This window comes from Notolepis coatsorum (assembly GCF_963971535.1).
Source record: "Notolepis coatsorum genome assembly, chromosome: 11".
Lineage (NCBI taxonomy): Eukaryota > Metazoa > Chordata > Actinopteri > Aulopiformes > Paralepididae > Notolepis > Notolepis coatsorum.
The window spans coordinates 16,635,851-16,707,939 of NC_140175.1; the positions used below are offsets into that span (position 1 = coordinate 16,635,851).

At 43.6% G+C, this 72,089-nt stretch overlaps 1 protein-coding gene across 1 annotated transcript; it reads right to left on the reverse strand.

Moving 5' to 3' along the window:
- Window positions 1–9,731: 9,731 nt before the first annotated feature.
- On the reverse strand, window positions 9,732–45,991 carry LOC311237490 (allograft inflammatory factor 1-like). The gene is made up of 6 exons (XM_084325409.1): window positions 45,877–45,991; window positions 45,306–45,367; window positions 41,003–41,069; window positions 29,265–29,306; window positions 27,222–27,387; window positions 9,732–13,653 (listed from the first exon to the last, which is right to left on the reverse strand). The coding sequence occupies exons 1-6, from the start codon at window positions 45,893–45,895 to the stop codon at window positions 13,566–13,568; spliced, it is 444 nt and encodes a 147-aa protein (XP_084181535.1). The 5' UTR covers window positions 45,896–45,991; the 3' UTR covers window positions 9,732–13,565.
- Between the last annotated feature and the right edge of the window lie 26,098 nt (window positions 45,992–72,089).

Consider the following 72,089-nt stretch of genomic DNA (forward strand, 5'->3'; position numbering starts at 1 on the left):
AGGCCGGCCCTGTCAGGGTTTGTGGGTCAATATTTTTTTTATTAGCCAACTGCACACAGGACTCGAGCATAGACAAATGGCAAATGGTGCATTTATACAGCAGCTTTTATCCAAAACGCTTTACAATTTGTTCCTCAGATTTGACCCATTCACACACCGACGGTGGAGGCAACCATGCAAGGTGCCAACCTGCTCATCGGGAGCAGTTAGGGGTTAAGTGTCTCGCTCAAGGTAGAGCTGTTCCCGAAGCTTGTTTTTAGGATTCAAACTTCGGCGGGTAATTAGGTAGGGCTAGTGCGTCTAAGTTTTAACCACTTGGTGGGTTTGAATTGTGACTGTGAATGACCAGTAGATGGCGACATCTCTACAAGGAAAAACAGCCAGTAGGAGGAGGACTGATGCTGAGAATAAAGGTCACAGGCAAACAGATGAGCCCACGGCTGTTCTGCAGAAGGTTGTGCTTTTCCTTTAGGCCCGAGACCATCATCCAACGCTGAACGGCTGAATCCTTTGTAATATTCTACCCTGGCCTGCGTTACACTGACGGAACAAGAGGAGGGAGAAAGAGGAACGGTGCTCAGAGCACAATACATCATCATGTAATGACTCACTTCTCTCATTATGCTTGTGTTGTGGCTCATAATCAGATTAGCAGCCTAATGAACAATGTCACATGGTGGCTGTTGTTGTTTCTTTGTTGTCAAGAAGATGGTAAATTATGTGAATAATGATTAAAGGTCCCATATTGTAAAAAATTGGTCTCTGACAGGCCTACTAACAATCAAACTGTGAAATAAGACAACGAGACAGATTTTGCACCCAGATTATATTCAGAAACTGTGCCTTTAAAATGGCCTTTTGGTGAAAAACAAGCAAAATAGCGGCTTGCTCGTAAACGTTCTCTTTTCTACCTGAAGTTGAACCTATAATAGGTTTCTGACTACATTCTTTGTGGTAAGTTTGATATGATATTGCTGGATAGTGAGTCACATTTGATCTGCAACGTCTAGTTTGACAGTTTGATCTGAATTTCGGTTAACGGTACAGGCTTGTACAGCATCCCCCCCCCCCCCCCCCAACCACCTCCAATGTACAGTCCCACCCCCACCTACCCAATCCAATGTACAGTTTCTACGCCTAATGTATATACTCTTTTCTTTCTGGACTCTTTTTGTATCACAAACAGTACTGTAATTGCAAATCTGGTATGTCATAAATGTATAGATGTATCAGTACTGTCTATCTGTATGTCATGTATGTCATATATGTTACGATGAATTGGAAATGGGGGACCCTGGTGGAAACAAGACGAAAGTCTTTCTCTGGTCTGCATCCCCTTAACAATTGTATGTATTGAGCCGTACTGCACTGTACCCATTCTGCAATCTGTTAATAAAGTTTTCATTCATTCATTCATTCATTGCTAGATGTACGATAAAAGCAGCTTGCTTGTTACAGACACAGCACGTTGAGTACAGGACAGAAACAGAGGGGTATAGAGGCTGCTAGAGTGAGAACAGGGCTGAAACAGAGTTGTATAGAGGCTGCTAAAATGAGAACAGGACTGAAACAGAGGTATAGAGGCTGCTAGAATGAGAACAGGACTGAAACAGAGGGGTATAGAGGCTGCTAGAATGAGAACAGGACTGAAACAGAGGTATAGAGGCTGCTAGAATGAGAACAGGACTGAAACAGAGGTATAGAGGCTGCTAGAATGAGAACAGGACTGAAACAGAGAGGTATAGAGGCTGCTAGAATGAGAACAGGACTGAAACAGAGGTATAGAGGCTGCTAGAATGAGAACAGGACTGAAACAGAGAGGTATAGAGGCTGCTAGAATGAGAACAGGACTGAAACAGAGAGGTATAGAGGCTGCTAGAATGAGAACAGGACTGAAACAGAGGTATAGAGGCTGCTAGAATGAGAACAGGACTGAAACAGAGAGGTATAGAGGCTGCTAGAATGAGAACAGGACTGAAACAGAGAGGTATAGAGGCTGCTAGAATGAGAACAGGACTGAAACAGAGAGGTATAGAGGCTGCTAGAATGAGAACAGGACTGAAACAGAGTTGTATAGAGGCTGCTAGAATGAGAACAGGACTGAAACAGAGAGGTATAGAGGCTGCTAGAATGAGAACAGGACTGAAACAGAGTTGTATAGAGGCTGCTAGAATGAGAACAGGACTGAAACAGAGGGGTATAGAGGCTGCTAGAATGCATAATCTGAGTGTTATTTTGTGGGACATGTACTGTATAGGGGACCTCAATGTCCTATTTGAATATGGAACCTTTAATGACACACACATGCACACGAACTGCTGCGGTCAGGCAAGCGATACCGGAGTCTCATGGCAAGCACAGAAAGACTCAGAAGAAGCTTCTATCCCCAGGCCATCAGGATGCTCAACGAACAATAACACTATGTACTGTAACAACCATCAAATGCACTCACAGCACACACATCCACACACTCACTTTAAACAAACAACTCACTGCAGCACCCACTTAGGTCGCTTTCACACAGGGGCTGTTTGGTCCGGACTTTCGGACCAGAATTCGATAGTCCGGTTTTTCGGGTCTGTGTGAATGCGCGTCGAACTCGGTCCGCCGGACCAAGCAGGCGAACTCTAGTCCGCCTGAAAACGTAGGTCTCAGTTCGGCTTCAGCGGACCAAACGCGAACCAAATATAGGAAGTGATTATTATTACCACTGCTTGCAGCACTCACTGCAAAACAAGCACACTGCATCTAATCTCTCTATCTATCTATCTATATATGTCTGTGCATCTTGGGAAGAAGGAAGAAAAAACGCGGCTTATTATTATTACCGAGGCGCGCGGCTTATTATATTATTAAAACAGCTACTTGTGGGCACTCATAAAAACACCGTGGTCTACAAGTTGTTTAGCGAGAGGATGGTGGTAATGTGCTTCAATAGAACAATGGATCAATGCCATGTCAAAACTCGGCTCCGCTGATCTGGAGGGCTCCGCAGTACACACACAGACACACACACGCGCGCACACACGGGATCGCAACCACACACACATTTCCACTGTCCAATAGACAAGCGCCCTTTTCGACCGCGTGACATTGTTCAGAAGGTCTCGGTCCGCTGACAGATTTCTCTATGTGAACGCAGGCGAACCAAATGAAGAATGCAACAATGTTGCAACTTCACCCCCAGAACGACCTAAAGCGACCTTACACACTTTAGAACACCTAAACACACTTTATATTTATTGGTAAAGAATTTGCACTACAACCCATACCTCATTACACCTTACTGTAAATTGTACCTAAATTGTACCTCATCCCATTTCTGCTTTGCACTATATAGTATATTGTATATTAGTATATTGTATGGTAACTCAGTTACTTCTACTCTGCATTGAACATTGTACATATGTACATACTGAACACTTGTGCCTACGTACGTGACTTCTATTTTATACTTGCTATACTTATTTTATTTTATACTTATCTATTTTTGTCTAGCACAGTCTCTGGAGCGTAACAGAAAGAAGCATTTTGTATAAAAGTATTTTGTACTTCTGTATGACAACTAATAAAGAAACTTGAAACTTGAAACACACACACACACACACACACATGCACACACACACATGCACACACACATGCACACACAAACAAACAACTCTTGGGTTGTAATTTCTTTATTGGCTTGTCATCTCCTGTGGAGTTTAGATTACATACACAGCATGCACAGAAGAAGGGAGGGGATGTTGGGAGGGGCTTGGATGTTCCACTCCTAGACTCCAGTCAACACATTTGAGATTGAAGTGTCTGGCAGCATTGAACAGTGGGAGGACCTTTCCTTAGTAGAGTGTGTGTGATAATCAAAACGTATATGCATTTACAGTATATATCGCTTTTATCCAAAGCGCTTTACTTGAGCCTCACATTCACCCGTTTACTCTCACGCTGACGGCGAAGGCACCATGCCAGGCGTGAACCACGCAACTCATCAGGAGCAGTTAGGGGTTAAGTGCCTCGCTCAAGGAGGAGTCGTCGCTCTAACTCCTGAGCCCACTGTCACCCCATGTATCCGTACACATTTCTCTGGTAGAAGATGTTGGGATTGTTTATTGTTCATTGTGATTCTTTATTGCCTATATTTATTATACCGCATAATATAACCGGCATACAGACTTTGTTTACACTTTTCTCATGTTTTTGTATTCAGATCTAATTGTATTGCCTATTTATGTCTTTCTACTATTACCCTGCCCATACCTGTACCTCCTCTCCCCCCTCCCCCATGCTACTATGACTCCCGAATTTCTCCAAGTGGATCAATAAAGGAATATCTTATCTTATCTGATCTCTTATCTTCCTTCGGATGAAATGTTAAACCGAGGTCCTGACTGAATTTGGTTGTTAAATAACCCAGGATGCCTATTGCAAAGAGTAGGGGGTTCCCCGACCTTCCTGGCCAAATACCCAATCAGGTCTCTGACATCAAGTCCACCTAATCATCCTTCCCGGCCATAATTGGCTGATATCATTCCCTGTCTCCTGAGCCATTCAGCCATTGTGTAGTGTGATGTGTGCCTGGTGCCAGTGTATGGCAGCCATTGAGCCTGCATAGCCCAAGGTTGGGTGCTACCAGTGGTGGTGAAGGAGGCAATTTCCACCCTACATCGTGGGGAGCGCTTTCTAGTGTCTAAAAAAGCGCTATATAAATACAATGATCATTCATTCATCTTCTAGCACACATGGTAAAAGGAACATTTTAATTCACTAAGTGTCTCCTACATTCTAAGGGATTCACAGACATTTGGATCAATGGAAACACTGTGGAACAAAACAGAGAGTGGGTCCCAGCAGGAAGTCGTCATAAACGGGGTGTTTCCTGGTTCTGAAAACAGATCCACGGCACGTGTCAGCCGAAACCATAAAACTGCTGGAGTCTTGACGCCGGCCTCTGGCAGGTCGCTGCGTGGAAGAGTGGTTATCAGTTTAATTACAGAGGTGCTTATTATAATGCCCGCGAGACTTGGCTTGTTAGCGCGCTTGTTAAAAGACAGCTTTCCCTTGTACCGCTCGCCATCCCCATCCATCCATCCATCCTCCGCTAATTCATCTCATTCCCTGCGAAGAACTCGCGCGCTCTCCCTTCACTTGAGTGATCACCGTGCTGCAAGGCGCTGCCTAATGAAACGCATCTGGTTAGACGATGAACACATCTGGACCCAGAACCAAAAGTAGTGGCACACACTACTAAATACTTTCAATTGTGTTGAGAAGAAAACCTTTCTTTATTATTCATCGTTGGGCCTACAGCTTTTTCCGCCTTTGTAAATGTGCCTGAATGTCTTTTTTGAACGCCACCCAAAATAGTGGAAAACAGTGCCTTTGTTTTTCTAGTTTCAACGTGATTTTGAATCGAACGGCCTCTCTCTCCTGCGAGTCTCAGACCGCTGTTTTATTGTTTTGTCTTTTACCACAGGCTTCACATTACGAACCTATGAGGAATATCTAAACAGCAGTTTGTTTTGAGTAAATTACACAAATCATCTCATTGTTGTAGTATGTAATAATAATGTTACATGGCAGCAGTATACCATACCAAAAGCGATTATCCATTATGGTGAAACGAACAATGGTGGAATGGACTTCCCACCACAGTCATGGCAGCTGAAACCATCACAGTCAGGACAGCTGAAACCACCACAGTCAGGACAGCTGAAACCATCACAGTCAGGATAGCTGAAACCATCACAGTCAGGACAGCTGAAACCATCACAGTCAGGACAGCTGAAACCATCACAGTCAGGACAGATGAAACCATCACAGTCAGGACAGATGAAACCATCACAGTCAGGACAGATGAAACCATCACAGTCAGGACAATCTCCCGCCTCGACTACTGCAATGCACTGCTTGCAGCTTGCCAAGCCTCTTCAACTCATTCAGAAAGCAGCCGCCGATCTCAAACCTACCGAAGTCAGCCCATGTCACCCGACTTCTTAGAGACCTGCACTGGCTCCCCATTGCCGCACAAATCCGCTTCAAGGCCCTCGACCTGGCATATCGTGCGGCAAAGGGAACGGCTCCTGCCTACCTCCGGTCAATGGTCTCTAACTACACACCCTCAAGACCTCAAGTCGCTTTGGATAAAAGCGTCAGCTAAATGTAAATGTAAGACTGGGCTGAAGGTAGCTGAAATCTACCGTGTGCACCGTGTGGTAGGTTTCGGTGACCTTCAGTCGGCTCGTACAGACGGGAGCTTGACCCCATTGACCTTTGGCAGTAGTTTTGTGAACAACTAGCCAGAGCTGCGGGCGTCCAGTATGAAGAACAGCATGGATTGTTGCTGAAAAAGGAATTTACCGATCAACAACATCGCAGATATGTATAAGAAATAGAGCTAGGGTTGAACTATCCCTTTAATTATCAAAGGGATGGTGACATCACCCAAGGCTGCGGCCTAATAGCCGCAAACTCTATTGTTCTTTGAGGACTGATGACGCTGTATTTAATTATACACATGTGGAATATAGTAGATGTTACAGAATCATGATATGTTTCAGATAGACTATGATGAATTAAGGATACATTTTGAATGATAAATTATATTTGAATTGGTAAAAGAGGTATTGAAAGGCTATGTTGTTTCTATTTTGTATTTATACAGATTCATTGATTTTCTGTTTGCTGATTTATTAAGTATCCATTATTGAAATATTCTCAAAAATTGTCTGTTTGCAGCACACACACACACACCTGATGAATAAAACCCACCTGCGAGTGGTTAAAGTGGAACGCTCTCCATGTCCTCAACCAGACCAGTCATCTGACGCGAGTCCTCTCTGCTCACCATCACTTTCATTAACCCTATGCTGACAACACGTACCCTAGAGTAGCCTATTGCTCCATTATATTTTTGACATGATTAAATTGTATTTCAGTGCTTGGGAGTGCATTGCCCTCAGGGTTATGTGGAAGTGGCTGGTGGTCTTATTTGAGCTCCAATTACTTCCTCTTAGAATTGGCAAGTCTGAACTTTATTTTTTTTGTATCCACTTTTTCTCCTTATTTTCTATTTTTCTCCCATTCCAATTTCGCCTCGCCAATTCTCCCCTCCCCTGTCTCGAACGTTGCTAGACTATGCCTCCCACTGGTCGGCTGCAGTGAGGACAGAAGCCTTGCATCATGTGTCCCCTCCGGTACACGAGGAGGCAGCCTGTCGCATCTTTTCACCTGCACAGCGCGATCTCTCAGTGGCGAGGAGTAACGCGTGGGAGGCTCACGCTGCCCCCGATACTTCCTGATTCTGCTGTACAGGCGCACCAACCGACCTGTAGGAGTCGCTGTCCACAACGTCCAATCCCCACCCACCGGCTTTCCCACCCCTAACATTGCCAATTGTGTTAGTATGAACGACCGGCCAAGCCGGTAGCAACGCCGAGATCTGGGCTCGATACCAGCATCTCCTGCGTTAGTGGCGAGCGCCTTGCCCACTGCCACTCAGCCGCCCGCAAGTCTGAACTTTCAAAGTGAATTACCTCCATTGACTTATGTATGTTACGTGTGCAAAACATCTTAGGGGCATCTTCAAAGGAACTAAGCCACTCTGCCCCTACTGGTGGCTCACAGGAAATGCGCTTTGCATCTATGAAACCGTGTGTCCTCGATCTGTGAATCATGTCCTTCTGTCATCATCGCTAGTGGCCTAATATGTGCTCTAGATAGAGTGATATTTAATACATACCCTATTTAGCCTGAGGGGCTGTCCTCTGTACTGTGCTGGTTTAGACTGTGGGGGTCTCCTCAAGCCAGACGTGAATATTTTAATGTGTGAAATTATTCATGTATTGCTGAATGAATTGGCATTGGTCTGTAAATTAAGTTTTCTCAATGCAAATTACTTCAATGTCTAGGATAAGTGTTATGTAAATCTTAAAAAAAAATATATATATACATTTACTTCAATGTCTAGGATAAAGGTGGTATGTAAATGCACCATTTACTGCAAAAGAATATATGACATTTACTTCAATGTCTAGGGGTCAAGGGGCGTAGGTTTGGTTTCAACGTTGGGGGGGGCACTTTAAGCCGGGGGGGTCTCCCGCTGTAGACACTTAAAGGAACACGCCAACATTTTGGGAAATTAGCTTACAGTCTTCTCCAGAGAGAGACAAGAAGATAGATACCAGTTTCCTCTCTGTGCGTTCAGTAGAAAGCTATCTGTCTGCACGTTAGCCTAGCTTAGCACAATGAATGGAAGCAGACAGTGCCGGTTAGCCTAGGGCCTAGGCATTGTCCAACTAACACCTCTCCCGAAGGCTAAACGGCACTGTCCACTTCCATTCATTGTGCTAAGCTAGGCTAACATCTCTCTCTCTCTGGAGAAGACGATAAGCTACTTTCCCAAAATGTTGGCGTGTTCCTTTAATTTCCTGCATTCTGGTGTACTTTTATGAGAGGCACCGTCAGCAAGGTTGAGATGGTACGGCCCTGTAGGGAGGTGTCTGAAGTTGTTGGTTAATATATAGTTACAGGTAAGAAGGATACAGTATATACAATGTTTTGACCCCCTTACTTTGTACCTCTTTTGGGGAGATTTCATATTAGCTACGTTTTTTCAGGGGGACAAATTTAGCTCTTCTCAATATTGGAGGGGACATGTCCCCTGCAACCCCCCCCATACATCTACACCCATGTCTAGGGTTATACAAGAAAAGTGATTAAAATGTGTTTTTTCATAGCCATCACTGTGTATTGCAAAACAAATAATCTTTTTAACCCAAGGTTTTCACGAGCACAAACAGACCCCTACTATCCATCACAAGAAACCTCTCGAACAGTGTGAACAGAGCCATACTATCCATCACAAGAACCCTCTCGAACAGTGTGAACAGAGCCATACTATCCATCACAAGAACCCTCTCGAACAGTGTGAACTGAGCCATACTATCCATCACAAGAAGACTCTCGAACAGTGTGAACAGAGCCCTACTATCCATCACAATAATTCCCAATCAGGTAATCAGTCAATCAATCAGGCCTCCTAAATTAATTAATATTTTGGATTTCCTGGTGTTTTTACCTTTGTTCTTCATTTATTGTAATGTTTCTTCTTGAGGAACACTCCAACATTTTGGGGAATTAGCTTATTTGCCATCTACCCTGGAGTTAGACAAGAAGATACATACCTTTTTCTTCTGTGCATGCAGTAGGAGTAGGAAGACGTTGGGAACTAGGCTAATGGAGGAACCTACTTCCAGTGACTGACGCTAAGCTAACGGTGCGCGTCTTCCTACTCCTACTGCATGCACAGAGAAGAAAAAAGGTATGCATCTTCTTGTCTAACTCCAGGGTAGATGGCAAATAAGCTAATTTCCCAAAATGTTGGAGTTTTCCTTTAAAGAAGACATGTCCGGCCCATTAACGTGTGTGTCGGATCTTACAAATAAATGTGATTTGATCCTAATAATCCCTTCCCCTTAATTGGCCGATATCAATCCCCGTCTCCTGAGCCGTTCAGCCATTGTGTAGTGTGATGTGTGCTGCCTGGTGCCAGTGTATATGGCAGCCATCGAGCCTGTGTAGCCCAAGGTTGGGTGCTACCAGTGGTGGTGAAGGAGGCAATTTCCCCCACCCTACATTGTGTGGGGAGCGCTTTGAGTGTCTAGAAAAGCGCTATATAAATGTAATGATCATTCATTCATTCATCACAAGAAACCTCTCGAGAGCAGAAGGAGTCAGTGTAACAGAAAGAACGTTTTAATTCCTTTGGTGTCTGCAGAAGAAAGAACAGTGAGCATCGTAAAGATGGTTACAGAATACATTAAATGAACTACAATCTTTATTACACTGGGGAAAAAAATTACTCAAAATGGTGTACACCGGATTAAAACACCACAGCTAACCATTTCATCCATAGTGCGCGAGTTAGAGAGGAACGGTGAGAACGAAAAAAGAAAAAGATAAACAAACATCCGAGGCACAAATGAACAGAATTCACGGGACGATGAACCCAGTCGAGACGAGAGAAACAGAGATGGATGGATGTTAGAATAGAAGGAATAACAACTTAAAGATGAGAGAAAGAAAAACAAGAGATACAAAAAAATAAAAGGAATCAATGTTTGAGACGTAAGAAAATAAAAACATGACAGAATTAGACGACGCTTAACCAAACTAAACGACTCAAAGAGTTTGGAATGAAATTACTACAGAGGGGGAGAGAAATAGTGCGATAAGCAGCGATAAAGATGGCAAGATGAGGGCACACCGTCGCCAACCGATTCTCTTAACGGTCCGCCGTGTATTAGCCCCGCCCCCTTTACTCAGAAAGGTGTCTGGTACACAAGACTAAAACTAAACACATAAGTAACCCTAATAACATTTGATCAATATGATTAAAAAAAACACCATCAAAACTAGCTGTATTGAAGAGCTTTGTATATTACATATACAACGAACCCCCGCAGATTCTGAGGCTTTAGTCAAAACTGACTAATTATTGCAAGGGTGCATTGTGTTTTTTGGGATCAACAGAAAGCTCGGCTGGGTGATAAAACGATAACGATAATTATCACGATATATTTTTCCTCGATATATAATTTAAAAAACCAATAATTTTTTTTTCTTTTTGTATCGTGACCTGCACCATGGCAGCTTTAAAACCAGAGAATGACAATACTGACCAAATTGAGATTTATTTTTCTCTTGTCCATTTATTGAGTTTGCTTTCTAATTTAAAATACAGTTTGAACCCGTCTGTACACAGTAGGCTATGTGTGCTAGCAGAGCTAGTCTCCAGTCACGGTGCACGTGTGCAGTGGTTTGTCCACCAAAAAAGCGCCAAAAGATAGAAAAGAAACTAGCAGAGCCAGAACTGTTCAACTCCCCTGGAGCCACAGCCAGCAGAGAAGCCGGTTTACTTTCGCTTTCAAACCAGCTGCAGCCTGAGAACTATAGTGTGAGGGGCTCTAACACTAAAGATGGTGGCAACGACAAAGAATTGCTGCAAAAGAAACAAATACCTTTTTTTTTTTAATACTAATAAAATGATCTATAGTGATTTTTATCATGATAACATTTTTGGCCCAGCCCGCTCAGTCAAAGGCTGGTGGGGGAAAATACAAGCTGCTGCTGATGATATGGTATAAAATTTAATTACCATTTTTTTCCTGGGAAAGCTAGACAAATGCTCAGTGCTGCCACCACTGGTCACCAATAAGATCAGCACCTTGACCCGACAGGTCCACAGTGATAGTAATGTGTTTTTATTGGCGACCAGTGGTGGCAGCACAGAGAGTTCGTCAAGCTTTCCCAGAAAACCACAGAAGGCCAGAAATGAACATCTCAAACTGGATTTAAACAATGACTTGGGAGAGAAAAGGCTACTTTTATACTGCGTTTTTTCAGCAGTGGCTTGTTTTTCACCCCACCAGCCTCAGTTGAGACTCTGAGCTTTCAGTTGATCCCTTCAAAGTTGCAATAATTAAGTCACTTTTGACTAAACCCTCAGAATCTGCGGCGTTTCATTATCGAGCTTTCTATACACATACAAAGCTCGTCAATTAGAGCTACATCAAAACTACATCAAAAACTATCTTCCCAAATACCAAACAACTCGATTTCATGGTACTGGAGGGAGTAAAGCTAAAAAGGATTCTTAATATCGAACACTCCCTCCTACGTCTAATAATGTTCTACAGTAACTCTGCATGTATAGGCACTTGGAAAGAATATGATTACATACGTACATAAAACTACACGTAATGTTCTTGAGTTCTGTGTGCCTTAAGAAAATGAAAATAAAACAACATCCGTAACTAACATGACGGGCTGAACCTCATTATAAACCCTGTTCCACCTTAGTTGTTGAAGGTTAAATTTGCGCAAATGTTGGTCAACAACATCCCACGCTATTGCCCCACATCAAGCCCCGCCCTCTTTTCTCGATCCGCCCAATCGCAACTGTTAAAGCGACACTTTTGACCGGAGGATCAAGGAAAAGAGGGCGGAGCTCGAGGCGGGTCAAGTGCGCCGGGACGCCGTATCCATCCCCCCCACAGTCGACCCTGAGCCCCAACTCTGGTCAACACGCCTCCATGCCAACGTGGGTATATTATTCACCAGGCAGTACAGAGATCTGACCTCGGATCAGTCTGGTCAACATGCCTCCATGCCAGCGTGGGTATATTATTCACCAGGCAGTACGGAGATCTGACCTCGGATCAGTCTGGTCAACACGCCTCCATGCCAGCGTGGGTATATTATTCACCAGGCAGTACAGAGATCTGACCTCGGATCAGTCTGGTCAACACGCCTCCATGCCAGCGTGCCGTGGGTATATATTATTCACCAGGCAGTACAGAGATCTGACCTCGGATCAGTCTGGTTAACACACATCCATGCCAGCGTGGGTATATATATTATTCACCAGGCAGTACGGAGATCTGATCTCGGATCAGTCTCTCCGGATCGTTGACTAATTTAAATGGGTCACGGTGACCTGGTTCCTGATTCCAGATCAGGTCCTCCCCAGAGAAGCCAGGAGGATGACTGTGTGGGCCCCGCGGAAAACTGGGGTGGGCCTTTTTAATCTCTGGCGCCTGATCTGAAGTGAGACGAGGACTTGAGCTTAGAGCCTGGCACAGATCCATGAGAGATGTTTCACATCGGTGTAAAAAAAGGTATTGTTAAAAACTGTGCTCTTTTTTCTTTTTCTTCTCCTTGTGCTTCGCCAAAAAAAGCATGCCGTTTTCACACGATTAAAATACCAAATCCATTACAGTAAGTGGGACATTTGGTGGCAGGTGAGAGGAATGGGGGGAGGGGGGTTTGCTGCGTGAGGGATTTCCACTTACTTTAGGAGGGGATCAAAAGCGAACATATTTCCCTTAAACCATAACCACGAAACCCTTAATACAATATTTAAATCCATCAACCAGATTACACTTTTTGCAAAAAATCCACCTATGCTACATTTCATGGGGGTGAAAACAAGACAAATGATATGGTTCACACACAGTCAAACATCGCTCGGGTGTGTCGTCGTAGGCTCCACCTCTCCTCCAGATAACACGACTACGCTTTTGCACAAACAACACTGTAGGAAATCACAAACATCACATGATCCTCACATAACTGGTCCCAGGCAAATACAACACCGCTGATATCCGATCAGAGAACGACTCACTTCCACAGTTATCGCCGGGGTTAACAACGAGTGTGAACGCTAATTAAAAATAAAACGCAGCTTCTCATAATCATCGTCAATATAAATATATACATGTATGTGTACTCGTCATATAAAAAAAGCTAAATCTGCCTTAACAGTATTTTTTTCTTTTCTTTTCACAGCAAATATATAACGTTAGGAGACTCTTCTTTTCCGAGAGCAGGCGGCGGGCCCCCTTTTCTCCAGACGCCCCCGCCACGGTTCTCTTGGCGTCCCGAGATTAGACTCTTGGTAAGGCTATATACACATGTCCCCTTGGTGGTGGGGCCAGGGGACAGTCCCCATGTCCCAGTGGTTATCTGGTGGCTCACATCTGAGGGGGGGGGGGGGGGGGGGGGGCTTACGGCAGGCTGGAAATGTCCCGCTTGGGCGGGGGTCCTGCTGGCTTACAGCCGGCGCCGTTGGCCTTGTCCTCAAAGACCAATACTCTGGGGAGAAAGAGAGAGAGAGAGAGAGAGGGGTGGACGTTAGTGTTAAACTTAGGGCTGCACGATTAATCGTTTTTTAATCGAAATCGCGATTTGGAATGATGCAATTATCAAATCGCCAAGCCTGCAATTAAAAAAAAAATATATATATTTTTTTTTAATTTAACCAGGAAGTCCCATTGAGATACACCATCTCCTTTGCAAGGTAGACCTGGCCAAGATGACAGCAATAACATTTGCAATACATCACACAGCAATAAAATGTGCGATACATCACACAAGAACATAATAAATGTGCATGTATACAATACATCACATGTAAACACAAAGCAGAATAGTCTACATGATAGTAAAAGTGTATAATACAGGGTAATACAGTAATTTTGCAGTTGGGACCCGACTACAGAAAGCAGCAACATTCTTCTTGTAATTTTTTTTTTTAAATATGTTATAATCACATCGCAAATCGCAATCGCAATATCTGTCAGAATAATCGCAATTAGATTATTTCCCAAAATCGTGCAGCCCTAGTGGACGTTAGTGTTAAACTGTACGTTTTGCATGTGTAATTCTTCCGGGCCTTGAGGACGTACCAGAGTTAAGTGTCTAGACTAGGTTGAGCAGTGAAGTCAAGAGGGGGGTAATCATGGTGGTTTTTTAGTGGCCGTATGTCCAGGGTGGGAAATGAACCCGGTGCATTTTGGCTGTGGCTGGTAAGTTTGTCTAATCTGCCAGACATGTTGGCAGGTTACACCGTTTAGAGGCTGTATATTCCAAAAAAAAATCATTGGCAAGTAAAAACAGTGACTGATGGATTTGGAGATTTCCCAGCTACAATGGCAGATGGTGAAGAGAAGTTAATTTCCTATCCTGTCTCCTCTCCACATATAAAGTACTCTGTCTCCTCTCCACATATAAAGTACTCTGTCTCCTCTCCACATATAAAGTACCCTGTCTCCTCTCCACATATAAAGTACTCTGTCTCCTCTCCACATATAAAGTACTCTGTCTCCTCTCCACATATAAAGTATTCTGTCTCCTCTCTACATATAAAGTACTCTGTCTCCTCTCCACATATAAAGTACTCTGTCTCCTCTCCACATATAAAGTACTCTGTCTCCTCTCCACATATAAAGTACCCTGTCTCCTCTCCACATATAAAGTACCCTGTCTCCTCTCCACATATAAAGTACTCTGTCTCCTCTCCACATATAAAGTACCCTGTCTCCTCTCCACATATAAAGTACTCTGTCTCCTCTCTACATATAAAGTATTCTGTCTCCTCTCCACATATAAAGTACTCTGTATCCTCTCCACATATAAAGTACACTGTCTCCTCTCCACATATAAAGTACTCTGTCTCCTCTCCACATATAAAGTACTCTGTATCCTCTCCACATATAAAGTACACTGTCTCCTCTCCACATATAAAGTACTCTGTATCCTCTCCACATATAAAGTACTCTGTCTCCTCTCCACATATAAAGTACTCTGTCTCCTCTCCACATATAAAGTACCCTGTCTCCTCTCCACATATAAAGTACTCTGTCTCCTCTCCACATATAAAGTACTCTGTCTCCTCTCTACATATAAAGTATTCTGTCTCCTCTCCACATATAAAGTACTCTGTATCCTCTCCACATATAAAGTATTCTGTATCCTCTCCACATATAAAGTACCCTGTCTCCTCTCCACATATAAAGTACTCTGTCTCCTCTCCACATATAAAGTACCCTGTCTCCTCTCCACATATAAAGTACCCTGTCTCCTCTCCACATATAAAGTACTCTGTCTCCTCTCCACATATAAAGTATTCTGTATCCTCTCCACATATAAAGTACCCTGTCTCCTCTCCACATATAAAGTACTCTGTCTCCTCTCCACATATAAAGTATTCTGTATCCTCTCCACATATAAAGTACCCTGTCTCCTCTCCACATATAAAGTACTCTGTCTCCTCTCCACATATAAAGTACCCTGTCTCCTCTCCACATATAAAGTACTCTGTCTCCTCTCCACATATAAAGTACTCTGTCTCCTCTCCACATATAAAGTACTCTGTCTCCTCTCCACATATAAAGTACCCCGTCTCCTCTCCACATATAAAGTACCCTGTCTCCTCTCCACATATAAAGTACCCTGTATCCTCTCCACATATAAAGTACCCTGTCTCCTCTCTACATATAAAGTACTCTGTCTCCTCTCCACATATAAAGTACTTGTCTCCTCTCCACATATAAAGTACTCTGTCTCCTCTCCACATATAAAGTACTTGTCTCCTCTCCACATATAAAGTACTCTGTCTCCTCTCCACATATAAAGTACCCTGTATCCTCTCCACATATAAAGTATCCTGCCTCCTCTCCACATATAAAGTACCCTGTCTCCTCTCCACATATAAAGTACCCTGTCTCCTCTCCACATATAAAGTACTCTGTATCCTCTCCACATATAAAGTATTCTGTATCCTCTCCACATATAAAGTACTCTGTCTCCTCTCCACATATAAAGTACCCTGTATCCTCTCCACATATATAAAGTACCCTGTCTCCTCTCTACATATAAAGTACTCTGTCTCCTCTCCACATATAAAGTACTCTGTCTCCTCTCCACATATAAAGTATCCTGTCTCCTCTCCACATATAAAGTACCCTCTCTCCTCTCCACATATAAAGTACCCTGTATCCTCTCCACATATAAAGTACCCTGTATCCTCTCCACATATAAAGTACTCTGTCTCCTCTCCACATATAAAGTATTCTGTCTCCTCTCCACATATAAAGTACTCTGTACCCTCTCTACATATAAAGTACCCTGTCTCCTCTCCACATATAAAGTATTCTGTCTCCTCTCCACATATAAAGTATCCTGTATCCTCTCCACATATAAAGTACCCCGTCTCCTCTCCACATATAAAGTACTCTGTCTCCTCTCCACATATAAAGTACTCGGTCTCCTCTCTACATATAAAGTACTCCGTCTCCTCTCCACATATAAAGTACCCTGTATCCTCTCCACATATAAAGTACCCTGTATCCTCTCCACATATAAAGTATTCTGTCTCCTCTCCACATATAAAGTACTCTGTCTCCTCTCCACATATAAAGTACCCTGTATCCTCTCCACATATAAAGTACCCTGTCTCCTCTCCACATATAAAGTACTCTGTCTCCTCTCCACATATAAAGTACTCTGTCTCCTCTCCACATATAAAGTACTCCGTCTCCTCTCTACATATAAAGTACTCTGTCTCCTCTCCACATATAAAGTACTCTGTCTCCTCTCCACATATAAAGTACCCCGTCTCCTCTCCACATATAAAGTACCCTGTCTCCTCTCCACATATAAAGTACCCTGTCTCCTCTCCACATATAAAGTACCCTGTCTCCTCTCCACATATAAAGTACCCCGTCTCCTCTCCACATATAAAATACCCTGTCTCCTCTCCACATATAAAGTACCCTGTCTCCTCTCCACATATAAAGTATTCTGTCTCCTCTCCACATATAAAGTACTCTGTCTCCTCTCCACATATAAAGTACCCTGTCTCCTCTCCACATATAAAGTATTCTGTCTCCTCTCCACATATAAAGTACTCTGTCTCCTCTCCACATATAAAGTACCCTGTCTCCTCTCCACATATAAAGTACCCTCTCCACATATAAAGTACTCTGTCTCCTCTCCACATATAAAGTACCCTGTCTCCTCTCCACATATAAAGTACCCTGTCTCCTCTCCACATATAAAGTACTCTGTCTCCTCTCCACATATAAAGTACTCTGTCTCCTCTCCACATATAAAGTACTCTGTCTCCTCTCCACATATAAAGTACCCTGTCTCCTCTCCACATATAAAGTACTCGGTCTCCTCTCCACATATAAAGTACTCTGTCTCCTCTCCACATATAAAGTACTCTGTCTCCTCTCCACATATAAAGTACCCTGTCTCCTCTCCACATATAAAGTACCCTGTCTCCTCTCCACATATAAAGTACCCTGTCTCCTCTCCACATATAAAGTACTCTGTCTCCTCTCCACATATAAAGTATCCTGTCTCCTCTCCACATATAAAGTACCCTGTCTCCTCTCCACATATAAAGTATTCTGTCTCCTCTCCACATATAAAGTACTCTGTCTCCTCTCCACATATAAAGTATCCTGTCTCCTCTCCACATATAAAGTACTCTGTCTCCTCTCCACATATAAAGTATCCTGTCTCCTCTCCACATATAAAGTACCCTGTCTCCTCTCCACATATAAAGTACCCTGTATCCTCTCTACATATAAAGTACTCGGTCTCCTCTCCACATATAAAGTACCCCGTATACTGCAATACCAAAGCCTGTTCAAATACTAGTAGCAACAGACAAACTGGTGTTCAGTTCTAGTATAAGGACACCTAATATATTATCTGCTCATATTTGCCTACATTATTGTATCAGTATTTGGCATCGGCTACATTGCTTATGATGAGTATTACGATGAATCCAAGACAAACAAGTTGTAATTGTGGGGGACATGGAGGGAAGGGAGAGAATGGAGGGGGGTGGAGGAGCAGAGGGGGGAGAGGAAAGGGGGAGAGGAAAGGGGGAGGGAAGAAGACAGAGACGTCTAAGTGCAGCTGAGGACTGGTAGGAAAGCCGAGAAACGAGGGGATGAGTAGGGGAAGAGAGGAGGATGAAAGAGAAGAGGATGAAAGAGAAGAGGAGGACTGAAGTGTTAAATTAGTGAACAGCAGGACAACAGAATCTTTGTTTTGTGTACAGGTAACGGAAAGGGGTGTGTGCGAGTGAATGTATATAGGTGTGTAAATTTTTTTTTTTTTACATTATATATTTTTATTTTCAGTTTTTCATTTGTATGTTTATTTTATTACTGGATACTGCTCCAACCAGAGACAGGGGGGGGGGGGGGGTATGCAGAGATGACAGGAAAAAGCTGATGACAAACATAGAATACTGAAGAATGTAACTGCATAATAACGCACAGGGAGATAGTATAGCAAAATAAAAAGGACAAAATGGTAAAAAAGGGACAAGAGTTCAAAGATATGAAACCAGTGGGAAGGAGGACAAGCTGCTGGTGGAGTGTAGCAGTATGACCTGAGCCCGGGGCTGAATAACAACAACACGGGTGAAACACAAAGGCAGTGGAGAAGAATAGCACTGAGAAGACAAGTGAGTGAGGGAGCAAGCAGGAGCTATTTTTACAGCCACATGTCCGTCTTTACTTTCCTATTCTGGAAAACCTCTGCAAAGCTCCTCTAAGCCCATTAGGAGATGACACAGTGACTCAAACACTGGCTCCTGTCTCTGGGGAAACCACCACTCCCAATCCCTTCCTGCATGCACTGCTGGCTACCGTCTTTATTCCACATCGCTGGCTAGTGGCTACCATCTTTATTCCACATCGCTGGCTAGTGGCTACAGTCTTTATTCCACATCGCTGGCTAATGGCTACCGTCTTTATTCCTATTCCACATCGCTGGCTAATGGCTACCGTCTTTATTCCACATCGCTGGCTAGTGGCTACCGTCTTTATTCCACATCGCTGGCTAGTGGCTACCGTCTTTATTCCACATCGCTGGCTAGTGGCTACCATCTTTATTCCACATCGCTGGCTAGTGGCTACCGTCTTTATTCCACATCGCTGGCTAGTGGCTACCGTCTTTATTCCACATCGCTGGCTAGTGGCTACCATCTTTATTCCACATCGCTGGCTAGTGGCTACAGTCTTTATTCCACATCGCTGGCTAGTGGCTACAGTCTTTATTCCACATCGCTGGCTAGTGGCTACAGTCTTTATTCCACATCGCTGGCTAGTGGCTACAGTCTTTATTCCACATCGCTGGCTAGTGGCTAGTCTTTATTCCACATCGCTGGCTAGTGGCTACAGACTGCTAGAATGGTGGGTCTTCTCTGGACAATCGTCAAATCGGACCATGGTTCTAATATGACCAGGATAAGCTCCCAGTTCAGTCAATCCAATTAGGAAGTTGTTATGTCTCGCCTCGACCACTGCTCGCTGGTCTACAGACCACCACCACCACCACCACCAAGCCTCTTCAACTCATCCAGAACGCAGCCGCCAGTTTGATCTCCAACCTACCAAAATCAGCCCATGTTACCCCACTTCTCAGGGACCTGCACTGGCTCCCCATCGCCACATAAATCCGCTTCAAGGTCCTCGACCTAGCATATCGTGCGGCGAAGGGAACGCCCGCCTACCTCCGGTCAATGGTCTCTAACTACACACCCTCAAGACACTAACCTTCTTACTGTCCTATACTACCATGCACTCCTCCTACTATACTAATATGTCTTATGTCTATGCACTCAATACTGCAGCACCCAAGTTTCAACACTGTTTGATGAACATTGTTACTGAGCTGAAAGAGTTGTGCCCTTCCTGCTCACTTGTCGTACAGAACTTGTAAGTCGCTTTGGATAAAAGAGTCAGCTAAATGACAAAATGTAAATGTTATGTCCAATCTAATGGAGAGAATAAATGCTGTGTGTGCTTTTGACACATTCTGTGGTCAGCCTAATCCTCCTTATGGAGACAGACTGGAACAGATCTGCCAGTTCCCATCTGCTCAAAGACGACATCTGACTGAACGTTGTCCAATTCACCGATCAATGCGGCAAGACGAGTCATCATCTAAACCCTCAGTGCAAGTGATTTACTGAACATGTCCCTCAATTCTATACAAGAGCTTTGGAATGTAAGCAAAGACGTGAGAAAAGGTTTACATTGAAGTCCATGAGGCTTGAGACCGTTGCGTTTAGGTATGCATTCAATCATGCTTGCATAACACGCTTGCCGTATTGGCCCATTCGAGTGTTTAGTCCGAGTCTAAAATGGAAAACCCAGGAAACCAAAAAAGGCCAGAACTTTGCCCCTCTCACGGACCCAACCTAATTGCAGAGACTGCCCCAAATTATTTTCCTGTAATTACTGTGAAATCAATTGTCCCCCGTGCCAGAAACCCTGAACAACAACAACACCGCACCGGAGAGCCCATTCTGTGTCCCCACCCTCACCCTGTCCCTCTCCCTCCATCCCTCCCTCGCTCCCCGGAGAAAAACACAACACAAGAGGACCGTTGTAAATCTCTGTAGCCCAGTTGGAAGGCATCCAGAGTCATGCATACATTAAGGGCTGGAGTGGCTTTGAGAGAGAAAGTGGCCCAAACCACTCAGAGAAAGGAGCTATATAAAACCCCATTTAAATGTACTCTAAAAAAAACAGAGAAACGTGTGTCGTCAGCTATGTTTGCTAAGTGATTTTGGAGGGAACTTTCGAAATGTTGCAGAAAAACAAGAATGCGAGGTAGTAGGGGGCTGGGCAATTAATCAAAGTTGCAATTTCCATTACAATGTTTTGCTTCCCACGATCATGAAAACAAGATAATACGATTATTGTGCCGCATAGCTCTCATTTTGTTTTGCGGTGTAAAAGCAGCGTACCCTTCCTTCACAGCGGTGCGCTCCGCCCCCCCCCCCCCCCCCCTCAAGGCCAAACAGTAGTTTCAGCTCGTACTGAGAGGGAGGAGGGAGACGGTTATTTTGAACCGTCATATGAAGTTCTCAAATCAATGAGTAATCGTGTTTAATAAATCGTGATTTCACTATCAATCAAAGCTACAGTAACTGCGATTGTGATATTTTTTTTCCATAATCCAGGAGCCCTCTCAGCCCTGTGAGGTAGGTACGTTACTTTCCATCAGTTGGGTTGAGGAAAAATAAACATTCTACTTGAGCACGGAACGTAGCCATGTCAGAAAACAATACATAGCCTACATTGAAAAAAGGTCCGTCTAGATTAATCTACTATTGAGCAGGTTATTTTGTGTCGGATCATATTAGAATTTATTTGTTGTTTTCTGAAGCAAGATGAAGACGGGGAAACTCAATATTCTGAGGCACAGACCAACGGCACTGGGAGCAATTCTAACGGCGGAGGGCGTGGTGTCAATTTGATATCATTACATGAAGGTATTATGCCATGAGATGGGCATGACGGGCACCACGGTTATCCGGTGATCAGAAGGTTCCAAGTTCGATTCCCGCTCCTCCTGGCAGTGTGTCAAAGTGTCCTTGAGCAAGACACTTAACCCCTAACTGCTCCTGATGAGCAGGGTGGCACCTTGCATGGTCAACTCCACCGGAGGTGTGTGAATGTAATGTTCTTAAACATTCAAACTGTGATAATATGAAGAAAAGAAAACTATTTAATATTTTTTAAGAGTTGTTTTGATCACAAGTGCCGCAAGCCGAATTTCCGGTCGATAATAATGTGAGAAACAAATTAAACTAACAAAACTGTCTTGTTTAACTGTGCACAATATGACAATAATAAACAATCTTGAATCTTTGAAATTGTAAAGTGCTTTGGCGAAAAGAAAACGCTATATAAATGCAGTCCATTTACCATTTTATATCTCTGTGACTAAATATTATAATAATCTCGGTTAAAAGAAACAATAATGATTACAGACCCTGTTCCCCAACCACTACAACGCACGCACTTGTTTGGCTTTCCTGGGAGCCTGAATAATAGGACATTAACCTTTTGAACGACTAGCCAGCGAGCGTCACACGCCACGGTGTCACGTCATAATTGGTCCCCCCTCGCCTCACCTCAGCGCCGCGCTCTCATCAATAACCAAGCAGTTTAAACGGTTGACAAGTTTCAAACCCTTGGGAGTGACGCTGGACAATAGACTTCAACTTCGACCAACACACTAATGACACCCAAAAGAGGAGCCCACCAGAGACGGTCGGTCAGTCATCCGTAAGCTTAAAGGAACACGCCAACATTTTGGGAAATTGGCTTATCGTCTTCTCCAGAGAGACAAGATGATAAGATACCAGTTTCCTCTCTGTGCGTTCAGTAGAAGGCTATCTGGCTGCACGTTAGCCTAGCTTAGCACAATGAATGGAAGTGGACAGTGCCGGTTAGCCTAGGCATTGTCCAACTAACACCTCTCCCGAAGGCTAACCGGCACTGTCCGCTTCCATTCATTGTGCTAAGCTAGGCTAACGTGCAGCCAGATAGCTTTCTACTGAACGCACAGAGAGGAAGCTGGTATCTTATCATCTTGTCTCTCTGGAGAAGACGATAAGCCAATTTCCCAAAATGTTGGCGTGTTCCTTTAAAGGACTCCATGTTGCCCCCCGTCTCACCCTATCGTTGTACCGGGGCATTATAGCATTATTCAGCCCATCCTACTGTACTGTTCCACCCGTTTCTTTAACATACTATCCGTTACTAACAGACACCACTGTCAGGAGAATTGGTCTCCACACAGACAATCTCAATGAAATAGACCTCATGAAACTTTACAACCACAAACTAGAGACACCGGGTAATTCAGAGAATGTATGACTTTCCTATAGGCTTATTGACGTAATCTCCAGAAGGAGTTGAGAAATCTCCAGAACAGAAGTGCTCGCCATCTAAAATCGCTGGAAAATGCAATTCTTACAGAAATGGCCAAATGTCACCAAATCACAGCATGAATTTTCCTCTTATCATATTGATCACGCGGTGGTGCCGGGGATGCGCAAACCGCCGCACCGTCCCAGATCGCATTGCGGTTGCGTCGTGATCCGATGACCAGCCACGCCGTGCTCCCTCCCCACCCGAGGTGGTCCGGCTTGCGTTGCGATAGGAATTCTACACGGTCCGACCGCTATGTGGATATGAGCGCTTTAGAGAGATGAGGGAGGGTGGGGGTGGAGGGGGGGGAGGTAGGCTACTGCGGTGTAACCAAAGCCAAGAGTGTAGAATTCGGATCGGCGAGTCCGACGCCGCGTGCGACGTATATTCACGACAGTGTTCCTCAAGGTTTTGGTGTCTTTTTTTTGTATCTACTTTTTCTCCCATTTTCTATTTTTCTCCCATCCCAATTTCGTATCATCCAATTCTACTCTCCCCTGTCTCGAACGCTGTTAGGCCATGCCTCCCACAAGCCGGCTGCAATGTGGACTAAGCCTTGCATCACGTGTCCCCTCCGGTACTCGAGGAGGCAGCAGTCGCATCTTTTCACCTGCACAGCGCAATATCTCAGCGTCGGGGGTCTGCGTTTGGAGGGCACGCCGCCCCCGTCGCTTCCCGATTCTGCTGCGCAGGCGCACCAACCGACCTGTAGTAGTCGCTGTCCACAACGTCCGATCCCCACCCATCAGCTTCCCACCCCCTAATACTGCCAATTGTATTAGTATGAACGACCAGCCAAGCTGATAGCAATGCGGAGAGCTGGGCTCGAACCCAGTGTCTCCTGCATTGGTGGTGAGCGCCTTGCCCACTGCACCACCTAAGGTTTTGGTGTCTTAATGTGGACTTCTGACCATGTTCATCAATTCTCGAGTGGTCAAAGGTGTCAACAGTTGTGTAACAAATGGCATCAACCCAGAAATCGCCACAACAGCTTATGAACATGGGAATGGCCGTCATATACGCTTTGATCACCATATTCTAAGCCCATATACGCTCTCTAAACCTTCAAACTTGTAATGGTCGCCTAACCAAAGAACCCAATGTTTATCAACGATTTAGGACTAGAAAAAACGGACGAGCAGTGTGAGCTCAAATGAACCCTTAGGGTCCCAGCTTTCAGATGATGTCACCACTTCTATGTGGCGTCTACTGTTGACCTGCTATCTGCCCCTAATGATCCCCTAGCCCCCCCCCCCTCCCAAAAAAAGACAAAAGATGGGTTTACGTGAGTCTCAGCAGCCCGATCTCGCTTAAAATATGTAAATATTTATATATATATATATATATATTTACATTTCGTATCAGCAAAAGTCCCCAAAAACGCAGCACAATCAAGTGGGGGAGTTTTTATTGGACCTTCGCCAATATGAAACGTAAATATATTACCGGTACTTATATAAGTCGTATATATAACCAAAATTCCCTCAGGATGAATAAAGTATTTCTATAAACATACATTATGTACCTTTTTTTCCTGTGGTTGATTAAGTACTTTATTTACGACAAGACTGTGTGGATCTCAAGGGGGTTAAATGTGAATCATGTAAAGGAAATACATAATGTGCTGCAGCTGCTTGAGGAGTAAATCAAGAGTTTCTTCCTCCAATTCTCTGCCAAGAGGCTGGACGCTGCACGGCGACGACTCTTTTCAAATATGTGCTTATTACATACAATTGTGGCAAGGATGCCTCCTACCCCCTCACACACAAAGTGTCCCCTGTGATGACAAAGGCTTAAAACGTCACACAGAGTGTTCATTTGATCCCAGGGCTGAGGGCAAGAATGAAAGAGAAAATGGGATCCACCAGAGCTCCCCGTCGCTCTCTCTCTCTCTCTCTCTCCTGTCGTATAGCGGAGGAGGCTGAAGTGGAGGAATTACACACATCGGCAGGTTCTACTGCAGTGATGTCAGTCTCTTACTGGAACGAACGCAACGAAGAGGGAGGCGAGGGATGAGTACAACGCTGGTGTCGTGTCAAAACCGCCGACCTTGGAAAAAAAAGCTACTTTTATGGAAAAAATTGCAGATTTGTATCAACTCCCATGCATTTTGAAACCGACAATGGGTGGATGGATGGGTTACTTTTTATTTAAGGGCTCTACAGAGTCAGGGAACTCACTTGGCATATATAGTATTATTATATATATATAGGATCTAGGGATGGGAAAAACTTCACAAAATTGCTATTCGATTGTCACTGGAGTGGAAACTATTCGACTACTCATGGAAAATCGCCCGCCCCCCCCCCCCCCCCCCACTGTTGACAGCTAGATATGTGCGAGTGGAACCAAGCTAGCGTTACTTACAACAACAGCACTCATTCCGACAGTTAAATCACTGATGCTTGAAATGTGTGAGCTTAGTGAAACAACCTGGCAAACGTACAAAAGTTGCTACCATGCAACATCTCCGGTCTCTCCTCCTTCATCTTTCTTTTCTGTTCTCCCTGCTGTTGACAGACTGTTATGCTACCTGGCGAGCTAGCGAGCTGTACCCAGCATGCCGTTCAGCGGTGTAACAGTTAATAGGGCTCCTCTCTCGATACACAGTGTAGTTGCTGGTCAAAACAACTAAACTACATAAACTATTAGATTTTTTATTTTATTTTTTATAATTTAACAACTATTCGAAAACCAATGCCCATCCCTAACAGGATCCATTAGAGGAACAATCAGGACTAGGGGTCTCGATTCAAGTCAAACAAGAAATAAACGAACAAAACGAATGAACGAATATAAAATGGAAGGGATAATCTTTTCACCCGACAACAGAACATAAATAGCGAGTGAAAAGGATTAAAGTGTACAACAGCGGTAATAATAAAACAATCGAGAGGGGAAAGTGGGGTGTTTTCCTCAGTTGATTAGTGTATTTAGGATTATGGGGGGAGAGATTTGTCTAGCTAAGGATCTGGCCAGCTTAGTCCAGCCGCGAAGCAGCCGACACACGCCACAGTCAAAATAACACTGACCACCGTCCACCGGTCAGTCCTCCCCGGCGCAGGGCTGCTTTAAAGGGCTTACACAAGCTACGCTAACCCCTTCAAAACAGCTGAGAGGCCAAACGCGAGCCTCTATAACCCCAAAAGGCCTCTGAAGGAGGAAATGCTTACTTTATCTTTCTGCAAGGGTAAAATTACACAATTAGCTACGGGGTAAATACAGTCATTAGCATGTCCAGTGTTTTCCCTGCCATTATAAGGACTTAGACCCCCCCCCCCCCTTAAAATGTTCACCAGCGAAACAGCGCCTAAGCCCTCCAAAGAAACTCTGGTATCATCAAGTGCCTAAGCATATGATCTTGACTAAGGATAAGGATAGGCTATGATGGTTTGGATCCGCGAAGATTATAAAGAGCTGACGCCATGTGTGAACAGTGGTGACATCACTGCATGTCATCCCATATTGTGAACCCCTGTCGACAAATAACACACCAGACACATACACAGCACGGCACAGTACAAGATAGTTTCTCTCGCTCTCTCTGGAATAAATAATACTTGGGCTCCCCCTGACAAACGGAGCGAAAACAACAGATGTCAACAATATATGATGATCCAACAGATGTCAACATGACAAAAAACAGATGGGCGACAGGTGTCAAGTTCAAACACACACACACACACACTAGGGCTGCTCGATAATCATAATCACGATAATTATTTTTGTTTAGTTATTGAAATGATTTGATATGCTGTGTGATTTGATATGCCTTTTTTTGTGCTTATTTCTGTATGTACACTCGACGTGACTGTTGTCCTCTCGAGTTTAAATAAAAGTTTGAAATGAAATCACGATTATTAAAACACGATTGATTGAGATATGATGAACATCATATGATGACGACTTTGTTTTAATTTTTTTTTTACCAAAAGCTGCCAACTTTTCTGTTGCCAACACTTGTTCTCACACGTTCCATACAATCCAAAAAATGCAATACCTGTGCAAATTAAATTTAAGACTTTTGACTTTTAAGGCCTTAAATTGAGAATTATTAATTTAATACCCGGCACACACACACGTGCGTCACTCACTCACACCCACACACACAGGAGGTGAACTCACAGTTTGAGGACGGCGGAGCGCTTGCCCAGCATCATCCTGACAAAGTCCCTGTAGTTGATGATGGTGTTGCTGCTGCCCCCGGTCACCTCCGAGATCATCTTCTTCACCTCCAGGTGGGTCTTGGGAACGCCCAGCTTCTCCATCATCTGCTTCAGACCCATGATGTCTGAGGACACAGAGAGGGGAACGTCAGCCACTCAAACGCAGGGATAGGATTAAAACCGGCTTTTATTCAAACAGTCTTCGTAAAGAAACATCGCAATACACGGGGGGAGAGTATTTCACGCTAGAAGAAGAACCTAGGCAGATAAGACGGGTGGTGAACATCACATATGCTATAGAGCTGCTATTAACACTTAGTAAAGTAATACATTCATTTAATTAATACACATTTTTTATGAATTCATCTGTGCATCTAAATAGTGTTGGGTACCGTTCACATTTGAGCCGATACCTGGGCATCGATACCGGTACCTTTTTCCGGTACTTAACTCTCTCTGTATCTGTACTAATAACAAAAATGTTATTTCAGTTGTAAAAAAACGTCTTCATTTCAACATTGTTATTTATTTAGAACATTGTTATTCATTGTTGTAACACACCACACAAACTAAAACCCCTCCATACCTCCTCCCAAACCATTCCTACAACCATTTATCGGAATTTGGATTATTTTCTACCTGGGTGGGTCTTAATCAAACTGCTCTCAAGGTACCGAAATGTACATGAATCGGTACTCTGTAGTACTCCGACGTAATTTGTTCGGTACCCGACCCTACATCTAAACCATTCATTTTCATGAAAGAAAACCCCCAGCAATTGGAAATGTACACTTTCCCCCCCATGACTGCCCACTGAGATTGAGCTGAAGCTGCACTTAAACAGGGCCTTTTTTTGAACAACCCGAGTGCTGTAAGTTCTGAATGAAACTCTTCTTTTGCATTTCCTATACTTTGGAACATTTAACTGCCACCAATGAAATGTTTCGAAGCATCAACGCAGTCTTTTTTTTAATCGATTCTCTTTTGTAAATCGATTTATTCTATTCAATCGATCAATCGTGACGGCTCTACTGTGCATGCATGTAAAGTAGGGCTGCAACGATTAGTCGACAAAATCGACGACGTCGATTATAAAAAATCGTTGACGAGGAATTGTTGCGTTGATTAGTCATAAAAAAAATTAAATAAATTATTATATATATATTTTTTTTTACTACCTATCTTTGTGAAAGTGGCTTCTCAGCTCTGGTCCAGCTGAAGACTTCTTAGCTTAACATAACAGACCGACAGTAAGTTTGGGGGAACTAATGGGATAACTGGGGATGTTGTTTGGTCCTGACAAGAGTCTCAAAGCAACTCTGAGGTCGTGCTCAATGTCCAATCTGTTCCTCTGCTCTGTCTTCAGCTGGACCAGAGCTGAGAAGCCACTTTCACAAAGATAGGTAGTGAAAAAAAAAAGAAAAAATTATATATATATATATTTTTTTTTATATAATTGTTTTTCGATTAGTAGACTAATCGAAAAAATAATCGACAGATTAGTCGACTACCAAAATAGTCATTAGTTGCAGCGCTAATGTAAAGGCAGGCATGCACAATCTCTACTATGGCTGGGTATTGTTTGAGAATTAAGGTTAAACAGAAGAAATGTAATAGCTTGGAACAAACATGGGCTCACTGACAGTTTAACCACTTAGGTGATATACCGCAGCATTTTCCGAATACTCAATAGTATTGAAACAATTCGATCGATACCGTAAACAAACATATTGAATTTCGTTGCCCGGCCCCCAGGGATGGTCGGCCGAACGCACAGTGCGAAATGGTCTCGCCCTGGCCTGCACTGCACACGAGACACAATAGTGACACATGAGCCCGGGGGCAGTGTGTGTGCAGACGACACACACCGCTTTAATTACTGCTGTCTCATATCGCTGACACAAACGTGCACCCGGGGGACAACAGACACCTGTTTTGACTGAGGCGCTGTCGGTGACAGCTGGCGTTTGTTTCTGTGGCGGCGATGTTGACGTTAACTCACCGATCTCCCCCTGGTCGTTCAGGTCGAACTCGACGTATTTATCTGCAAAGCAAAAAAAACAACGACAAGGTGTCATCAGTATACAACATAGAGATCCTACGGCTGACCACAGCAGTGATTCATTTGCAAAAAAACAACAACACCCCCATGTCCCTTCATTTATTTTTATTTTTTTCCTTTTTCTGTATTTTTCTCCCATCCCAATTTAGTCGTTATGCCAATTCCCTTCCTGGTCGTTGTGTGCATTTCCCCCCCACCTGCCGGCCTAGTAGGGAGGGTTGATAGATACTATCACATGTCTCCTCCGATACATGTGGAGTCAGCCAGCCGCTTCTTTTTCACCTGACAGCGAGGACGCTCACTGGGGGAGTGTAACGCGTGGGAGGATCACACTACCTCCCCCCATTTTCCCTTCCTCGCTGAGCAGGTGCCCCGACCGACCTGTAGGAGTCGCTGTTTACAACGACCAGGATACACAGACACCCCACCGGCTTCCCACCCGCCAACAATGCCAATCGTGTTAGCATGGACGACCGACCAAGCCGGAGGTACCGCTGACAGCTGGATGCGATACCAGTGTATCTGCGGTGGTAGGCAGGCGCTTAGTCCGCTGTGCTACCCAGCCGCACCCCCCCAATGTCCCTTCATAAGACTCTTTATGCCAACGTCACTCCCCACAGCTGGCATCTCTCACGAATCAGCGTTTTGATAAACACACATGACAACGAGGTATGTCACACACACACACGCGCGCACACATGCATACGCAGCTGACTTGACAAGATTATAAACACAAACAGCTGACAATGACAGTCGTGTGCATGATGTGTGTCATGGGCAGAGCAGTGGGGACACACACAGGACAGCTGAAAGGGCTTAAGAGAGGAGAGGGGGATGAAAGGACCGGGGAAGGAAGTGGTGGAAGAAAAATAAAAGATCTAAGAGTTCAAACCAGATACAAGTCCATGAGACGGGCTGTCGGCCAGATGCGCACGGTGGCTATTTTTGCGCGTATGCCATGCTCGGGTTGGGGTTCCTTTGCTCAGGTTGGGATTCTCGTCAAGGAATCCCAACCCGAGCACGACATAAGCGCAGAATAGTAGCCACCGTGTGTGCATATGGTCAATAGCCCGTTGTCAGCCGTTTATGCCGTGCTCGGGTTGGGATTCCTTTCCATCCGGTGGAAAGGAATCCCAACCCGAGCAAGGCATGAGAGCAAGGCCAAGGGGGAGGTAGGCAATGGCTTAGGAGGTAGAGAGCGGTCGTCTGGAAATCTGAAGGCTCCCGGTTAGATTCCGGCTCCTCCCAGAAGCGTGCTAAAGTGTCCTTGAGCAAAACACTTAACCCCTAACTGCTCCCGATGATCGAAGCTTCGAATGTAAAAAGAATTACATTCGGTACAACCCTAGTCAGTAGTGATGCGTTTTTCTGATGAAACCCATTCATCACGCAGACAGACAACACTGGTCATCATCAACACAGACAACACTGGTCATCATCAACACAGACAACACTGGTCATCATCAACACAGACAACACTGGTCATCAACACACAGACGGTGGAAGCTTCTAACTGATCACACAAAAAAAGAACAAACTTCTTACAGTCTGTACTATTATATTTACTACCCATCATGCCAATACGTTTATACTACTATGCACTAGGGGTGTAACGATGCATCGATTCAACTGCATCGATTTGAAATTGTTAGAATCGATTATAATAGAAATAAAATAAAATAAAGATTTTAAATCTTTTTAAAGATATATTTTTTTTATTGTTTTTATTGACCTATAGTCCATTCATGCTGAGTGAATCAGTTCCCCCAGCCACATTTGTGTATTCAAAATGTTTTGAGGAATTAACTGATGAGAAAATGTATCGAATCGTGGTCAAATGAAGAATTTCATGATGCATTGAATCGTTGCCTGAAGAATCGTAATCGAATTTAATCATTGTGAGGTCGCATCGTTACACCCCTAGTATGCACTCAAGAGTGTAACACTCAAGTTCAACACTATTTGATGAACAATACCACTGACTCTTAGCTGCCAGAGATGGACCCCTCCTGCTGACTTGTTGTTCACAATCTGTAAGTGGCTTTGGATAAAAGCATCAGCTAAAATAAAAAATTTAAATGTAGAGTCTGCCCCACGTACACTTACTAGTTGGCAATCTGTGAGCGTAGCAATACAAACACTTAAGACTGATAAAGAGTTATTTCCGGCCCCCCGGACTACACTTGAGAAACACTGTTGCTGCTGATAAAACCTGTACTGCACATTGCATTTTACACACTGCAAAGAATTTGCACATTGCACTTCACACAACATACTTTTTTTGGAACTGTACATAGCCATTTTGTTATATTAAAATGTTATATAGTATAATATCTACATCCTGTTATCTGCACTGCACACTTTTTAGAACTGTATATATATAGTCATCTTTATTTTAGTCATATTTTTTTATTTTTTTTTATATCTTTTTCCCCCTCCATTTTCCTCCGATTTTCTCCCATCCCAATGTTAGTCGTATGCCAATTCCCAATCCCCTTCCTGGTCGCTGCGCACTTACCCCCCACAGTCAGATCATCTGGGAGAGTGGAGGCTATCACGTGCTTCCTCCGACACACGTCCAGCCAATCAACCGCTTCTTTTCACCTGGCAGCGCGGATCCTCCCCGAGAGGGCGTAGCGTGTGGGAGGATCACACTATCCCCCTCAGGTCCTATCCGCGCTTAGGAGCCCCGACCGAACTGTAGGAGTCGCTGTTTACAACGACCCGGACCCACCCCGCCAGCTTCTCCCACCCTCTAATACTGCCAATTGTATTAGTGCAGACGGCCAGCCAAGCTGGTGACAACCCCGGAGCTGTGAGCTGGATTCGAACAGGCGAATCCAGCTCACAGCTCCGGGGTTGGTGACGAACGCAATCTCCGCTACGCCACCTAACCGCCATTTTATTCTTATTCTATGCACATTTTATTGTATTTATATTATGCTATGGTCGAGGAACCACAACAAATTGAATTTCACCCTTTCTTTGCTGTAACTAAGGTACTGAAATACGTGACAATAAAGGAATCTGAATCATTCTCCCCTGTTTCTAACCACTGCAGGCCTGGAATCACAAGGTTACTTTTGGCCAGTGGGCATTTGGCAGATTAGATTAGATTAGATTAAAATGTATTATCATCATTAGGGGTGTGGACATTTATCGATTCTAAAGATGCATCGCAATGCAGATGTGGACGATTCTGCATCGATGCAGTGACGGAACATAATCGATTATTATAGCCTACTAACGTTGATGTGTGATTTTACGCACATAACGTAGAACAATTTGAGCAAAATTGCTGCGGTGAAAAATGGTTAGTAAAAGTTAGACGTATGTAGTTACCTACTTGCTGGTCACAGGAGTCTTCAATAAAGTGTGGATGTTAATCCATTTTGTGAATCCATTTGTTGAAACAACATCTTTGTTGGCAGACGGCTCCTGCCATCTTAACGTTAGCAAGATAAGCATGCATAGCGCGACCTGTTAATTAACTTGTGTTCCGCTGGGAAAGACTGTTCATCACTGCATACAACTTGGTTTAATCCAAACATCCATTCAGAAACGTTGTATTATGAAATAAGACATTCGGCGATATCTGTGAATATTCCTATGCCTTATGCCCACTACGCATTCTGATTTAAGAACTTTCTAAATAAAAGTAAATTTATCCGACTGCTTGTATTAATTGATGAAAAAGTAGCCATGTGCAGTAATATAGATTATAAAATTGAGGATGTAATACATCGTAGAATCTAATCGTGGACAGCTGAATCATAATCGAGTCTAATCGTGAGGCCAGTGAGGATTCACAGCTCTAATCATCATCCAGCACACACAAGTACAGTACAATGAAAAGAGGTTTGTCATCCAACCAGAGTGCAAATAGTAATAGCAGTAAAGTGCAATAGTAATATACAATATACCGGTGATTAAACCGGGTACAAAATATACAAAAATTAGTACTACCGAGTGTAGTGCTAATCAAATGTATGTACAGAGTTGTAGTATAGTATACAGTGATACAGGTATAAAGACAGTATGGTAGTAGTCATACTGGCCAGCAGCGCAACTAGTAAGAGTAGGATATGTACAGATATAGATATAGTAAAGGACTATTGTGCAAGCAAGTACAGACAGATGTGGATAGATATATTATATGCAGGTATATTCAGACAATAGTGCAATAAGCAAATGGTGGGTCAGGTTGAACGTTGAACATTATGGCTAAAGGCTGGTCAAACTAGCTTCTACACAGTGCAGCAGGTAAGAGATTATTATGAATTGAAAATGGGGGACCCTGATGTAAACAAGACGAAAGTCTTTCGCTGGTCTGCATCCTTAACAATTGTGTGCATTGAGCCGTACTGTATTGTACCCATTCTGCAATAGTTTTTTTCAATCAATCAGATACATTCTGAACGGTCTTCTGAGGTACAGAGCCTACACAGGGGACGTTCTCCCCTCCTCCAGTGCACCCTTCTCTCTGTGGAGGATCTCTTTAGCGAGCCAGCTTACACCCTGCTGCTGCTCCTGTCACAATGGAGCCTCTGTGTGTGTGTGTGTGTGTGTGTGTGTGTGTGTGTGTGTGGAGGGAGGGAGAGAGAGAGAGGGGGCTTGAGCTGTGGAAGTTGGAACTGTGTCACCGTGTGAACCCATGGGGGGGGGACACGCACACAATGCTGACCCTGTTTGTGAACTTTGAGGAGTGGGCCCCCAACAACACACACACACACACACTCACTCATACCTCCTTCCCACCAACTTGAACCTGGTTCTACTTCTGGTGCTGCACAATCTTGATGTGACTAAGAGGTTCGCTGGGGATTTGGATTATTATAATTTTGTATTATTATTATTTATGCATAGGTATATGGACGACAATACGAGGTTCACTCTCGAAGTCAGCCGCCGTCTGTGAAGGAAGGGTGCGCTGTGTTTACAACAACAAGACATGTGGCACAATAAGTTTTATCTCGTCGTCACGATCGTGGGAAGACAAAACTGTGATTGAAACTAGATTAATCGCCCAGCCCTAAGAAAGGGCATCTCTCACACACACACACACACACTCTCTCACACATACCTTCTCCACACACACACACACACACACACACACCTTCTCCACTCTCTCACACACATACACCTTCCACACACACACACACACACACACAAAGAACACAGCTCTCCCAGTGGGCTGCTTGTCACGCCGCTGCCGGTCTCGTCGTCCACCATCGAAAGGTGATCTTTAAACTCGACAGCACAACCCATTGATCTCTTCCACTTTTCTTTCTTTCCGTCCGTCCTACATTCCTTCATCATCCCTCCTTCCAGAGCGGGGGAAAGAATGGCATCACCTCGGAACACCCCTCCCTTCAAATATGCACATTGTCTCGAGTGTTGACAGTCTGGAGTGTTCTCTTCCCCCTCGGTCAGGAGTCGGCTCTCCGGCGTAACGTGTTTGAGCGACACAACGGGCCCCGGAGGGCCACCAGGGGTCTCAGCTGGGCGTGTGGAGCGGCTTCAAAGCAAGGCTTCCGTCACTCACTCTCAAAACAATAACATCCCACTTTCACCTAAGGGCTGGGGTGATTTGGCCAAAAATGATATCACGATAAGGGGAATTGAACAGTTGTGGATCTGCTAGTTTCTTTTCTATCTTTTGGCGCTTTTTTGGTGGACAAACCACAGCACACACATGCCAACACAGGCCAATATCAGACTCGCGACTGGAGACCAGCTCTGCTAGCCGCCTACTGTGTACAGACGGTTTCAAACTGTATTTTAAAATTAGAAAGCAAACTAAATAAATGGACAAGAGAAAAAGAAATCTCAATTTGGTCAGTAGTGTCATATGGACAAGCAAAGCCATTACTTTAAGTTGCAGGCAAGAAGGACAAGTCTGTCCACAATCTTCATCGTTATCGTTTTATCGCCCAGCCCTACTTTCACCACTTCTTCTTCCTCCTCATCTTATGACTCTTGACAGCGAGCGGCGTTCAGGCAGGGAGCGACTCCGGTGAACCAGTCGCTAGGGTTGGGCACCGAAAACCGGTTCTAATTAGGAACCGGTTCCTAACTTCCGGTTCTGGAACCGGAAGTAACATATCTGCATTTCGATTCTTAAAAAAAAAAAAAAAGTTTACTTTGTTAATTAATACCCTAGTTACAGTACAGCAACCAAATTAAACTGTATCAAGTCAACTGAAAATGTGAATAGTATGAAAAAAAATTAAAATAAAAAAAAAAAATTATTCTCCTGCGAAATAAGCTGTGACCTGCACCTCAAAGAAGCGGAATCGAGAATCGTTCAGAACAGGAATCGATATGGAGAATCGGAACCGGAATCGTTCAAATCCAAACGATGCCCAACCCTACCAGTCGCCAGGAGTCCGTTCATTTTCAAAACGAGCTGGAAAACTCGGCTGGGAGTCACGAGTCGCCAGGCCGAACGAAACGTCCACGCCGGTCGTACCTTGTAGCTCCGCGAGAGAGACCGCTGTGAGGTCGTACCTTGTAGCTCCGTGAGAGAGACCGCTGTGAGGTCGTACCTTGTAGCTCCGTGAGAGAGACCGCTGTGAGGTCGTACCTTGTAGCTCCGTGAGAGAGACCGCTGTGATGTCGTACCTTGTAGCTCCGTGAGAGACCGCTGTGAGGTCGTACCTTGTAGCTCCGTGAGAGACCGCTGTGAGGTCGTACCTTGTAGCTCCGTGAGAGACCGCTGTGAGGTCGTACCTTGTAGCTCCGTGAGAGAGACCGCTGTGAGGTCGTACCTTGTAGCTCCATGAGAGAGACCGCTGTGAGGTCGTACCTTGTAGCTCCGTGAGAGACCGCTGTGAGGTCGTACCTTGTAGCTCCGTGAGAGAGACCGCTGTGAGGTCGTACCTTGTAGCTCCGTGAGAGAGACCGCTGTGAGGTCGTACCTTGTAGCTCCGTGAGAGAGACCGCTGTGAGGTCGTACCTTGTAGCTCCGTGAGAGAGACCGCTGTGAGGTCGTACCCTGTAGCTCCGTGAGAGAGACCGCTGTGAGGTCGTACCTTGTAGCTCCGTGAGAGAGACCACTGTGAGGTCGTACCTTGTAGCTCCGTGAGAGAGACCACTGTGAGGTCGTACCTTGTAGCTCCGTGAGAGAGACCACTGTGAGGTCGTACCTTGTAGCTCCGTGAGAGAGACCACTGTGAGGTCGTACCTTGTAGCTCCGTGAGAGAGACCGCTGTGAGGTCGTACCTTGTAGCTCCGTGAGAGAGACCACTGTGAGGGCGTACCTTGTAGCTCCGTGAGAGAGACCGCTGTGAGGTCGTACCTTGTAGCTCCGTGAGAGAGACCACTGTGAGGTCGTACCTTGTAGCTCCGTGAGAGAGACCGCTGTGAGGTCGTACCTTGTAGCTCCGTGAGAGAGACCACTGTGAGGTCGTACCTTGTAGCTCCGTGAGAGAGACCGCTGTGAGGTCGTACCTTGTAGCTCCGTGAGAGAGACCCGCTGTGAAGATAGCCGGAAGCTCTCGCAGCATACAAAGCACAATGTGTCGGAACGGAGCGAGTCGACCCACCGTTGGAGTTTGCTCACTGTGTGGGTACAGTACGTCAGGCCTACATGTGGCTTGGCTTACGTGGCTGCTTGAATCGTTTCATGGTTCGTTGCTTATTGTATTGTCAGAATTCGGACAATCGGGCTACGTTCAGAGTGACTGCAGGCTAAAGTGTTTTCTTGCTCATGCGAGACTCAGATCTGTTTAGTTTTTTTCATAACAGCACAAATCACATGGAATCTGATCTTTTCAATTCAAATTTTTGGGCCACTTTCGTAATATCTGGTCCTAAATCAGATGCAGGTCCGATTTGTTTTAATGAGCTGCATTCAACTTTATTAAACCACACAAACTGTGACGTCAGTGTCCTCCCATGTTTACGTCCATCATCGTTATTGTTCCTTTGCGCCATGCGGGTCAAGTTCAGGGGTGTGACCGGTTCACATTGGAATCTGATAACGCTCATGGTTAACGGTAGAGAATAGGCTGGTTTTATAAACACGGTTACATTTTTCAGAAACACTGTCTTTTCGTCGCAACCCGTTTTCTTATACAAACAAATTGTCAGATGCAGTCGGGTTCATTCTTATTTTACTAGGTCAGCCGATGATGGACAGATTATGTTACCACGTCCAAAATCAAATGCTTTAAAGAGGACGGTTGTTTATCGTGCCATCAATCATTGGAATAACTGCCCACTGAACATAAGTAAATTGAATAGCAAAGTGTCTTTCAAATACCACCCGAGAATGCACTACTTAAATATGTGAGCAAAATATTCTGATGTTTATAATGATGTCTACAATGTTTTACTGTTTTTAGATTATCATTGTTAATTAAGTGAATTGTGATTGTCATATGTATCTCATGTATAGTTATGTTGTCTTTCTGTGTGGACCCCAGGAAGACTAGCTCACCACTTGAGGTGGCAGCTAATGGGGATCCTTTTAAACAATAAACAATATTGGCCATGTTTAAAAAAAGAAAATTATGTGAACAGCAAAACAATAACAAAAACAGCACTAAAGCTTGCAGTGTGAACGCAGCCTTCTACTGACTGTTCTCTTCATAATGTGCTCGGGGGCTTGTGGTGCATTCCTAAAGTCAGGATTGCTTTTTTTTTTATACTTCCATATATATTATCCACGAGAGCACATTTTTCAAATTCCATGTGCCATCTTCTTTCATTTAGAGATTATTAGGCTACATTCACACTGCAAGCCTATAGAGCTCAATTCTGATTTATCGCTCAGATGCCCGCGTGGCCAATATCAGATTCCATTCCAGTGTGAACCGGTCACATGCTCCTGAACTTGACCCGCATTATGCAAATGAGCAATAACGATGATGATGGACGTAAACACGGAGGACACTGAAGTCACAGTTTGTGGGTTAATTTACTGCAAGTTGAATGCGGTGGAGAGGCCAACTAATTAACCCTTTCACTGCCACACGACAGAAGGTTAGCCCTTTATGCGGAGCTAATGATGCTAATGATCGAGCATCGCCGTCGGTTGTGTGATAGTAAAGGGCTAACCTTCTGTATTGTCACAGTGAAAGGGTTAACCTTCTGTCGTGTGGCAGTGAAAGAGTTAAAAACAAAAATCAGACCTGTATCTGATTTAGGACCACATTGTGAAAGTGGCCCAAGTCAGAATTGAAAAGCTCTCAAGATTCCATGTGATTTGTGCTGCTGTTCGATTTTAAATTGCTATTGACCGTTTTTTAAAGCACTAAATGACCTTGCCCCTCCCCACCTCACACAGATATCCTACACGTCCACCACACGTCCACCACACCCCGTCCAGAGCTCTGAGGTCCTGAAATCAAAATGCTCCTCCTGGACGTCCCCAGATCAAGGCTAAAAACCAGAGGCGATCGAGCTTCTGCTGCAGCTGCCCCCCGCGCCTCTGGAACAGCCTTAGATCTGTTAGATCTTAGATCTTAGAACACCGGTAGATATTAGGTCTGCCCAGCCCAGTCACTTGCCACTTGTCAAATCGCTGCTAAAAACATATCTTTTCAGCCTGGCTTTCTAAATCCCTGTTATCTGCCTAGTTTTAATGTGATTTGAATGTATTTATGTTTGAAATAGGTTGATGTGGTTTTTTTTTTTTATATATATCTTTTTCCCCCTCCTTTTTCCTCCGATTTTCTCCCATCCCAATGTTAGTCGTTATGCCAATTCCCAATCCCCTTCCTGGTCGCTGCGCACTTACCCCCCACAGTCGGTCTGGGAGAGTGGAGGCTACCACGTGCTTCCTCCGACACACGTCCAGCCAATCAACCGCTTCTTTTCACCTGGCAGCGCGGATTCTCATTGAGAGGGCGTAACGTGTGGAAGGATCACACTACCCCACTCAAGTCCTATCCGCACTGAGCAGGCGCCCCGACCGAACTGTAGGAGTCGCTGTTTACAACGACCCGGACCCACCCCGCCAGCTTCTCCCACCCTCTAATACTGCCAATTGTATTAGTGTGAACGGCCGGCCAAGCTGGTGACAACCCCGGAGCTGTGAGCTGGATTCGAACAGGCGAATCTAGCCGCTCCGGGGTTTGGTGACGAACGCAATCTCCGTTACGCCACCTGACCGCCCCAGGTTGATGTGGTTTTTAAATATTATAGTACCTTGATTTTCTTTTATGCAAACTGTTCAGCGCTTTGTCAACTGCTGTTGTTTAAAATGTGCTATACAAATAAAATGTACTGGACCACACAGTCATGAAAAAAAAGACAGTCACACACACTGTATGAGCAAAAATAAATCTGATGATTCGGGCCACGCCTGCCTTGCAGTGTGAACGTGGCCTTAGTCATCATCAGGCTCCTCTCTGTGCCATGTGGGACGGTAGCCAGTTCAACGGAGGCCAACCGGCACTGGCAGACAGGAACATTCGGGGGGCCAGCACAGGGTTAAGGTCACAAAGGTCAGCCGTGATGAGACGGGGGGACAGGAAGTCAGGGGTCAGTCAGTGGGGCAACATGGAGAGAGGAACAGAGGAGAAGAAGAAGAAGAACACAGCCACGCTCTCAGGGCTTGGCCAGCGGGGCCCCTCTATCTGTTTAAACACGACTCCTCCTCCTCTGTTACGTCGAGGGGCCTCGTGAAATATAGCAGCAGAAGTAGGACACTCCGGCGCCGTGTTTTATCATTTCAAGACGCGCGGCGCTCTTTACTTTAGTAAAAACACACATTCTTATCCGCCTCCCGCCTGGCGGCGACTGTACTCCCGTGTACAGAGAGACACAGAAACGGGACACACACATACACACACACATACTGTATACACACATATACACACCGGACCGGGAGTCTTTGGGAAGCGGTGCGGTGGTATCGACTGTAATCTGTTCCTGGGAGTTGTGTTTTTCGACTCCCTGAAACCACATGTTCTCCCAAAGCTCTCTGGATATTACAACAACAACAACCAGAGGAGGAGCGGCGCAGCACATTCCTCCAAGGCCGCTGAGGACTCGGCCCCGCGCGCTCTCGCTCGCAGCCCACTGCAGAGAGGAGGGCACTCTCTCTCTCTCTCTCTCTCTCTCTCCACTCCTTTCCTTCACGGTTCAAACGCACCCCAGAAAAGAGATAAAAAATTATACCAAAATGATTTTTATGTACTCTGCCCAGCAAACACGTGAATGTTCAATCTTAAAAAACTGAGGTTATGAAAGGCCAACGCAAACCGTGCATAGTACTCCCAACAGCCCTTAAAGCTCGAGATTCTCCCCTCTTTTTTGCAGTTTAAAACCTCGATCTCCAACCTTTGTCAATCAAGTTGTGCGCGTTTTAATTGATCTCGTGATCCTTGCTTTTTTTTTTGCCTCGCCTCGTCGTCTTATCGTTATGATTTTATATGCCGTGTGATTTTATGTGCTTTTTATGCTTGTTTCTGTACATGTGCACTCGACGTGACTGTAAGTGAGGAAAAAACCTCGGTTGTCTTTCGTGTTCGAATAATAACGGTTTGAAAACTCTGGGGGGACATATGGTCGAGCGAGCGCTCCCCGCGGCTAGGAACAGACCTTTCGCCGAAACACAAACACACAGCATCTCTCTCTCTCCGATGTGCCGGGAGGGTATTAATACATCAGAGAGTTATAATACATCAGAGAGTTAATACATCCGGAGCAGGATTCAACTTCCTTACTTTTGAAACCTTCCAGTTTTTCTGGCAGATCGTCTTCATCCCGGTACTTCTGGTCTTCCATGTATTCCTGGGAAGGGAGGGGAGAGAGAGAGGGAGAGAGGAGAGAGAGGAGAGGGTCAGAAAAAACTGGTTTGACAAGTCCTATAGTTGAAACCCCCCTTTAATTAAAGCGTCTCCGTCCGAAACCGCTGCCTTGCCCTTGTCAAAAACAATGTGGGTCAGTGTCACGGAACGAGACCGGAGAGCAGAGATAAGACGAATTACTTTCAGTCCCAGTTTCCTCATTCCTTTCGTCTCTGCGCTGATCGATCTAGGGCGGCCGCGCCGTCCTCCGCCAGAGACGCTCCGACAGTCGCAGGACTTTGTGGACTAATCCATATGTCAACGAGTCAGTTAGCTGTATTTAATAAGACGCATCTGTTGAAAATTATGTTTCCCACATGCAAACGTGCAGGAGGACACGTTTGAATCTAGAGCACACTAGGGCTGCACGATTAAATCGTAAAAAAAATTGCGATCTTGATTCATAAGACGTATGCGATCTCATTTCTAAATGACGACGATTCTGATGTATTTGTATTTGGGTCGAAATGGATATCAGTTGCATTAAAACTGTAACACTCGCTTTTATTCCCCTATGCATTCACGTCACGCTGCACTCACGCGCTGACTTCTTTGCTTCGGAACAGTTCCAGTTGCGATATCGATCACACTTACACTATGTAAAACAAAACATTGAATATATTTTCTTACTTTTGTGTTGACTTGTCGCCAGATTCCTGTTTTTGGGTTCCAGGTGAGAGGTAGGAGCTGGACAACATAACGGTTCCATAGCCTGAAGTCTTACAGTCATACACTCCAAAGTTTATAAAAATCCCACTGAACATTTGTTTGTAGAAGAAAGTGTTTTTGTAATGTGTGTACCGATAGAAACAGCTTGATTATCCAAAATGGCCGTCCACTTCGTAACATTCTGACGCTAGAGTCGGGACAAAGGTCAGCTCAGGGTGTCAATGACCACTTTCGGTCCCGACTCTAGCGTCTACATGTTATGAAGTGGACAGCCATTTTGGATAAACAAACCGTTTCTATTGGTACACACCATTTATTATTTTGTCATTTAGCGGTCGTTTTTATCCAAAGCGACTTACAGGTTCTGTACAACAAGGGAAGGGTACAACTCTGGCAGCTAAGGGTCAATAACATTGTTCATCAAATAGTGTTGAACTTGAGTGCTACAGACTTGAGTGCACTGCATAGTAGTAGACTTATTAGCATAGTAGGTAGGTACTGGTAGTAATATAGGCAAGATAAGATTCCTTAGTAGCAGAGTGCATACAACTGGCCCCTGTAAATGTCCTAAGTAACCCAACCCCCTCCAATGTACAGTAAATGACCTAACCCAAGAATACACGAGACCCTCTTCTTGGAACCAAGTATGGTTTGGTCGATATCCCAATGTACAGTTTTGCTTGTACAGTTGTACAGTTTCCCCCACCCCGCATCCCATCCACCCACCCAACCACCCACCCAGTTTTTTTTCTTCATTTCAGATATGGATTGAAGAAGTAGTGTGTTTTTAGTCGACAATGAAAAATTGGGCGGGTTTCGGCTAGTGGGAAGTTCGTTCCACCATTGTGGAGTGAGGACCAAGAATAGCCTGCTTCTCTTTCATGACCCCCCCCCCCCCCCCCCCCCCCGGAGCTCAGATAGGAGTGGGTCTGAGGCGGCCAGGAGATGCGTAGGGGTCTCGAGGGTGTGTAGATACTAGAGACCATTGACCGGAGGTAGGAGGGAGCCATTGTCCTCGCTGTACGGTCGGTATGCAAGGCCAAGGACCTTGAAGCGGATCCGTGCGGCGATGGGAAGCCAGCACTGCAGCTCTCCAGACGAGCACATACCAGAGATGTGATAAATCGTTATTCATGAAATAACTCATTCAACGTGGAAAGAAAAAGCACAATAACCCTCCTCAAATAATTCACGGAGCCTACACGAAGAACTAGTTCGAGATTAGGCACTGGCGCCGAACCCGCCCACAAACTACATTGGTGGAAAGAGGGGGGCATCACACAGTCACACACACACCTCTCCGAGTGGGCTGCTCGTCATGGCAACGCAGCACCGCGATTGGCCCACTGGCCTCGAGCCACACATTGTTGCGTTTACCTTGCCCTCGTGTGGAGGCCGGGGAAGTCATGTGGAACGATAAACGCTCAAAACCGCCGCTCATAAACAACCCACGTGGAACTCCCAACAACACAGCCTCGAGAGACCAAACTGACCCATTCATAGACGACGAGTGGATTAAGATAAGATAAGAGATTCCTTTATTGATCCCCCTGGGGAAATTCAGGTAATGTGACTACGAGGGGGCCCGCCCGCATTGATCCATCATCGCTATCTTGATCGAGGGTTCAACGTGTCCCTTTGATCAAGTTCAGGAGCGAGACCGACCACAACCCTAGAAAGTCTTTCCTCCTTCCTGAATCCTGGCTGCCATTGTTTTCTGTCCGGGGTTTCGGAAAGTGGAACACCTCGCCGGGCGGGTTGGAGAGAGAGAGAGAGAGGGGGGGGGCGCATGAAACAGCAGAAATACGCCCGGAGAGAGAGACTCTCCTAATGAAATTATAATGGAGCAATCTGCCATGTGGGAGCCATGGCCCCAGTCTCTCCAGGGTGAGGAGAGAGAGAGAGAGAGAGAGCTTGGCGTACGATAGGGCTCATTGCACATGTAGAACACCACAATGGTTCCGATAATGTGAACAACAGACTGCTCAGGTGACATCAAGGGAGAAATGGAGAGACTATTGATGCCCGAGGTGAGTGTTGTTATTCGTGTGCGCAAGTCCATTGTGTTTGGATGAAACAGTGTGTGTGGGGTGTGTGCGTGTGGGAGGTGTATGTTTGAAAATGAACGAGATTCAGCATTACAGTAGGTCAGTCTGACTCAGAGAGGCTGACTCACCACCACCACCACCCACCACACAAATACCACCAACCTCATCTCTCCACTCCAACAGAACAATAAGGAAAGGTTATTATTACTAAAAGTAGGCAATCTAAACTAGGGCACACCACACAAGGGCCAAGTCGAGTATTACGCAATTGCGTTATCTGCTAAAAAAGCGGCCCCCCTTTGCACTGATTAAAAGCCGACTCCGGCTGACTCAGAGAGAGGAGCTGTTGTTCTTAGAACCGTTGTGTCACCGAGCACCTGCCTTCGCCTCGCTGCTGCTGCTTGGGGCAGTAATAATAATCCTATTCTCTTCTCCAACGCACCCGTAGTAGTAGCCCTAAAAACACAAGAGCTAAATCTCACGCACCCATGGGAGCGCGGCTGCAGAGCAAGTTCAGGTCCGCGGCTCGAAACAAGAAATGTCCCTAATTTCGCTCGTGACCGCGACCCGGTTTCTTCCCCTGCACTCCTTCCCCTGAGGGTTTCATGTGACCTGAGCGCTCTTGACAGGCACCCAGAGGCGAGGGGAGGGAGGGAGGAGGGGAGAGAGAGAGAGAGAGAGAGAGAGACAGAGAGAGAGAGAGGGAGAGAGAGAGAGGGAGAGACAGAGAAACTGTGTGGCTGTGAGAGCTGCTCGAGGTCTGCCACTGCAGCGCGCACGTTTCACCCCCACGAGACAAAGAGCTCATTCAGACCGCCGCCACGGCACCTGTTTCCCGTCGAGACACAAGGGGATATATAACGGGAGGATGAAGAAGAGGCCACGTTGCTTCAAAAAGGGGATGGTGGTGGTGGTGGTGACGCCTGGCTTGGCCAAGACCAACGGATCGGGTCTTAATCAAGACGGATGTGCCTTGTTTGAGCAACCGAGACCCCCCCCACCCACCCATTAGCCAAGACAGAAATGAGACAGCGGCACGCAGCCTTCAACAAGTGCCAGTGCCACCATCATCATCATCATCATCATCATCATCATCATCATCGCAGCACAGGCATGAGCGGAATAACTGGGTCATCTCATCATACAACCATCAATAAAATATGATACATCCATTTGCTGTTATCACATTCTGTTGATGACGATTGTTGTATGTTGATGACCCAGTTCTTCTTCAATTATTGAAGTGGGCCAGGCAGTAAGCTAACGTTTTCTATCTATGATCATTATTATCATCATCATCCACTCGCGTCGTCCGAGCGCATGCGTCGCCCGACACGTGACTCTCTCCAATCGATCAATCCAATCGATCAACGACAAGTGCAAGAACGTTAAGAAAGGTTAAGTGGCTCATTTGGAATTCACTTTGCAAGTGGAGTTAGTAGTATTATTGCATCACGACTCACCTTGTTTATTTCTTCCAACTTCTCCCTCTGCTGGGCTTTTAATAGTCCATAGGTTTTCCCTCCTGCGAGGGAGAGAACAAGCTCGTTAGCTTCATCATGACTTAAAAAGAAAAACAGCTCAAAACGTACCTTGTTATTGTCTTACCTTTGGTCTTATTTAGCTATTTTTTCTATCTCATCTAAATTGTGGCATTATACCATTTTTATCACTTGCATGTCTTGTAATTTCCATGTGTGTTTATAATGATTTCCTTTATTTTGCATCATTTTCTTTCGTTTTTTTGTGTGTAAAGCACTTTGCGCTGCAACAACCTGTATGAATAGTGCCATGTAAATAAAGTTATTATTATTATAATCATTATGATCGTTACCGTACATGCATGTGTGCCAATGCCTCCACAGGCCTGCAGCAGAAAAGATGGCTTAGCTCAGTCTCTCTCCACCAGCACCACAAGAATAAGCTGCTAAACGGTAGAGCTAGTAGCGAGCCAAGAACACTGTCTGCAACCTTACCCTCCACAAACACATACTGTACCCAAACCGGTCCCGGTTATTATTTCTCCGACGTTACCTTGCAGATTTGAAGGCATCGTGGGGTTTGCCTGCTGTGATGTACAGTAGATCTCCTGGGTGTAATATCTCTCCGGTGCGACCGTCTCGTCGGGGCTCGGTGCTCAGTGAGTGAGTTCTCGGCAAGTGGATGAGATGCTGCTGCTGCTGCTGCTGGGTGTCGGGCTGCAACTTTAATGCGGCTCTCTCTTTCCACCACGCGGCGAGTGAGGGAACTGCACTAGTAGTATGTGATTGATTGATTGAAAAGTTTATTAACAGATTGCAGAATGGGTACAGTACAGTTTGATTGATTGATTGAAAAGTTTATTAACAGATTGCAGAATGGGTACAGTACAGTACAGCTCAATACATACAATTGTTAAGAGGATGCAGACCTGAGAAAGACTTTCGTCTTGTTTCCATCAGGGTCCCCCATTTTCAATTCATCATATGACACACATGACATACAGATAGACAGTACTGCTACATCTATACATTTATGACATACCAGATTTTCAAATACAGTACTGTTTGTGATACTAAAAAAATCCAGAAGAAGAGTATATACATTTGACATAGAAACTGTGCATTGGGGGAGGTTGGGTAGGTGGGGTGGGGCTGTACATTGGAGGTGGGGGGGGGGGGGGGGGGGGTTGGGTAGGGGGGGGGACACTGTACATTGGAATACTGACATACATTTGACATGGAAACTGTACATTGGAGGAGGTTGGGGAGGTGGGGTGGGGTTGGGTGGGGCTGTACATTGGAATAGCCATGCTTGGTCTTTATTGTACAACTGGGTTAGGACATTTGTAGGGGCCAGTTTTGAATTGCAGTCTCCCGTAGGTGTTCTTTGAGAGTGTTTTTGAAGGTGGGTAGTGGGTAGCTCAATACAATTGTTAAGGGGATGCAGACCAGAGAAAGACTTTCGGTCTGGGAGTGGTGGAGGATGAATATATCATTTAGTTTTTTATTGCCCTCTGTACACCGATTTGAGGAGGGCTTTGTTTGAGAAAATTCAAATTGTAAATCCGGATTTGTTTTTTTGCAGTTGTATGTTGAGTTTTTTTGTGTGGAGGACATCTCTTCAGTTTTGCAGGATTTTTTGGAGAAAGCATGGCACTTGAGACAAAACACACTACTATATCCTATATAATTGTATATGAATTCCTCTTGTTTTTTTGTTTACATACATTGCTTACAGCTTGTTGTGTTATATTACGTTTTATTGTATTTTCTTTTTCTTGTGGCCATCTTGGTCTATATGTCATTTGTCAAGTAATTTGTCAAGTATACTATTATATACTTATTGTTTATGTGTCTTGTTGTAAGCTGGGCATACACCATGTATGTAAGACACGCAAATAAAAAACATCAAATCAAATCAGTAGGCTGCTGTTGTGCAACTCACCCCCCCCCCCCCCCCTCTCTCTCTCTCACAGCCTGGCAGTCCAAAGTACTAAAGGCATGAGGAAGTGGCTTTCTATAAATTACAAATATTTCTTTAAACAAGTGTAAGTGGTCTTTTTTCGTTAAAATATGTGTTAAATAGCTCTACTTACTTACTCGAATACTTACTTACTCTTAGTATATATTTAGATTCTAGTGTCTATTGTAACCATATTTACACACCCTCATCTGCACCTTGATTACACTGCCTACTTGCTCATATGCGTATACTCAGAGTTAATTATATTGTTATATTGTTTATGCTGCCTATTTTTTACTTTCTACTGTACTATATATTTTTGTACATGTATTATGTCGTCTACTATTACCATGTACCCGTACCTCCCCTCCCCCTCCCCGTGCTGCTATGATGCCTGAATTTCCCCAAGGGGATCAATAAAGGAATATCTTATCTTATCTTATCTTATCTTACATTCCGACAGTCATCAATGATTACAGAGTGTTTAGTCATGATGGGTCTCCCTCCACTCTGCTCCACTCTGTGGAGAGAACCCTAATTTATTTCAATATATCTTTACTTGTTTCAAGCACATAATATTTGCTTAAAACTAGTTTTTACTTCTTATTTTTGTCAGCATTCTTTTTCTGTGTGGAGTTCTCTCTTCTGATTGGATTAAGTGAGAATGGATACCAGAACATGTATTTTGTGTTTACTGTAGAGCAGTCAATTCCTTTAATTTAAAGGGGCACAAAAAAAACAACGCTGATTTATTTAGCGCGTAATCTCGCACATTATCCAAAAACTCAATCGTTTTGCACACATTAATTTAGTTTGACAGTTATTGAGAGTAAATGAGTTTTATATCATTGCCATTGGGTACACAGGATCCTTGTGTTGTGTTAAATTACAGCATGTGATTGATCATTTAATGATCCAAAACAGTGTTGCACACGTTCATTTAGTTTGACAGTTGTTGAAAGTAAATTAGTTTGAACATGGATTCAGGGACAATGAATCCTCGTGTTATGTTAATTTCCTATGATAAGGTAGCAGTCCCTATAAGACAAGGTACTGCTATAATTTCATAGTGCTGTAATGTACTGTTATGTACCTTACAACTATGCTACTATCCTTATACACAGTACATTTTGCAGAGTACATTTTACCCAAACTGAGTACATTTTACTCAAACTGAGTACAATTTTACTCAGTTTGAGTAAAATTTACTCTGCGAAAATTTACTACTACTTATCATGCTAATAATGTCAATACTACTTTGCAATTTGTAAGTCGCTTTGGATAAAAGCATCAGCTAAATGACTATTATGTAAATGTAATGTTACACAACACAATGAATCAATGTCCCCAATGGAGTCACACACGTTTTTTCGACACGCGTGAGAGTGTGTGCAAAATCTTTTTGTCGTGAAGTGCCCCTTTAAGAGACCTTCATATCAGGCTGCATCATCACCACCACTCTGACCTGTCAGACCAGACTGACCAGAGATTTGTTAAAACCATCTGTTTAGACATGGCTGACCAAAACAGCTGACCTGGAACCATGCAGGCAAGTCACTCAAAGTGTTCCATCCACAAACACGAGACCTTTGTTGATCATTACAGGGTCCAGTTTAAGGTCTCGTTATTTGTTTACAACGCCCTTAATGGCCCGACTCCCTCTTATCTAATGGATCTCCTCTCCCCCCACGTTGCTCCTAGATCGCTTAGGTCCTCCAGTCACACCCTTCTGGTGGGCTCCCGTAAATGGTAAATGGCTGCCTTTTTATATAGCAGCTTTTATCCAAAGCGCTTTACAATTTGTTCCTCACATTTTACCCATTCACTCACACATTCACACACCGACGGCGGAGGCGACCATGCAAGGTGCCAACCTGCTCATCGGGAGCAATTAGGGGTTAAGTGTCTTGCTCAAGGACACATCGACACGCTGCCCGGGAGGAGAGGGAATCGAACCGGGAACCTCCGGATTGCCAGACGACTGCTCTACCTCCCAAGCCACTGTGTCGTGAGGTGTGCTCTCTCCCTGTCTGAAGACAGGGAAAGTAAGTACTCTGACATGCGGAAAAACTCTTTAATATAACACACACACACACATATTAACTTGGAAATATGACAAAGACATGATTAGGGGAAGGATCAATAGAAGGGATGTCAATTTCACTAGAAGAGAGCCGGCCCTCTAGTCTAGGGAATCATTCTGAATTCAGTTGTTGATGTATTGGTACGTCAATAAATTCCACCAAACCGGTTTGACCCATTGAATCCTGTGTTTTGAATTTTTTTTCTGGGTCGTGATACTTATACATTATTTTTAAACTATACAGTAGTTATTGAAATATAACATACCTTTAAATCCAGGTTAAAAACCTAACTGTTTACCAAGGCCTTTTAGCTTTTAAACTGGGCTTTTCTTTTTAGCCGGGATAGTCTGATCGCACACCTACCCTGTATTTTTCGTTTATTTTTTATTTATTTTTTTATCTTACTTGTTGTTATATTTGTCATATTTGTATAGCTTTTTCTTATTTTTACCATGTTTTACTGTGTTTTATTATGGTGGCCCACTTATATGTACAACACTTTTATGTGCTTTAGAAATAAAACATACTTACTTACTTTCTTACTTACTGTATCTAAGGGTTCACCACCAGAAGCCACAGCGTTGTAGAAGAACAGAGCTGATAAAGCAGCGTGCATTGATTTAGTTAAGTAGACGTTCCAAGGGCCTATTTATCATTCATAGCATATTTCTCTGGCCTCCACTTCATAGCGACGATGGATTGCCCTGGTCTATAGGGGAGAGCGGGGACAACCGGGACACTTTAGTATCGACACAGAATAACCTTCCATTACTCACAGGCTACTTGAACAGTAATGGACATGATTTAATCTCTGAACAGATACAGGTGTCTGCTGAGAATTTATATTGTTTTTTTTTTAGAGCCCGACCCAAACGTGAAAGGCACAATTGTGTTAAGGTCCCCTGAGTTTGCTCTGAACAGGGTAAATCTGCATTTTGCTATGATGCCCTTCTAGCTCGCATGGAATGAACTCCAACAGTCCTTAAAGTTTGAGATTTAAGAGTTTAAAACCTTGATCTCCAATCTTTGTCAATCAACAATCAAATTGATTGTTATCCTTACTTGGCTTATTGTTATGATTTTATATTCTGTGTGATTCTTTTTTTTTTTAATTTTTTTTTTTTTTGCCTTTTTTTTTTGCTTAACACTGTATGTACACTTGATGTGACTGTAAATGAGGGAAACCTCAGTTGCCGTTCGAGTTTAAATAAAGGTTGAAAAACATATAGGTACAATAAATAAGAATAAACAATAAAAAGCAATCGGCTAAGACAGTTCAAGTCGACACACAGTGGTTGGAGATCATACTGTGTGCATTAGACATAGCTGCTTTCTAACTTGCTAAAAATACACGGCGTGCCGCCCTCCCCTGGATTATAATTGACTGAAACATTATCCAGCGTTGTAGATAATGCAACGATTTGAAGTCAATGGAAAAGTTGGACGGGAATTTCCACCTCTTCATATTTCCACATAGAGTGACATGACTTAATCCTCTTTACCCCGTTGGGGGGCACATAGGGCGTCCACCAGAGCTCTCCATCTCACTCTCTTCTGGGCCAGGGCCTTTGCTTCTTGCCAGCTCACTCCGATGTTCTTTAGGTCTTGGAGTGTGGAACGTCTCCAGGTGTTTCTCGGCCTACCGGCTTTCCTCTTCCCCTGCGGGTTGTAGTCCAAGGCCTGTCTAGTTATATTGTTTGAGTCCTTCCTATAAGGGTATGCCCTATCCAGTTCCACTTTCTCCTTTTGATGGTGGTAGCTATGTTGTCCTGGTTGGTTATCCTCCACAGCTCTTCATTTGTGGTTTTGATGGGCCACCACAGCTTGAGGATGTAGCGCAGGCATTTGTTGACAAACACCTGGATCTTGCTTGTGGGGGGAGGGTTATGATTTACAGTATATTTTCTTTACTGATTTACTGTATATCTCAGGATTTTAACTTAAAGGGGCACTTCACCAAAAAACAATGCTGATTTATTTTACACATAATCTCACACGCATCCAAAACAGTGTTGCACACATGAATTTAGTTTGAGAGTCGTTGAGAGTAAAGGAGTTTGAACGTGGCCACCAGTGATGTCATCGGGCACATTGAGTCCTTGTGTTGTGTTAATTTCAGCTCAATTAAACGATAAGGTAGCAGTCCCTATAAAACAAGGTGTTGCTGTTTTTTCATCTATAATTTCATGGAGCTGTCATTAACAACACAACCTGATGACATCACCGGTGGCCATATTCAAACAAATTTACTTCAAATAACTCCAAAACAAAATGAATACGTGCAAAACTGTTTCGAGTTTTTGGACGTGTGTGAGATTATGCGCAAAATAACTCAGCGTTGTTTTTTGGCGACGTGCCCCTTTAAATGCCATCCACTGCATTTCACAAAAGCTTACATATTCTGATGAGAGCCCACCCTCATATCTATTCATAGCATGTAGAACACCTGGGCCATTTGAAACACTTGACAGCCATTTTGTCCCGGTCATTATGCTGATTTGATTGGGGGGACTTGACACACTTAATGTCATTGTTCTAATGACATTGTTCTAATTTAGTTTAACAAATGTGTTGTTAATGTTTTACCTCATCCTTTGAAATTCAAATTTGATTAGCGCAGAGGGAAGAAAAAAAACATCCAATTTGACATCACTATACTTAAAAAAAAATCTATTACATAGTACATGATTTTAATAACCTGCTTGGTTGGTTTTTGTTTTATCTCGGGCCTACAGGCCCTGCCGGTGTCTTCCACGTCACAAGAACCTTTACTCAAAGCGGGAGCTAACGCGTCATCAGTGTTTGCGCCCTAAAGACGGGTGGAAACAAAGGAACATGATGTATGGAGCGTGTCATCTACAAAACTGCCTCAGTGGTCCTGCTTACACTTAAAGCAACACGCCAACATTTTGGGAAATGAGCTTACCGGAGAGATCTCCAGAGACTGAGAGACAATAAGATAGATACCAGTTTCCTCTCTGTGCGTTCAGTAGAAAGCTATCTGGCTGCACGTTAGCCTAGCTTAGCACAATGAATGGAAGCGGACTTGATTGATTGATTGATTGAAAACTTTATTAATAGATTGCAGAATGGGTACAATACAGTACGGCTCAATACAAACAACTGCTAAGAGGATGCAGACCAGAAAAAGACTTTCGTCTTGTTTACATCAGGGTCCTCCATTTTCAATTCATCAAGACATTTATGACATACAAGACAAAGACATACAAATATACAGTACTGTGTAAGAAAAACAGATCATACAAAAAAAATATACATCAGAAAGGGAAGAAACTGTACATTGGAGGGGGTTGGGTGGGTGGGTGGGGATTTGGACATTTACCGGGGCCAGTTTCTAATTGCAGCCACCCGTACAGTATAGGTGCTCTTTGAGAACGGTTTTGAAGGAGGATAGGGATTCACATTATTTTACGGCTGAGGGTAGGCGTTTCTCATTAATGTGGCATAATTGCAAAACGTGTTTAGTCCCTTGTTTGAGCCGAATCTGGGTTGACATGGTTAGCCTAGGCCAGCGGTTCCCAAACTTTTTTGGCCATGCACCCCCCGTCACCTCCCGACCTAGCTGACGCTCCCCCCAATGCCCAACATAAAAAAGACAACCCAGTCTATTCATAGGCGCACTAAAGGCATCAGGTTTAATCCAATAAGAACACATACCAAAGTATGACAAACAAAATAAAATACTTCACCACACGAAAGAACAAAATTGGCCAAAAAACAAAAAATGGGTTGAATCCACGTCTGAGATGCATCCATAGGTGGGAAATATGTCCGTAGCTGCTCAGCGAGTTGGTTGAGGTGTTCTGTTATTAGGATTTTTACAGGTTCACCCATGACAACTTTGTGTCCCTCCAAGAACGCATGAAGTGTAGGGAAACACATGAGCATAATATGCTGCCACAATAATAGCACACCGGTCCCAGTCGCGCGCCTATGGCATTTTGGCAGGAAGTAAAGTGCATTTTGGATACATATTTTTTTTTTATTATTATTAAAACGTACGTTTTTTATTTAAAAGTTTAGTAAATTTTATGATTTACACAGTGAAAATCCCCATTTGAAATAATGTATATTAGTTATATTTATTAGTAAAATAACACCATAGCACAGCCATTAGCCTTTTCATGTCACGCACCCCCAAGAGGGCTCTTGCGCACCACAGTTTGGGAACCACTGGCCTAGGCATTGTCCAACTAACACCTCTCCCGAAGGCTAACCGGCCATGTCCGCTTCCATTCATTGTGCTAAGCTTCCATTTCCCCAAATGTTGGCGTGTTCCTTTAAAACAGCCATTTCCTGGTTTCAGGCGTCAAGCTTCCTATTGAGAAAGGCTTCTAGTACAGCTTTAAACAAAATAAAAATGTTTGCCTACATTTTCTCCTCCTTTTTTCTGTGATTTTTCTCCCATCCCAATTCTCCCTGTCCTGTCCTGATCGTTGCTCGCATGTGCCCCCCACTGGCCGGTCGTAGGGAGGATAGAAGCCTTGCATCATGTGTCCCCCCCGATACATGTGGAGGCAGCCAGTCACTTCTTTTCACCTGCCAGCGCGGACTCTCATTGGCGAGGTGTAACGTGTGGGAGGCTCACACTGCCCCCCGCCATTTCCTGCCTTTGCTGTGCAGGCGCCCTGACCGACCTGTAGGAGTCGCTGTTTACAACGCCAGACTACCACCCTTTGACTTGCCCCCCCGCTGACTCTGCCAATTGAGTCAGTATGACGGCCGGCCCAAGCCGGAGGCAACGCTGACAGCCGGATTCGAGACCGGTGTCTCTTGCGTTGGTGACGAGCGCAATGTCCGCTGCGCCACCCAGCCGCCCTCCTAGTACAGCTTTGTTGAACATGTACCATTCAAAACAACAGATGGAAACACCCGTTTTTTTTTTTTTTTTTGCAACAGATATGAGCCAACTGGCAACTGCTTTTGCTTTGCTTGCTACTGCTATTGTAATAACGATTAATATCTCCCTGGCCTCCCTTCTGCAGCAGTGAACATGCCTACCCTGAATGCAGGGTTGGGGATTTGATATGCATTCCATTAAAGATAGCTGATTACTTGCTTAATGAATTAGTAATGTACATTAATCTATTGGATCACTGTCCCCAACACAGTAACATATTGATTACATTTGTACAATGTACAGAATGTGATTTGAATAATGTTATTATCATAATCTACAATCATGATTAATAACGTTATTTCAAGTAGTGTATAATGACATAGACTCAATCTGCCTTTTCCGCTTTCAAACATGCTACGGAGTAATAATGTGAGGATTCGCCTGTCCCTGGACCTTTTTCCTGTGTTTTCCCTGTCTACTCTCCTCTACTCTTCACCAGCCCCCACCCTTGCGATGATTTACTCTCCTCTACTCTTCACCAGCCCCCACCCTTGGACATCCTTGATCCTCTACCTTCACGCACCTGTTGGGAGTTTGCAATCACCTCGGGAGAGTACATAGGTTGCGGACTCCCCTCCAGTCCTTGTCGGGTCGTTCTGTGTTCTGGACTCTGTGTTCGTTCTGTATCTGTATCTGTGTACACTCTGTGTTCATGGAGTTCTGTACGTTACCATCCTGTACGTTACCATCACCTGCCGCGTCTCCGGCGTGAGACGACGTGCCAGCCATCACCACCTGTCGCCGTTTGCCTGGAGTGGGACACCGTCTTCGCTCTCTAATTCTCTACGGGAGGTTTTCCAGTGTTCCCACTCCAGACGTCAAGCCGGGTCGTCATCGCTCCCGATTCCACGGGAGGAAGGCGTCTCTTCGTGATCCTCGTTCCTGGGGGTGAGGCTCGTCGTCGCTTCCTACACTGTAAAAAGTAACCAGCATTTCACAACATTTAACAGTATTATCTTACAGTAACATATTGTAATTAAGGCCTCCTGTAATATCCCAACAAATACATGTAAAAAAGACAGTATCTTTTGATTTCACATTATATTATTCTTATTTCACAATAAAATACCGCAATCAAAATCCTCTGTAATATCACATCAGATGTTGTAATCTCACAATAGCATACCAACATATCACATTATATTATTCTTATTTCACAATAAGATACCGCAATCAAAATCCTCTGTAATATCACATCAGATGTTGTAATATCACAGTAGCATATGAATATTTCACATAATTTATTTATTATTTCACAATAAAATATTGCAATCAAAATCCTCTGTAATATCACATCAGATGTTGTAATCTCACAGTAGCATATCAACATATCACATTATATTATTCTTATTTCACAATAAGATATTGCAATTTTATACAAAACAAGACGAAAGTGTTTCTCTGTAATATCACATCAGATGTTGTAATCTCACAATAGCATATCAATTTATCACATTATATTATTCTTATTTCACAATCAAATATTGTAATTTTATACAAAACAAGACGAAAGTCTTTCTCTGTAATATCACATCAGATGTTGTAATCTCACAATAGCATATCAACATATCACATTATATTATTCTTATTTCACAATAAGATACCGCAATCAAAATCCTCTGTAATATCACATCAGATGTTGTAATCTCACAGTAGCATATGAATATTTCACATAATTTATTTATTATTTCACAATAAAATATTGCAATCAAAATCCTCTGTAATATCACATCAGATGTTGTAATCTCACAGTAGCATATCAACATATCACATTATATTATTCTTATTTCACAATAAGATATTGTAATTTCATACAAAACAAGACGAAAGTGTTTCTCTGTAATATCACATCAGATGTTGTAATCTCACAATAGCATATCAATTTATCACATTATATTATTCTTATTTCACAATAAAATATTGTAATTTTATACAAAACAAGATGAAAGTCTTTCTCTGTAATATCACATCAGATGTTGTAATCTCACAATAGCATATCAATTTATCACATTATATTATTCTTATTTCACAATAAAATATTGTAATTTTATACAAAACAAGATGAAAGTGTTTCTCTGTAATATCACATCAGATGTTGTAATCTCACAATAGCATATCAATTTATCACATTATATTATTCTTATTTCACAATCAAATATTGTAATTTTATACAAAACAAGACGAAAGTCTTTCTCTGTAATATCACATCAGATGTTGTAATCTCACAATAGCATATCAACATATCACATTATATTATTCTTATTTCACAATAAGATACCGCAATCAAAATCCTCTGTAATATCACATCAGATGTTGTAATCTCACAGTAGCATATGAATATTTCACATAATTTATTTATTATTTCACAATAAAATATTGCAATCAAAATCCTCTGTAATATCACATCAGATGTTGTAATCTCACAGTAGCATATCAACATATCACATTATATTATTCTTATTTCACAATAAGATATTGTAATTTTATACAAAACAAGACGAAAGTGTTTCTCTGTAATATCACATCAGATGTTGTAATCTCACAATAGCATATCAATTTATCACATTATATTATTCTTATTTCACAATAAAATATTGTAATTTTATACAAAACAAGATGAAAGTATTTCTCTGTAATATCACATCAGATGTTGTAATCTCACAGTAGCATATCAACATATCACATTATATTATTCTTATTTCACAATAGAATATTGTAATTTTATACAAAACAAGACAAAAGTCTTTCTCTGTAATATCACATCAGATGTTGTAATCTCACAATAGCATATCAACATATCACATTATATTATTCTTATTTCACAATAAGATACCGCAATCAAAATCCTCTGTAATATCACATCAGATGTTGTAATCTCACAGTAGCATATGAATATTTCACATAATTTATTTATTATTTCACAATAAAATATTGCAATCAAAATCCTCTGTAATATCACATCACATTTTTTTATCTCACAGTAGCATATGAATATTTCACATAATTTATTTATTATTTCACAATAATATATTGTAATTTTATTAAAAAAAACAAGACAAAAGTCTTTCTCTGTCATATCACATCAGATGTTGTAATCTCACAATAGCATATCAACATATCACATTATATTATTCTTATTTCACAATAAGGTGTTATAAGTGGTTGCTAGGGTGTTTCTAGGTGGTTGCTGTTATGGGTGGTTGCTAGGGTGTTTCTAGGTGGTTGCTAGGGTGTTATAAGTGGTTGCTAGGGTGTTTCTATGGTTGCTAGGGTGTTATAAGTGGTTGCTAGGGTGTTTCTAGGTGGTTGCTAGGGTGTTATAGCTGGTTGCTAGGGTGTTTCTAGGTGGTTGCTAGGGTGTTTCTATGGTTGCTAAGGTGTTATAAGTGGTTGCTAGGGTGTTTCTAGGTGGTTGCTAGGGTGTTTCTAGGTGGTTGCTAGGGTGTTATGGGTGGTTGCTAGGGTGTTTCTAGGTGGTTGCTAGGGTGTTATAAGTGGTTGCTAGGGTGTTTCTAGGTGGTTGCTAGGGTGTTTCTAGGTGGTTGCTAGGGTGTTATGGGTGGTTGCTAGGGTGTTTCTAGGTGGTTGCTAGGGTGTTATAAGTGGTTGCTAGGGTGTTTCTATGGTTGCTAGGGTGTTATAAGTGGTTGCTAGGGTGTTTCTAGGTGGTTGCTAGGGTGTTATAGCTGGTTGCTAGGGTGTTTCTAGGTGGTTGCTAGGGTGTTTCTATGGTTGCTAGGGTGTTATAAGTGGTTGCTAGGGTGTTTCTAGGTGGTTGCTAGGGTGTTTCTAGGTGGTTGCTAGGGTGTTATGGGTGGTTGCTAGGGTGTTTCTAGGTGGTTGCTAGGGTGTTATAAGTGGTTGCTAGGGTGTTTCTAGGTGGTTGCTAGGGTGTTTCTAGGTGGTTGCTAGGGTGTTATATATGGTTGCTAGGTTGTTTCTAGGTGGTTGCTAGGGTGTTATAAGTGGTTGCTAGGGTGTTTCTATGGTTGCTAGGGTGTTATAAGTGGTTGCTAGGGTGTTTCTAGGTGGTTGCTAGGGTGTTATGGGTGGTTGCTAGGGTGTTTCTAGGTGGTTGCTAGGGTGTTATAAGTGGTTGCTAGGGTGTTTCTAGGTGGTTGCTAGGGTGTTTCTAGGTGGTTGCTAGGGTGTTATGGGTGGTTGCTAGGGTGTTTCTAGGTGGTTGCTAGGGTGTTATAAGTGGTTGCTAGGGTGTTTCTAGGTGGTTGCTAGGGTGTTATAAGTGGTTGCTAGGGTGTTTCTAGGTGGTTGCTATGGTGTTATAAGTGGTTGCTAGGGTGTTTCTAGGTGGTTGCTAGGGTGTTATAAGTGGTTGCTAGGGTGTTTCTAGGTGGTTGCTAGGGTGTTATATATGGTTGCTAGGTTGTTTCTAGGTGGTTGCTAGGGTGTTATATGTGGTTGCTAGGGTGTTTCTAGGTGGTTGCTAGGGTGTTATAAGTGGTTGCTAGGGTGTTTCTAGGTGGTTGCTAGGGTGTTATATGTGGTTGCTAGGGTGTTTCTAGGTGGTTGATAGGGTGTTATAAGTGGTTGCTAGGGTGTTTCTAGGTGGTTGCTAGGGTGTTATATGTGGTTGCTAGGGTGTTTCTAGGTGGTTGCTAGGGTGAAAAGCATGGTGAAGAGGTCGTGACCTGGGTGGGCGGGGTCTGCCATGATCTTCCTCGCCCTCCTCAAGGCCCTGGAGGAATGTAGGGACTTGAGGGAGGGAAGGGGGCAGCCGATCACACTCTCCGCTGATCGTATCACCCGCTGCAGCCTTGTCCCTGACCGTGGCTGCAGGGAACCAGGTGATGATGGAGAGGGTGAGGATGGACTGGATGATGGCAGTGTAGAACTGGACCATCATAGTCCTCTGCAGCCTAAACTTCCCTAACAGGGGAGCCTATATCATTGGGACAGGTCTCTGCTCATCAGCAAGGAAAGGTACTGCTTTGGGGAGAAAGTATATCATCTATCACTACTGCCACCAGGTGTGGGAGGGTGCGGGTAGTATTAGGAGAAGTGTGGGTGTGTGGGGAATTACTGCGAGTCGCCCTGGAGGGCAAGAAGGACCAGCTCACTACCCCTAGGTTAGTAAATCCTATAGGCCCCATCCACCACTCTGCTAAAGCTCCACTCTACTCCTGCACTAAAGTCAGGGATTCAGTTGGACTCAGATCTGCATGCTGCGTTCCCCCTACCTGGTGAACGTTCATAGGGATAATCCACCCTGCTACACAAACATCTCAAAACAAACTGGTCAGACTACATGCTTGACCTTACTCCTAGAACCCACCTCACCCCTGCCCACTTTGACAACCTAGGATGGCTTAGAGACGACAGAGTACATCAACATGCAATGGGCCTGGTACCCAGATTCGGCTCAATCAGGGACTAAACATGTTTCGCAATTATGCCAGATCAATGTGGAACGCCCTACCCAAAGCTGTAAAGGAATGTGAATCACTACCCACTTTCAAAACCACTCTCAAAGAACACCTATACGGGAGACTGCAATTCGAAACTGGCCCCTGTAAATGTCCTAACCCAACCCCCTCCAATGTACAGTAAATTACCAAACATGGTTTTGTCAATATTCCAATGTGCTTGTATACAGTTGTACAGTGTCCACCCACCCCTCCTATACCCAACCTACCCAACCCCCCCACCCCACCCACCCAACCATCTCCAATGTACAGCCCCCCCCCACCCCACCCCACCTAATGTACGGTTTCATAAATGTATAGATGTAGCAGTACTGTCTGTATGTCATGTATGTGTGTGTGTGTGTGTGTGTAAATGAATGAACCGAAATATGTAGTTTGCTGATAGATACACAAAATGGGTTTATTTATGTTGATTTAATTTGGTTGTGTTGATGTTTCCATTTTTGCAAAATGCATATTCTGTTTGTTTTACACAATAAGTCTATTGGTGTGTTGTGTGTGTGTAAGGGCAGGTGTAGAAGATTTTTTCTTCTTCCTGTTCCTTTTGGCCATGGTATTTGGTGAATTATATGTACTGTTGGACTGTGGTAATTCCATGTACGAATAAATAAATGATGATGACGATGTATGTCCTGATGAATTGAAAGGTTATGGGGGACCCTGATGTAAACAAGACGAAAGTCTTTCTCTGGTCTGCATCCCCTTAACAATTGTGTGTATTGAGCTGTACTGTATTGTACCCATTCTGCAATCTGTTAATAAAGTTTTCAATCAATCAATCAATCAATCAATCAATCAATCAATCAATCAATCAATCAGTACCCGTTCTGCACCTGCGTATTGGGGGCCACTATATAATGCATGATTAGGAGACATGTTGAGACTTGTCTAGGCTGCCTGCACACACACCAGCTTCCTGGGCGGGCGCCTCCCAGAATGCACTACACCTGTACCTTGCCTCCCAGAATACCTGCACCTTCCTCCATTGTTGTATCAGCGTGTGCTGTATCTCTGCATCGTTAATCGACAATAAAACGTGAGTATATAGTGCATGATAAAGTCGATGGTGGATATTATTCTGTATCTATGATTTCGATTGCAAACGCCAGCGGAGTAGTGCTGTGTTCGTTTTTTACATGGTTATGCGTTTTTACACGTTATGTGTGCCTGCTGCTAATGTTAGCTGTTAGCTATGTCTGACCTCTGTTGGGTAATGCAACGTTGCCTACCAAACAACGGGACCACTGTGTTTTTTTTTTATATTGCTCCTGGCTGTTCAAACTAATTTTACCGTGTGAAAGAGGGGAAAGTTGGTTCATTTCCACAAACTACCAGTGAAAAAGTGTTGTTCTGAACTGGAGCTATAGTATAGCCAGCCATTTAGCTACCTGGCTACCTATATAGCTTCAGTTCAGCTAACTAGCTACATGCAGCATTTAGCCAGTGATGGGCAAGCTACTTGGAAAATGTAGTAAGCTACACTAGTTACTCTCGATTAAATATAGCTCAACTACAATGGAAGCTATCCCCAGATAAATGTAGCAAGCTACACTACAAAAATAGCACACTACTTTTTTTTTTTTTTTTTTACTTTACTTTATGATCAGGTTTCCACCAAACAAATACAGTAGGCAGGCAAAAGAAAGTTCAGTTTGTTTATGAAACAAGCCCTCGGTCTGGCTTTTTGTGTCATCATTTTAACATGAACTTGTATTATGTACAAAATGTTAATAAAGTATGAGGAAATAACTGTGGAAACGTAATAAATAAAAGGCCAAATCAATCAAATAAACACTAAAATATATACTCTCTCTATTGGAATGGAGACTTTTCAGCACAGGATAAACTGCCCACTTTATCAACCAAAACTTCTTCAATATCAGAATTTTAACTAATAATAACTGTCTTACTGAATTTTACTATTATGCTACCATGTCTATACTACCACCAACTATGCTGTCTATACTACAGTATGTACTCGGAGTATAACACTCAAGCTCGACACTGCTAGACAAACAATACTAATTTATAGACTATTTGTTTCCTGTGCAGTACACCTGAGATTAATCACCTCATGCAGTACTGTTTGACATGAATTTATGCGTCGTTCCCTGTGTTTTTTTTCTTTCCTCTTGCCTCCCTCCCTTGTCCTAGGGCCTGCCTACTGATTGCCTATGCCTGAATCTTTCCGGCCGACAAGGCGTACAGGACAGTAATCTGCACTGACGTCTCCCCAGATCCATGCACGGATTGCTTCTTGGTTGTATAGGTAGGCCTATATGCAACACAGATCGTAGTTTATAGACTATATTTGTTTCCTGTGCAGTACACCTGAGATTAATCACCTCATGCAGTACTGTTTGACATGAATTTATGCGTCGTTCCCTGTGTTTTTTTTCTGTCCTAGGGCCTGCCTACTGATTGCCTATGCCTGAATCTTTCCGGCCGACAAGGCGTACAGGACAGTAATCTGCACTGACGTCTCCCCAGATCCATGCACGGATTGCTTCTTGGTTGTATAGGTAGGCCTATATGCAACACAGATCGTAGTTTATAGACTATATTTGTTTCCTGTGCAGTACACCTGAGATTAATCACCTCATGCAGTACTGTTTGACATGAATTTATGCGTCGTTCCCTGTGTTTTTTTTCTGTCCTAGGGCCTGCCTACTGATTGCCTATGCCTGAATCTTTCCGGCCGACAAGGCGTACAGGACAGTAATCTGCACTGACGTCTCCCCAGATCCATGCACGGATTGCTTCTTGGTTGTATAGGTAGGCCTATATGCAACACAGATCGTAGTTTATAGACTATATTTGTTTCCTGTGCAGTACACCTGAGATTAATCACCTCATGCAGTACTGTTTGACATGAATTTATGCGTCGTTCCCTGTGTTTTTTTTCTGTCCTAGGGCCTGCCTACTGATTGCCTATGCCTGAATCTTTCCGGCCGACAAGGCGTACAGGACAGTAATCTGCACTGACGTCTCCCCAGATCCATGCACGGATTGCTTCTTGGTTGTATAGGTAGGCCTATATGCAACACAGATCGTAGTTTATAGACTATATTTGTTTCCTGTGCAGTACACCTGAGATTAATCACCTCATGCAGTACTGTTTGACATGAATTTATGCGTCGTTCCCTGTGTTTTTTTTCTGTCCTAGGGCCTGCCTACTGATTGCCTATGCCTGAATCTTTCCGGCCGACAAGGCGTACAGGACAGTAATCTGCACTGACGTCTCCCCAGATCCATGCACGGATTGCTTCTTGGTTGTATAGGTAGGCCTATATGCAACACAGATCGTAGTTTATAGACTATATTTGTTTCCTGTGCAGTACACCTGAGATTAATCACCTCATGCAGTACTGTTTGACATGAATTTATGCGTCGTTCCCTGTGTTTTTTTTCTGTCCTAGGGCCTGCCTACTGATTGCCTATGCCTGAATCTTTCCGGCCGACAAGGCGTACAGGACAGTAATCTGCACTGACGTCTCCCCAGATCCATGCACGGATTGCTTCTTGGTTGTATAGGTAGGCCTATATGCAACACAGATCGTAGTTTATAGACTATATTTGTTTCCTGTGCAGTACACCTGAGATTAATCACCTCATGCAGTACTGTTTGACATGAATTTATGCGTCGTTCCCTGTGTTTTTTTTCTTTCCTCTTGCCTCCCTCCCTTGTCCTAGGGCCTGCCAACTGATTGCCTGCCTGAATCGTTCCGGCCGACAAGGCGTACAGGACAGTAATCTGCACTGACGTCTCCCCAGATCCATGCACGGATTGCTTCTTGGTTGTATAGGTAGGCCTATATGCAACACAGATCGTAGTTTATAGACTATTTGTTTCCTGTGCAGTACACCTGAGATTAGCCTATAGTATACGTTCATAATCTGCATGCAAACTGTAATCTCTCCTTTCTCTGGTTTCCTTTTTTCTAGGTCATCAGAGAGGTCTTTAACATACAGTATCCTGTTCAGTGGCATCTTGTTCAGTGAGGCAGCCAGGCTAACCAGTGTTCAGTGTGAGGCAGATGTAATGATTGGGTAGGTAACTATAGCACGCACAACAATGTTCCACTGTAAATATATTCGATGTCAGCATGTGTCTGAGAGTGTGCATACCTTTGTCCAGCACGCGCAGCTCCACAGTAACGCCCCCAATTATCTTTATCAGTGCGGGATACCTGACTGCTCACAGAGGTTCAGAAAACACGCAGCACTGAGATCTCATATATATAGGCTGCATAGGTGCTACCTGCAAGCTGGTCAGCCGCCTAGACCTCCTAGATCAGCTCTACCACCTGACACATCCTTGAAATGTGTGCTTGAGGCTTGTGCATTTAAGTGTGACACTTTAGCCTCTCTTATCAAGCATTTGAAGACACACATAAAGGGAGGAATGGAATCGCCATGTCCATTTAGAGGTTGTGATTGCAGGTTCACAAACGTAATGACTTTTGCTTCACATATTTCCAGGAAACACAAGGATTCAGTTTTAGATGACTTGGTACTAGACAAGTCTACAGAGTCATTGCCAGAACCCAGTCAGACGTATTCAGAAGCTGCTGGTGAACATGATGAACCAGAAGTGCCATTAGCTGTGGACGAAACCCTTTTTTTACATAACCTTACACTTTTCTATTTGAAATTGCAATCTAAGCTACTCTTACCGGCAAGCACCATACAAACCATTATTGAGGACTTTCAAATTGCTCATGAACTTGGCCTGTCTCATACACTTAACGTTCTGAGTGAGAAATTGAAGAAACTTGGAATCCCTCAGGCCACTATAAGCAGCATGGTTGATGAAGTGAACAGAGATGATCTACTCACACTTTTTAACAAGGGAAGACTCAGTACAGATACAAAGAGGAAGTCTGCTTTTAAAGAGTGTTTCAACCATGTTCATCCCGTGCCTTTGCTCTTGGGCAATGATGAAAATGACAAAGAATGCTTTGCTCAGTATGTACCTATACATGAGACATTGGTGACACTGTTCAAAAACGAGTCTCTACGAGAACAGTATAACATGACACGTTTGCAGCAATCTACTGATGCTGTCTATCAGGATGTCAAGGATGGAGAAGGATTTCAAAGTAATCCAATGTTGAAAGCTGACCCTTCCTCACTTGGTTTGATACTGTACCAAGATGCCTTCGAGGTTGTTAATCCACTGGGCTCAGGGAAGAAAAAGCACAAGGTCTTAGCTGTTTACCTAACCCTGACTGACATCTTGCCTCACAATAGATCTTCTATAGATCAAATGCAACTTGTTCTCTTATGTAGGGAGCAGGACTTTAAGTATTTTGGGCTAAAAAAGGTTTTTGCACATCTGATTGAGGACCTCAAAATCCTGGAGGAGAGAGGTGTAGTCATATCTGATGGCACTGTACTAAAGGGCTCTTTGGTTGCCATTGCAGGAGACAACTTAGGATCCCATTCTATTGGGGGATTTTTAGAAAACTTCAGTCGATCTAAATATTTTTGTCGCTACTGTCAGGTACAGAGAGAGGATTTTGTGAAGAATCCAGTGTTGTGTGGTGCCACAAGAACGGTCCAATCATACACAAGTAATTTGCAAGACCTGGAAACTAGTACCACAGACTCTGTATGCGGTATCAAGTTTGACTCTCCTTTCAACCAGCTTTCTCATTTCCATGTTTGCCAGCCTGGCCTCCCACCATGTCTAGGCCATGATTTATTTGAGGGAGTCATGGCTTATGACCTTCCTTTATATATTCGCCATTTAGTCCAGGAGAATCATTTTACTTACCTGCAGTTAAATCGGTGCAAAAACAAGTTCCGATATGAAGGGAACGATGGTAGGGACAAACCAGCAGACCTCTCTCCCAGCAGTGACAAACTAAGTGGGCATGCAGTTCAAAACTGGTGTTTCCTTAGATTACTCCCTCTCTTGGTGGGTGGCAGGATTAAAGATCCCTGTGACAATGAGGTGTGGCAGCTCATTTTGCAGCTGAGAGAGATGGTTGAGCTTATCTGTGCACCAGTCATTACAGAAGGCCAGGTAGCATATCTGAAAGTCATCACAGAGGAGTACATATGCAACAGGAAAAGGCTCTTCCCCAATGCCCCCCTGAGGCCAAAGCATCACTATATTGGCCATTATCCAGATCTAATCATCCACTTTGGCCCACTTATTCGCCTGTGGACTCTGCGGTTTGAAAGCAAACACACTTTTTTCAAACAGTGTGCCAGAAAATTGCACAATTTCAAAAATCTGTGCAAAACACTAGCAGAGAGACACCAACTCCTCCAGGCCTACCTGAGTGCGGGAAACTTGTTTCCTCCTGTTATACAGGTAGAGAAGGGGACTGCCTTTTATTTGGATGATTACAACAACAAGATCAGGGCATCTGTAGCCAGTTGTCAATTTGAGTCTCAGTCTGCAGTGGCTTGTAACAATGTTACAGTCAAAGGCACAGACTACAGAAAGGGGATGTTCATCTTGTTTGGGAACAGTGATGAAGGACTTCACATGGGGAAGATTATGCTGGTCATTGTTGCCCAAAACTCTGTCCACTTTGTCTCAGAGAAACACATTTGTGTGAAGTTGATTGACATGGGTGTGTACTGTGACTTAGGAGTGGCCCAAGAGGATTACGTGTGCATTAAGCACAAAGATTTACTGGACTACTATCCTCTTCCAGCATACAACGTGCACGATCAGATGCTTATTGCGCTCCACCATTCTTTTCCAGGAGCAGTTTAAACAGGAAAGGGAGGATATGACAGACGTGAGGACAGACGTAAGTGGAGCAGGATATCAAGTAACCTTAAGATAGTTGATTTTGTATTGTTGATTGTATAGCGAGCACATGTTGGCAGTTAACCGCATATAGTGCACTGCAAACAGACAAGTAGGGAATATGCACAAACTGATTCATGATTGACCCTAATCAATGAGACTAGGTAATGGAAGATATAAAGGAAGCAGTTTGGTCATATTTACCGGGCCTCCCTGATGACTTACTGACCACCCTACTTGAGGATCTTGGAGTGGAGAGTGTCGAAGATCTGGCCTTAATGGAGAGGGTGGATCTGGTCCGACACCTCAAACCAATCCAGTGTCGGAAGCTGATGGATGGTCTTAAGAAAGGTAAATTCATATTTAGACTTGCGTGACACTTGGAACTATGCCCTTGGAACATTGGCATAACTGTTTTTGTCCCTTCTAGGGTTAGTAACCCTTAATATGGAGGTGCTCCCTCCCCATCCAATTGCTTCAAGTTCCCCAACACATCCAATTGCTTCAAGTTCCCCAACAACGAGCTCTGTGAACACTCTGTCCTCTCCGAACACCTCTATGCAATCTCTGTTGTGCAGCCCCCCAAGCACTCCAAACTCTTCACAGCCTGGCAGCGCATGGCATGTAGACTTTTGTGTCAACTGGAACCGGATGTCAACAGCCATTCAATGTGCAGTGGAAAAAGAACAGAGACCAAAGCCAGATGAGAGAAGGGCCTTTGTGAACGCTTTGGTGGATCAGATGATGGAGCACGAGCACAACCCAACCAGAACCACGTGCCTCAGTATCGTCCGAACAATTGTCAGGAGCCATCCTGACACCTTTGCTGACATTAGCAGGCGAGGTGAAATGGTTGGAGACGGATGCCACTCTCTTCTCCAACAAGTAAAAACAAGAGTGGAGTATAAAAGCAGGAACAACACTCTGGCTAGACGCCGCAGAGGCAGAGAGGAAAGACGGCCCACTGGCGTGGCAGGAGAGTCCAGGCTGACGAGAGGTCCTGTTGACCAATACGGGTAGGGGTGGCAAAACAAACGGCGCCAGTGTCCTCTCCATTCACGCTCGCAGCAATTAGGGGTTAAAGTGGCACTGCCAATGCTCGACTAACTTAGGTTATTTGGATTGAATGTTTAAATTATGTGTAGATTTTTTTTTAATATAATTTCTAGGGCTGTCCCTGACTAAGGATTTGGATAGTCGACTATGATTGGCCAAAATGTGCAGTTAGTCGACAAAAATAAAATAAAAAGTAGAATATATATATATATTTATATATATATTTTTTTTATCATTCCATTTGGGCTGTGGGGGGTGCTTAATGTCTGAAGGCTTCTTGTCCTCTGCAAAAGCATGCAATTGGTCCACTGATGGATACATCTTGATATTTGTCTAGTCTAGTGTGTTCATTAGATGGGTGAAATCCTCTTTCAGTGCTTCTGTGCCTGTTTTCGTAGGCAGTTAGCCTCTGGTATGCGTGCCATTAGCGTTAGAGGCCTTTTTTCTTTTGGAAAGAATGATAAAAAAATATATATATTATAATTTTTCTTTTTTTATGTATTCCACTAAGAGGTTGCCTATGATTCCTTCCTATCCCTAGGTGTGTGAGGTGGGGCCCAGCAAGCTTACCGGACGGGGAGACAGAGGAAACCATGGCGGCTTTGAAAAGGGATCTGCGGAACATCTACTCAGGCATGCAATCTACTTTACTTTTGGTGAATTGACACCATGAATAAATATCCCACATTAAGCAAAAAGGCCACTTTAATATTCAGAATGAGTAATACAATTAAAGGTTTGCCACTCAATTTCCCAGATGTGGCAACATCAAATCTAATTGTTGTTACTTGGTTTGTATGTCTGTACACAGAGGAAGGGATGGGTGGGACAGCGAGAGCAGAACTTCTGATGGAGAGGACCTACGTCATCCTGCGGCGTTACTTGAATAAAATGCCTCCACCAACGATGGTGGCGGTCAAAGAAGAATGGCCTTTTCTCTTCTCTCAGACGGGGCTTTTCTCCCACTTTGGCCTCCTGACAGACACCGATGTCCTTCAAAAGATCAAAGATGCCCTGTGTCATCGAGGACGGACCATCCTGCAGTTCTGCCAGAAACTGGACAACCCGAAGATCAGGGATGTTCTGGCCAGATATCATCCAGAGGTTTCGGAGATCAGTGCCTGCATCGTCCTGCTCCTTATGGTGTACTTCAAGGAGCCTACGGAGAAACTACTGCTCGAAGTTGATGTACGTTTATTTAAATATTAAAATATTTGAAATGCGAGTGATTACATTAGGGGCGACTGAAGCTCAGTTGGTAGAGATGGTTGTTCATCGACCGTAGGGTTGGTGGTTCGAATCCTGGCTCTGACTGTCCGCATGTCGGAAGTGTCCTTGAGCAAGACACTTAACCCCCAAGTTGCTCCAAATGGGCCGAGCTGATGTGTGGTGAGCTGTAGTGCGTGGATTAGCTTATCTTCATCCTTTCATAATGTTAAATCTGCTATTGTGTGTTACTTTGTTGCAGACCTGTGCCACTGTTGCTGATGTGAATACTGCAGCACTCCCAAGCACCCCCTGTTTGATAATTCAAGGTAATAATGTTCAGGGATGAGCTTGTGTTCCTTTGCATCGAGGGGGAAAATCTGACCGAAGGCAGTTTGTGATACGGCACACATATGACGCTTATAAATAATATCCTGAGCTGGCATGTCTCATGTTCAACTTTGTCAGTGCTGTAAAGTTGAAACCTTTTTAAATCTTAGACAAACAAAACACTTTGCTTTCATGAAATATTGTAAGCCGTCATTTGAGGCTTTATAAAAGCAGCACAATGAACACAAATCTGTCAGTGCGACCTCATCTTAAATAAGAGACAGCATTGCTTGTTGTAAGAGAGGCAGAGTTGATTTGGCAAAAATATATATATATATATGCATTTTTCTTTTTCTTTTTAATAATCGAATTTTATTTTCATATTCAAATCCCATGCCCATCGAACGAAGCTTTGAAGTATTTAAGACAGCCTTAGTTCTGTGTCATGTCCTTGCAGGAATGTATACCTATCCACAACAACGCATGACGGGGTATCTGTTCATTTCAGGTGACGCAATGCAGCCTTCTGGATGGATGCTATCCATCGAGGGAGAAGTTGTGATGGGCCCACACCCATTATTTTTGCATGGGGTAGCTGCTTTATTCACCAGCTACTATGTCTTCAACCTGGAGTATCCTTCCGTTGGATCTTCCACACTTGAGTTCATCCAAAGGTATTTTAACACTCTGAACACATGATCAATGTCATCAGTAAGACTTATCATGCAAAGACTATCTGGCTATTAAGTCCATGCCTTTCTACAGAGGCCATAAAGTAGATTAAATGCTTTGAGTATGAAGCCTGGAACCAACTATGTGAATTGGGACCACACCATCACTTGATGTTGCTGCTATCTTGTTAAGAAATTGACATAATGGTTTAATTCACATTATAGTATGGCTTCAAAATTCGGATGAGTAAACATTATGTTAGAGGTACCATGAAAAAACACAGGTGAGCACCTTGATAAATGCTGAGTCTATTTAAAACTGAAACGTATCTTTGCTTATTAACAGGTTCTTCTTGGGCATCAACCCGGAGAAAGGCTCCAGGGCAAAGAAGCGAAGCGCCATCAACCCTCAAGTGACCACCCTTTTTCGTAAGCTCATAGACTTTGAATGGTCTGCATCTGCATAGACAATCGTCCTTCTCCTGTCGTCCCCTGACGTGAACACCCTTCTTCGTAAGTAAGCTCATAAACTTTGGTCTGCAAAGACAATTGTCCTTCTCCTGTCGTCCCCTGACGTGAACACCCTTCTTCGGAAGCTCATAGACTTTGAATGGTTTGCAAAGACAATTATCCTTCTCCTGTCGTCCCCTGACGTGAACACCCTTCTTCGGAAGCTCATAGACTTTGAATGGTCTGCATCTGTATAGACAATCGTCCTTCTCCTGTCGTCCCCTGACGTGAACACCCTTCTTCGGAAGCTCATAGACTTTGAATGGTTTGCAAAGACAATTGTCATGCTCCTGTCGTCCCTGCGCCTCTTTTGTTATTTTGAGTGCCTCTTTTGTTCTTTTGAGTGAGTGCATAAAGTGTATTCATTAGTTCCATTTTCGGGTAAGACCTGGAAGTACTAGTTTCATGGCGACAGTGGCTCGGGAGGTAGAGCAGTCGTCTGGCAATCCGGAGATTCCCGCTCCTCCCCGGGCAGCGTGTCGATGTGTCCTTGAGCAAGACACTTAACCCCTACATGCTCCCGTCGGTGTGTGAATGGGTAAAATGTGCACAAATTGTAAAAAAAAGAAAAAAAACAGCCATTTACCATTTTACTTTTTTTTTTTTTACTTTTACGAATATTATTACTTTGTCTTAGTTTTGCCGTTTTGAGCAGTGTTGACCAGCAGTTTATAAAATAATATTTAAAATGTTTATTAGCAACGCCGAGCTTTCAAACCATTGCGTTTCTCTGTACGAAACTCTTGTGCAACTGTGTACCTTTGAATTTTCTCTGTGATACTTGTACAACGAGCGTTTCGCAGAGGACCAGTTCTTCAGAGTTAATATGGGATTTTCCTATGGGTCAAATGTGCACAAATTGTAAAAAAGAAAACAGCATTTACCATTTCAAGAATAAGAATATAATTCTTTGTAATATAATTCTTTGTAATAATTCTGTCTTTTGACAATAAAATCCCATAATTAACTCTGAAGAACTGGCGAAACGCTCGTCATACAAGGTGCATCAGTCAGCTAAAGCCGTTTTGAGCAGTGTTGACCAGAAGTTTATAAAATAATATTTAAAATGTTTATTAGCAATGCCGAGCTTTCAAACCATTGCGTTTCTCTGTCTGAAACCCTCATGCAACTGTGAGTACCTTTGAATTTTCTCTGCGATACTTGTACAACGAGCGGGATTTTCCTATGGGTAAAATGTGCACAAATTGTAAAAAAGAAAACAGCCATTTACCATTTCAAGAATAAGAATATAATTCTTTGTAATAATTCTGTCTTTTGACAATAAAATCCCATAATTAACTCTGAAGAACTGGCGAAACGCTCGTCGTACAAGGTGCATCAGTCAGCTAAAGCCGTTTTGAGCAGTGTTGACCAGAAGTTTATAAAATAATATTTAAAATGTTTATTAGCAATGCCGAGCTTTCAAACCATTGCGTTTCTCTGTCTGAAACCCTCATGCAACTGTGAGTACCTTTGAATTTTCTCTGCGATACTTGTACAACGAGCGGGATTTTCCTATGGGTAAAATGTGCACACATTGTAAAAAAGAAAACAGCCATTTACCATTTCAAGAATAAGAATATAATTCTTTGTAATAATTCTGTCTTTTGACAATAAAATCCCATAATTAACTCTGAAGAACTGGCGAAACGCTCGTCGTACAAGGTGCATCAGTCAGCTAAAGCCGTTTTGAGCAGTGTTGACCAGAAGTTTATAAAATAATATTTAAAATGTTTATTAGCAATGCCGAGCTTTCAAACCATTGCGTTTCTCTGTCTGAAACCCTCATGCAACTGTGAGTACCTTTGA

Bases quoted from the DNA above. Each gene is read 5' to 3' on its own strand.
- LOC311237490 (XM_084325409.1), bottom strand. The intron at 29,307-41,002 runs GTAAGGAAGTTG...TTTGCTTTGCAG, and splicing joins AAAACTGGAAGGTTTCAAAA to ATAAATACGTCGAGTTCGAC. The intron at 27,388-29,264 runs GTGAGTTAACGT...CTGTGTCCTCAG, and splicing joins GAACGACCAGGGGGAGATCG to ACATCATGGGTCTGAAGCAG.